General features: G+C 34.0%; 4 protein-coding genes across 4 annotated transcripts in view; 3 read left to right on the forward strand and 1 right to left on the reverse strand.

Moving 5' to 3' along the window:
• Positions 1–25,800: 25,800 nt before the first annotated feature.
• On the forward strand, positions 25,801–26,640 carry LOC133172073 (adhesion G protein-coupled receptor L4-like). Its single transcript, XM_061306883.1, has one exon. It carries the CDS (start codon positions 25,801–25,803, stop codon positions 26,638–26,640), a length of 840 nt encoding a protein of 279 aa, XP_061162867.1.
• An 8,543-nt stretch (positions 26,641–35,183) lies between these two features.
• LOC133172032 (uncharacterized) lies at positions 35,184–36,717 on the forward strand. Its single transcript, XM_061306837.1, has 3 exons — positions 35,184–35,278; positions 35,731–35,848; positions 36,373–36,717. Exons 2-3 carry the CDS (start codon positions 35,743–35,745, stop codon positions 36,591–36,593), a joined length of 327 nt encoding a protein of 108 aa, XP_061162821.1. The 5' UTR covers positions 35,184–35,278; positions 35,731–35,742; the 3' UTR covers positions 36,594–36,717.
• Positions 36,718–42,777: 6,060 nt separating this feature from the next.
• On the reverse strand, positions 42,778–55,029 carry LOC133172444 (putative uncharacterized protein DDB_G0284213). The gene is made up of 19 exons (XM_061307327.1): positions 54,943–55,029; positions 54,451–54,556; positions 53,531–53,567; positions 52,992–53,068; positions 52,765–52,820; positions 52,381–52,437; positions 52,086–52,156; positions 51,573–51,612; positions 51,286–51,402; positions 50,982–51,058; positions 50,733–50,892; positions 49,940–50,011; positions 49,662–49,737; positions 48,747–48,784; positions 48,420–48,523; positions 47,534–47,624; positions 46,331–46,538; positions 45,473–45,542; positions 42,778–44,879 (listed from the first exon to the last, which is right to left on the reverse strand). The coding sequence occupies exons 1-19, from the start codon at positions 54,991–54,993 to the stop codon at positions 44,819–44,821; spliced, it is 1,569 nt and encodes a 522-aa protein (XP_061163311.1). The 5' UTR covers positions 54,994–55,029; the 3' UTR covers positions 42,778–44,818.
• Positions 55,030–57,323: 2,294 nt separating this feature from the next.
• Positions 57,324–72,089, forward strand: part of LOC133172478 (E3 ubiquitin-protein ligase Bre1-like) — a 16,553-nt gene continuing 1,787 nt past the window's right edge. The window contains exons 1-16 of the mRNA XM_061307363.1: positions 57,324–57,442; positions 57,543–57,710; positions 58,404–58,473; positions 58,835–59,188; positions 59,894–60,108; positions 60,217–60,438; positions 60,919–61,044; positions 62,987–63,160; positions 63,976–64,111; positions 64,235–64,356; positions 65,504–65,769; positions 67,738–67,822; positions 67,979–68,161; positions 68,894–69,022; positions 69,294–69,466; positions 70,157–70,334. Coding sequence (XP_061163347.1) covers positions 57,329–57,442; positions 57,543–57,710; positions 58,404–58,473; positions 58,835–59,188; positions 59,894–60,108; positions 60,217–60,438; positions 60,919–61,044; positions 62,987–63,160; positions 63,976–64,111; positions 64,235–64,356; positions 65,504–65,769; positions 67,738–67,822; positions 67,979–68,161; positions 68,894–69,022; positions 69,294–69,466; positions 70,157–70,334 — 2,715 coding nt within the window. The 5' untranslated portion in view covers positions 57,324–57,328. The remainder of the gene's footprint in view (positions 57,443–57,542; positions 57,711–58,403; positions 58,474–58,834; positions 59,189–59,893; positions 60,109–60,216; positions 60,439–60,918; positions 61,045–62,986; positions 63,161–63,975; positions 64,112–64,234; positions 64,357–65,503; positions 65,770–67,737; positions 67,823–67,978; positions 68,162–68,893; positions 69,023–69,293; positions 69,467–70,156; positions 70,335–72,089) is intronic.

The raw sequence follows: 72,089 nt of genomic DNA on the forward strand, positions 1-72,089 counted from the left end.
TACTTAGAATGTTCTAGATGATTCGTTTGTACTGAACCCTTTTCCCCACAACGTAACGTGTGATTCACTTGAAAGAGAATATTTCCTGCTCAGTATCACTCCGATATTGATTTTATTTATTAGATATAACAACAGTTTGTGCCTCGTACGGATCGATATCGATTCTTCATTTCTTGATTTAAATCTCAAATTTCAAAAATACAAAAATATAAAAATAAATAAATAAATAAAAATAAAAAATAAATGAAAAATAAATAAATAAATAAATAAATAAATAAATATAAATAAATAAAAAGGACCGTTTTCTAGACTGTGGAAAATACTTAAAATTTGTTGATTCTAATATATATTTCAATTCAGTAAAACCTATATCATAGTTTCCAGATCATTAAATATTGATATCAAGTTACAGGTACACTCCATAGTTCATTCTGTCCAATCTTAGACAGGGTGCCATTCTAGCTCATATTGAAACATGAGCGGGCGTATGAAGGTGTTAGACAGTTTCGTCGGTTTTAGCGTATTCATACGACGTTTTAGCTAAAAACATGTGGACATTATATTAGAATATTTATATAGATCTTATCAGAAATTTTGAGGAAGTGTGAACTTTTCAGCAGGAAAGTTCTATTCAAATTTATATATATATATATATATATATATATATATATATATATATATATATATATATATATATATATATATATATATATATATATATATATATATATATATATATACCTTTTCTGTTTAAGTCCACTCGCCCCTTTTAACCAATGGGGAGGTGGAAGAGGGGTTTTTAGCACAATATAATGCAATTTTATACAGCTAATTTCTAAAATTATCAGTCTGGATGCGAGCTTTGCAATGTTTCACAGAACATTTCCAAGAATCGTAAGACTTTAGTCTATGTGTACTGAAATCTGTCACATATGATACTAATTTTTTCTGCTTTTGTGTCTCTTTGTAATTTACCAAAAATATTTATAATTATTATCTTGCTATTTCTAAACTGTTTTTAAAATATCTTTTAAAAAATAAAGAGTAAAAGATTGCGATATAAGTAATTCAAGTTGTTTCCAAAAGGATTATTTAGGAAACATCATCCTCCGTTACCTTCCACAAATCCATGGTAAGGTACCTCAATTTTTTTGCGAGGAAACTAGTTATGGTAGAAATACTAAAATGACAAATTATTGGGAACAATTATATATTATTGAGGAAGGTGTCTTCTGACCTAACTTTACCTCGACCATCCCTACACTGTTCGGTATTGTATTCACTTGTAAGAATGTTTAATGAGTTTTTAATTTACTGGAAACCAATTTTACGTTCTCATAAATGTCCACTTAAGTAATTCCAGCTAAACTGTTCATTCACAGAAATTCCGCTAAAATGTCCGCCCATGTCAGTAAAGGTTTATTGCGCTATGGAATATAGATATAGTTATGGAAGCATTTATGGAGAGGACTTATATAGGTCTTGCTTACTGTTCCATCCTGTTATGTTTCATGCATAATAAGATATTGTTTAAATTAATATAGATGAGCTGAAATAAACAGAGAAGCATTAGAATGTTCGGTGGTTAGCCCATCCGGAATTTTCATAGGAAGTTAACCTATATTTATACTGACTCAGCGAAAAGTATAATTAAAAGAAAAGCCAGTTGACCTGTTTACATGTAATTATCAATGATGCACCCAGATATATCTATAACTAATAATGTAAAACCAAAATCAAAAGTGGATCTTAAGCTTGTAGGATGAATGATTTTAAGGATGCACCGGACGTAAACTTGATTACAATTTCTCACATCTTTTGTAATTTTTAATAAGCAAACAGTCAAAGTGAACAAATTCGATGTGCTATAACTGAGGGAGTTTTTCCTTCTGAAAACAAGAGGCCCAGGGGCCACAATGCTCACCCGAGCACTTTGGCTAGGAATAAGCAGAAATCAGTTCAGTCTTGAAAAGTTTAAATATAAAAGTGGTTCGGGGAGGGGGTTATGATTTGAACAAACTTAAATCTACACTTCCTAAGGATGCTTTTGAATTAATATGACACAAAATGGCTGTTGCTGATGTTTCCTTTGTAAAACTTTGATCTCCCCATTGTGGCCCCACCCTACTTCCAGGGATTTGAACAAACTTGAATCTACACTACCTGAGGCTGCTTCCATTTAAATATGACTAATCATGGATTTGCTGTTCTTGAGAAGGAAATTTTTAAAGATTTTTTCCCTATGTGTTCCTATGTGAAACTTTGATCGTCCATTGTGGCCCCATCCTACCCCTAGGGGTCATAATTTGAACAAACTTGAATCTACACTACCTCACAATGATTCCACATAAGTTTCATATTTTCAAGCGCAGTGGTTCTTGAGAAGAAGATTTTTAAATGATGCCATTAATTTTTTACGAATTCATAATTTTCTCCCCTTGGAAGAAGGCATGGCCCTTCATTTGAACAAACTTGAATTCCCTTTACACAAGGATACTTTGTGGGAAGTTTGGTTGAAATAGGCTCAGTGGTTCTCGAGAAGAAGATGAAAATGTGAAAAGTTTACAACCACAACGCTAACAACGACGACAATGACAACGACGACAGACAAATTTCGATCAGAAAAGCTCACTTGAGCCTTCGGCTCAGGTGAGCTAATAAACACTGGGCCCTTCAGCATATATATTTTTCTTCCTTCTTTCAAAACAAGTTTATTTCTTTTCAATCAAAAAATCAGAAATAACTTCTTTAAAAGATGAAACATTAGATTAAATTTTATCTAGTAGTGAAATTTGTTGATTGGACATAAAAATACGTAAAGCTCACTGGTATTTATGATTTTCTAGGAAAGTAACCTATATTTATATATTTTGTTAAATATATATGATTATAGTGTTACTATCAAAGTCAGATAAATTTCCCGGAAAATAACATCAAGCACAGCTTTATCGCCTGTTGGAATGCCTTCTACAGACGGTCAATCCCTGGATAATATATGACTTAAACTGTTGTTAGTTGACATCACGTTGGCCACGCTGATCATTATGTTTCTATTTCAGCTGTTGTTAGTTGTCATCACGTTGGCCACGCTGATCATTACGTTTCTATTTCAGCTGTTGTTAGTTGACATCACGTTGACCACGCTGATCATTACGTTTCTATTTCAGCTGTTGTTAGTTGACATCACGTTGACCACGCTGATCATTATGTTTCTATTTTAGCTGTTGTTAGTTGACATCACGTTGACCACGCTGATCATTATGTTTCTATTTTAGCTGTTGTTAGTTGACATCACCTTGACCTCGCTGATCATTATGTTTCTATTTCAGCTGTTGTTAGTTGACATCACGTTGGCCTCGCTGATCATTATGTTTCTATTTTAGCTGTTGTTAGATTTCATTATGTTTATGTTTCTTAATTTGCTGGAAGCGACAATTTGATATGACTCATACGAGGGTTGATCCAGAAGTAATGTATAACTTCTATAAAATATTTATTAATGGAAAGTTATAAACAATTTTTTATAACTAATACCTCTATTTATTGTGCCTTAAATCATACGTCGCGGTTTGAATCAACTGTGTGACGTGGAGGCTGGTCCTTCGGATGAGACCGTATAAACCGAGGTACCTTATCGCAGAAGGTGCTGGCAAGAAAAGTAGCCATCACTATTCGAAACCGTAAGTGCATAGTACAGGTCTAAATCTGCAGTCCTCTACAGGTGTAAAGACGATTAATAAACCCCGTAGAAAAATGACCCCCAGTCGTAAAAAAGACTGCTTTTTACATATGCAACCTATGAGAAATTGCCCTCCGTTAAAATTATGACCCCTATCCCTACAGAGTGATGCAAGTTTAAAAGAGGTGATTGATGACAAGCTTTAGATCTCAACGTTTAATCCTCTCGCTTTTTTTCTGGCGAACACTGGACGAAATGCAACTAAAATGTAATATACTACATGTGTTTACAGCTATCAGACCTTTTATATTTGGATATTTTACTAGAGAAAGACTTTATTGTCAGACTAACAACAAAATTTTATGATGAACTTTTTCTATCATCAAATTCCCATATTTATGTAGCAATTTACCATTATCACCTGCATATGGAGTTTATGTCTCCCAGTTGATATGATACGCAAGAGCACGTTCTACGTACAAACAATTCCTATATCGAGACAAGCTATTGAGAAATAAGTTGATGATACAAGGATATCAACAGTTTCGTTTAACATCAACATTTCACAAATTCTACTGCTTCAATGATCTAGTCAGCAAATACAATCTATCATTAGGTCAAATGTTGACTAACTTTTTTCATACAAATTGTCAGGCCATTATTTTCAAACTCATTTACGGATTTTTACGTTTGCCCGATCATTTCAAGGAGCACATGGCGGGTGTGGTGTGACCGGTGGACAGGGGATACTTACTTCTCTATGGCACCCGATCCCACCTCTGATGTTTCAGAGGTCCGTGTTTGGTCTACTTCCGACTTGTGTTGTTTGAATGGACTATTGAGCTCGATTACTATTCGTTATCTTCATACCTATTGTATTTCAGCTCACAATAAAAATTACACTATAGAAACGTCATAGTGGCTTTTGGTTAAAACTGTTATCTTAATCTTTCTTTATCCTTTTCATATTTGGGCTAGTTTCTCTGGACAGAGTAACAAATAATACCATGAAGTCTAGAAACAGTCTTTTGCATTGGGATATTTTACTGATTACAGACGTTTATGACCAACTAATAACTAAAATACATGCATATGACAAACAGGATGAGTTCCAAATCGGCTTTTCCATCGCCAACTTCATACAGTATACATTTAGTAATATTCCACTATTGCCTGAATTTGGTGTTTCCTAAGTCTCCTAATTTACTCGGTACGCTAGTGACTGTAACTTTTAAACAGAGGCAGAATATTGATGATGAAGATGAAGTTATAGGGCTTTCAAAAGTCTCAACGTCAGCATTTCGAAATTTCCTGGGTCATTATAATGCCATTATTAGCAAATACATTTATTTTTCCATTTAAAAAACTTTTTAAGGTTATACATGTTAATGAGCTTCCCTCCTCCCCCCCCCCCCCCAACTGGAAATCGGCTCGACGAGCCTGGATTCACAAAACTGATGCCGGTGAAGACATTTTTATTGTTTAAAGCCTAGGCGTTGAATTAAGTTTTAATTCAAGCTGTAAAGCCATCTAAATTCCTTCTCCTTTTTAAAATACTTGTACCATTGAAAACCCTATCTTATTTACTTTCCATATATTGTCTGTTTGTTTGTTTGTTGTTTAACGTCCCTCTCGAGAATTTTTCACTCATATGGAGACGCCACCACTTGCCGGTGGAGGGCTACAAATTTTGACCTATACTCGGCACTTAGGGCCATTGAGCAGTGAGGGATCTTTTTCGTGCCAGCACCTACTGCGACACGGGACCTCGGTTTTTACAGTCTCATCCGAAGGACTGGTCTTCACGTCCCGCAGTGGGATTCAAACCCGCGACGTAAGGATCAACTCCTTACTTCGCGACTCTAGAGCAGACGCTCTAACCACTGCGGCACGCGAGCGACTACTTTGCATATACAAAACTATAATAAAATATTTTTCTGTTTACATTTAAGGATATATGTATAAAAGAGTAGATTCGGATGTTGGATACGCAAATGAATTAGTAAATAATATGTACATATTTTAAGCGAGATTTGCCAATGAGTTCCAATTTGTAAGGGCGAATTGTCCTATAGGCAAGTTGTCTTTGGGGCGAACTGTCAAGCATTCTCGACCTCAAGTAAACCTATCACATCCGGTTTAACCTCGCTTATATATTTTCTGCATGGATCTCAGGGTCCACGCAATAAATCTCTCATATATACGTTTTATTTCATGTACACTCCAAAATTTTGGTGGAACGTATAGGTTTTGAGCTATTTCATAAAAAATATATACATTTACATTCCATACTGCATTTGCATAATTATTCATTTCGCTGTGCTTACATGTAGATCTAGCTAAGCGCCGGATTTAAGAGGAAGTGACGTGAAATACTCATCACTCCATGCACTTTCTTTTTCCTGGCATCTATTTACATTGGTATTTTACGTTACTTTTCTATCTTTGTAATGTTAATAATTTCCGCTATTAGCAGTAAATGTTTCAGTCGTTAAGTCTGGTGTTGGGTCAGGTGTTATTATTAAACTTTTCAACATTTCAAAAGAGGAAGAAGAAAGTGAGTGGTCGATTAGTCAAACTTAATTGTCACTTACTCTTGAATCTTACAATACATAAGATCTATGCAAAAAGGAAATATTAAGAAGTAATATACTGAAAGGAAAAAGAAACACAGAGTAAACTTTTGAAGTGATTTAATGTTATATTTTCGAACGTATTTTCCAGTATTGTTATCTAACATTTAAACTCATCTTTTATCAACAAGTAAGCAAAATATCATTTGATTTTGACCGATAATTCGTAAGTTGTTGAAACTTAAATGACCCCCCCCCCCTCCAAGAAAAATCGAAAATTCTCATTATCTCCTATGCCTCTCTCGCGCATCTGTCACAGCCTTAATTCTCCTCTGCATGGAGTTCATAAGAGCATTTATCTTTCTTATAAGGATGTTATTCAATCCTTTCGACAAAGCAGCGTTTTGTTGTCGAGAGTAGCCTAGGGATTCTTACAAAGATACATAGTGGGTTCCAGTAAATATTCTACCTTTACTCCTCACTAAGATATTAACAGTAGTGAAGGAGAAACTTCAAGAGTACTGTGCAACAACATATTCGAGAAGTGGTGTAAATCAGATGTGGATACTTAAAAATTCCAAGGAACTTTTGGAACATTTGAAATCACAAAATCTACCAAAATCAACAACATAAACACTTATGACTTTTCAACTTTATATACAACTATTTCCCATGAAAAATTGAAGTCCAGACTGTCTGACATCGTTGACAGCTGCTTTTTCAATAAATTTACTTACCTTGTCATTGGCCATTTGCAAAATTACTTTGTTAAAAAACAATCTGATTGTACACACAAGTACTCTGAAGTTGTCATTAAAAAGATGCTCGAGTTTCTGATTGACAATACAAATATTGTATCTATGTGGTTTTATTCAGACCGGGTCTTCCAACAATCTGTTTGAATTTCCATGGGTACCAATTGCGCCCCGTTATTAGCAGACCTATTTTTGTATTCATATGAAGCAGAATTTGTTCAAAATCTTTTACGTGAAAAGAAGAAAATGCTTGCTGTGCCCTTCAACTCGACATTTAGATATATCGACGACGCATTGTCAATTAACAATGGTTATTTCCGTTCTTATGACGACACGATATATCCCTGTGAGCTTGAAATAAAAGATACAACAGAGTCTGACACATCTGTTTCGTGTTTGGATGTTTTATTAGAAAAAGACGTTAATGGTAATCTAACAACAAAGCTTTATGATAAACGTGATGACGTTAACTTTTCAATCGTCAACTTCCCTTACTTATGCAGCAATATACCCTTATCACCTGTATACGGGGTTTATATCTCTCAGTTGATTCGATACGCAAGAGCATGCTCTACATATGAACAATTTCTAAATCGAGATAAGTTATTGGCAAACAAGTTGATGAAACAAGAATAGCAGGAGTCATCATTTCGTAAGTTCTTTGGTCGATACAATGACCTTGTCAGCAAATACAATCTATCATTATTTAATTCAAATGCTGATTGGCTTCTTTCATACTAATTGTTAGGCCATTATTTACACACTGAATTTCCCGTTATATCCCGATCACGACAAGGAGAACACGGCGAGTGTGGCCCGTCAGCGGGGTATGCTCACTCCTCCATGGCACCTGATCCTACCTCCGATGTCTTAGAGGTCCGTGTTTGCTCTGTTCCTATTTTGTAATGTTTAATGGACTTTTGAGCTCGAATACTATTCGTTATCTCCACATATTTCACGTAAAGTGGACGAGCTCACACACCAAAATCGTGCAACGAGTTTCTTTCAATTTTTGGGTTAATGTAACGATTATGATTGCCTGCCTACTCTATTAATAGTGGTTTCAGTGGTCGTAAGTGGCGAATACACAGGTGGCAGTATGAATAGCACAATCTTGACGACGATATGACGTTCTTTGGTGATAAAATTTACAACAAACTGCACAGCAACCTGTTCTTTCCTTTTTGTTTACTTAGGCAATGCAATAGCCAGACCCCATGGAACCTCCGTCGGTTACATCATGATTATGATAACTTCAAATTTTCTTTAAATATTGGTAAGGAATGTATATATCTTCAGTGCATCAATTGATATAACAGGATGTGTTGAAAAACCTGTCATTATCAATATGCACGTGATTTTTGCTTTTCACAATTTTTTCCTACGTGACGTCATACATTTCACGAATGAGTAATTCTGAACACCGATTTGAGTGCACAGTTACCATGATACCCCTCTGACCATTTTTGGTAAATGTGGCTATGCAGTCAAAAAGTTTTCGCATATTATGTTACCCTGCGTTTCTTTTTCCTTTCAGTATATATATTTACAATGTTCAAAAAATTTCATATTACAGCTCAAAACAATATGCTTCATAGTCAAATGGTAGTAAAGATGATTAAAAAGAAGCATTCAAAAAGTTAAACAGATTTGCAGATGAATTGAAAATGTGTGCCGAAAAGTAAAGTCATAACGACGTCGTTAACATTCTCCCCGTGCGGCGATATACAAAACCTAAGTTGTGTTTATCAGTATTTTATATAACTGAATGAAATTTTACGACAAAAATCAGAATAGATTGGGGTATTAGTATGTATGATTTTGTTGATAACATTCGATTTTTAAAGATTTTACAGCAGTTGTGATATTACTTTTAGATCAACCCTCGTATATAAGTGTTAATACTTGAACAATTCACCTTGTTGTATACACACTATTTTCCACACATTTTGAATACATACCTCCCCCCTTTGGATTTTCTGTCATGTTGAACATCTACATAACTGGTCCTCCTCTATAATGATCATTTATCCTCTTGCTCCCTCCTCCATTTTCTGAAATGTGCAACTTCTGATTAGCACTTCTTTTTATAATTTATTATCTTTTTAAAATTATTTTAGGAATGACTCTAATTCTTGACCAAATTATTCGAGTATAACCTGGTTTGGGTCAGTTTACGCTTTATAATCCGCGAAGCGGATTATAAAACAGCGTAAACTGACCCAAACCAGGTTATACTCGAATAATTTGGCCAAGAATTAGAGTCATTCCTTATAATTTAATTTTAAAATCATGAAATAACTATGGGTGTAAAATTTCGTTGCTTTTTATTAGTTCAAATTTGCCGCTCAATAATACAACCGTAGTAACGGAAGTAACGGAAGTGATGGGAAGCGAGGGGATGTAAAAACTGATACATAGGCCTAGCAGCTTGTTTACATGTGGAAAGATCGAATTATTGTTTGAAGTTAAAGGTACATTTATTAAATCTGGAATTTCCCATGAATCCCGAGGACTGGAAATGAGAGGATTGAATCAGCTGGTTGTGAGGGGGGTGGGTCCCCATACCAAACCAGGTTATACAGAAATAATTTGTGTTCCTTTTTGGATATTAACCAATCAGAGGCTAGAATACAAACAAAATTAAATTATTTTTAAATCTCCCGATTTTTATATCATAAACTGACAAGTTATGATGATTATACGCTTCAAAGTGTCTACGATATGCATCAAAACCAAACTGAAAAGTTCTGTAATTTGCATTTTTTTGTTTTACAATATTTACGTTAAAATTCAAATTGAAATATGGTTAAAGAGGTGCAAGAATATGGTTTTTCCTTGGAAACTTCTACAAAATTTATTACAGAGCCAGCATCCCAATTTAAGTAAGCCAAATTACTTTGCCAATCAGGCATTTAGGATCCATATGAGAAAGCATTTACAAATTTTTAAAATCGTAATGTGAGATATCTTCAATCAAAGGGATTCACCTATTTTTAAACACTTCTTACGAAAGAAGAACTTTACTCCTTCTTACATCATCTTCAAATCCCTCTACTCAGAATGGATGATGTACCTGAAGATACTCAGAATGAATGTTGTACCTGAACAAGTAGATACAGAGATTTTATGAGGATAGTAATCCATTACAACTTTGTCTAGGACTGAAGACTGCTTCAATTTCTGAGGGCGGTGGAAAAGAATAATTCATAATATATGTCCATATTAATACATGCAGTTATCTAATAAAAAAAGGAATACATGCAGTAATTTAATAAAAAAGGAATACATGCAGTAATCTAATAACAAGAGGGCCATGGGCCACATCGCTCACCTGAGCACTGTGGCTAGAAAAAAAAGCAAAAGCAAAAATCAGTTCAGTATTGAAAAGCTTTAATGCATAAGTGTTCCTGACCTACCCTTAAAAAGGGACGGGGGGGGGGGGGGGTGTGAGGGTGTATGATTTGAACAAAATTGAATCTACACTAACTAAAGAAGCTTACATATTTCTTTGTCTGTGACTTTTCCCCTTCAAGTTTGAACTTTCATCGTGGTCAAACCCTACCCCTGGAGGTCATGGTTTGAACAAATCTGAATCTAAACCACCTGAGGATGCTTCCACATAGATATGACCAATCATGGCTTTGTTGATCTTGAGAAGAAGATTTTTAAAAAAATTTCCTATATACTCCTATGTTAAACTTTGATTGTCTATTGTGGGTCCACTCTACCCCAGGGGGTCATGATTTTAGCAAACTTGAATCTACACCACTAGGGGATGCTTCCACATAAATATGACCAATCATGGCTCTGCTGTTCTTGAGAAGAAAATTTTTAAAGATTTTTTCTATATAATCCTACTTTAAATTTTGATTGTCCATTGTGGCCCCACCCTACCCCAGGGGGTCATGATTTGAACAATTTAGAATTTACACTACCTGAGGATGATTCCACATGAGTTTTATCTTTCCTGGCCCAGTGGTTCTTGAGAAGAAGATTTTTATTAAAGATTTTTCCTATAAATCCCTATGTAAAACTTTGATCGTCCATTGTGGCCCCACCCTACCCCCAGGGGTTATGATTTGAACAAACTTGAATCTACACCACTTGAGGATGTTTCCAAAGAAATATGACTAATCATGGCTTTGCTGTTCTTGAGAAGAAGATTTTTTTTGATCATCCATTGTGGCCCCACCCTACCCCAGGGGGTCATGATTTGAACAATTTAGAATTTACACTACCCGAGGATGATTCCACATGAGTTTTATCTTTTCTGGCCCAGTGATTCTAGAGAAGAACATTTTACAAGATTTTTCCAGTATATTCCTATGTAAAACTTTGATCGCAGTAATCTAATATATTTTCAATTAAAATGGTAACAAAACTGGAATAGACACAAGATTATGTTGCCGTAATAACAACAAACAATAAAGCTTTTTATGAGACCCGTGATGTCCAGACCAGTTAACCTCCAAGACATAAGTCTGTTTCTATCATCTACATACAAACTAACACTCCATATTTACAATAAGGTTGAGTAAAAAAAAAAATAGAGCAAACTGTATGAAATTTTCTTAAGATCATTAAGTCGAATGCTGACTGACGTTTTTTCATACTTATTGTTAGGCAGTTGTTTACACACTGAATTGTCTACGAATTTTCCGTTCATGACAAGGAGTACACGTTGGTTGTGATCGGTAGATAGTTGATGCTTACTCCTCCATGGCACCTGACCTATCTTTGATGTTTTTAGAGGTCCGCATTTGCTCTGCTCCCGATTTGTATTGTTTCAATGGACTTTTGAGGTTGATTACTGTTCGTTATCTCCATATTTGATAGATAGTCTATAAATTGTCTTTCAGTCTTTGCTTTGAACGGTTGCAATCATTGCAGAAGAAATTACATAACCCGATTACTTGTGGCAATGAATAAATTTTTCATGTGACTATATTTAGCTGTTTGTTTGAACACAAAATAAAATCTCTATTAATTTTACACTGACATCAGCGATAAACTTTATGCAACATAGTGAAAACAAAAAATATGAAAAATGAAGTCATAATTTTTTTTTTAAAAAATTGCAGCATAAGTAAAAATTAAAGTTTGAGGGTCTGTATATTGCAGTGATCTTGTTGAGATAATTTCAGATTCATATCTCCTACTGCTAAATTTATACGGCGCGCACTTTGAGTGGTTAGCTCCATTCTCCGAACTCCATTCTATAATGTATACTCTCTGAAAACTTGATTGCATGTGCGTGCAATGAAATTCTAAATGATTTCTATTACTTAATGTAATGTTTATTCTGTAGTTTGACTAGAGGATTGGCAACAATCTCCTTTCATTCGTTTATGTAAGATTTCGTCTAGTCAGAAATTAGAGACGATCTTAGCAACAAACCAACAGAAGGAACATATACCTGTGTGATAAATATGCATTTTGCCCCCGGTGATAGGTATTTGATCCGCTTAATATGTTAAAAATGAGCTCTAAAGATCAGGCCCCGGGGCCATAAAACTTAGACGAGCTCACTTTTGATCTTAATCTCACTTTTCCACTATATATTCCTTTTGTAAAAGTGAGACTGAGATCAAAAGTTAGCTCATCTAAGTTTTATGGCCCTGGAGCCAGATTACTGGAGTGTCATTATAAAAGCTTATAAAAAGCTTATAAAAGCTTATTTTAACCGTATGAAGAATTCTTCACTTTCAAACTCTTTTCTCTGCTATTTTTCTTCATTTTAAACATTTTGTGGAGAATAATCAATTCAGAATCACACCAGGAGAAGAGAACATGTTTAATTTCTCTTTAAACTAATGAATAGGGCTCTGCATTAACAAATAAAGATTAAAATTACTGGTCATAAGTCACCAGTTAGGATGTGATAGACAAATTCTCTGATTTCACGTGTGTAACGTGATTGGATTTTTAGTATAAATAAAGCCGATATTACAGACATTTTTGTCTACATATGCTGAATATTCAATATACGAGAGGTAGGAGTAAGTGTTGTTTTAAAAGTATCTTAAAGCCTTTTATCTCTATTAGTCCTTGTCAGTCATATTGAATTAATATTTACGAACCCCTGTCCAGAATTACTTCTTCAGATGACTGAAATTACAGCTAATAATCCATGAGTTTTGCAAAATTGTCTCTTTCTCCGTTGTTTTCTTGTCTACGGGATGTGTACTTTTTATTTCTGGTTGGAAAAAGCTTAGAATCAGCTGCACTTGTCTTTGTCTCTTGCATCAAATATTCTTATAGTTTTCACGAAAATGTAAATAAGATTACATTTATTAGAAAGGTTTATCAAACAAATGTGGCGCTAGTTGATAAACTTGCCAAGAACATGTACCATTAGAGGACACAAAAGATATAAACACGAATCCAACACTATGGAATTTCGAATCATAGTCATTTGTCAAAATAGAAGAAAAATATGGCAGCTCTAGACAAAAATTGAACCTTTTGAGGTTTGATCAAAGGTGTATAAAGTATGATTAAGAATTTCAGGAAGTATTGAGATATTTTTCAGGCTTCTTTCTAATTATTGCCAATAAAAAGTCTTGAATGTAGGACCAATTGAGAATGTTTTCTTTCTGTCAAAAGGAATTGTCACAGTTTCACCATAACATTTTCATAGAAACTTTTATATTAACTTGGTGTTAATATGTGTGAATTTTATCCCAAACCTATTTCGTATATTCTGAGCCTTGTAAAAGATTCTTTTGCAAAAATATAAAAGAAATTTTGTAGAGATTGGATTTCTGTTTATTATATCCTGAAATTTACTTGTCCAATAAAAGAAACCTTTGGTAGTGCACTTACAATTAGGATAATTTAAGACTTGTCATTACTTCATGAAATATGGAGATAACAAACAGTCTTCGAGTCCAATGTCCATGAAAACAATACAGATTGGGAGGAGAGCAAACACGGACCTCCAAAAACATCAGAGGTGGGATCAGATGCCATGGAGGAGTGAGCATCCCCTGCCGATCGGTCACACCGTCCCTGTGCTCCTTGTCATGATCGATAAATAACGGAAAAATCCATCGAAAATTCAGTGTGTAAATAATGGCCTAACAATTAGTATGAAAAAGTCAATCAGCATATAACTTTATAGATTGTATTTGATGACAAGGTCATTGCATCGACCATATAGAGAAATTACGAAATGATGACTTTAAACGAGACTGTTGACATTCTTGTTTCATCAACTTGTTTGTCAATAACTTACCTCGTTTTAGAAATTGTTCATGCATAGAGCATGCTCTTGCGTATCGAATCAACTGAGAGATAGATATACACCCAATATTCAGGTGATAAAGGTATATTGCTGCATAAGTAAGGGAAGTTGATGATTGAAAAGTTAAAGTCATCACAGCGGTTATCATAAAGCTTTGTTGTTAGATTGCCATTCATAATAGTGAATAACTCCAGCAGTAGTGGCAGTTAGCAGAAGGCTGTGACAGCTAATAGTGAATAATGACAGCAAGTAGTGGCAGTTAGCAGAAGGCCGTAGCAGTAATCATTAACAGTGCCAGCAAGCAGTGACTTAGAATAAGGTTGTGGCAGAAATAGTGAACAGTTGCAGTTAGCAGAGGTCGAAGTCGAAGCAAGAAGTTTATACTTATTACATGACTAAAAGGGTAAGAGTCAAATTGTTGTCCCGGAGTGGTGGGAAAGACCGAGGCCAAAAGCAAAGAATTAAGCAAAGTTTCTCAGGTTTTTTCCCAGTGTCAAGGACAACAGATCGACTGTTTCCCAAGTAGCCATGAAATAAGTGTTTAATTACCAAGCCAACTATATTATATAATTATGTCGATAATCAAATGATTTTTAAAAACAACAGCTCGTAACAGTTTATTTGAATTGATAAATATATATTAAGTTTAAGGTCAACTTAAATAAAATAATGTTTTTTGGGTAATTATCACTTTTAAACGATGTAGGCCCGCGTGGCGCAAAGGTTAGAACGTCTGCTCTAGAGTTGGGGAGTAAGGAGCTGGAGACCATTCCTTCGATGAGACCGTATAAACCGAGGTCCCGTGTCGCAGTAGGTGTTGGCACGAAAAAGATCCCTCACTGCTCAATGGCCCTGTTTGCCAAGTATAGATATAAATTTGCAGCCCTCCTCCAGCAAGTGGTGGTGTCTCCATATTAGTGAAAAATTCTAGAGAGGACCGTTAAACAACAAACGATGTAGTATCCATCGTTTTGTAATCATAAACGCTTCAATATCACCCTAGCACTTTAATTGTGCAACAGTTCATTCTGTGACCGGGTTACAGTTATAAGAAGTTATTAAATACTGACAGCTGACAGAAGACAGAGAGTAATTATAAAACACACAGGGTCATGAACAGGTCTCAGCTTAAGGAAGCTTCTCAAAAAAGATTTCTAATCCCATGGTAGTTTTACCTTTTTAGAGTGTTCTATCCTTTGATATAAGATGAAATAAACGAAAATCTATACTAAATGACTCAATTTAAAATAGATTAAAATGTTCTCAACATTACTTAGACCTAGATAAATTAATTCGATCATGCAATGCATAATTTCATTTATTTTCTCAATTTACGTAAACAACAGTGATTTCAGATAACAATTACCTTCACATCATCATATAATTTTCTCAGAGTTATTGATTATAAACCGACACTAGAAAATTAAACCTAACAACATGAAAGGGAAGAATTTTTTATATAAAATCTCAAATCACAGAAATATTTATACCATATAGGGCACGTGCGTTATATAACATTTTGAGCCATTTAGCAAATTCAGGGAATTGTCGTCCCCAACTTTCGGAGTCCATATGTATCGAGGCGTTCTTGGAGAGAGATAAAAATCTCATACAATAATGGCTGGATTGTATAAGTATATAACATTACAAATGCATTTTTTAAAAAAAATTTAATATGACTGGATTTCAGCTTCACAATGCTTTTGACATCATTCCAATGTTAAAAACCAGAAGTCTCTGACGAGATTGTAGCTCTACTGGTTTGTACTTATAATAAAGGAAGATGAAAGTAGCACTTTGACTTGAAAGTTTGCAACGGCAATAAATAGAATAATGATCCTTGGTTTAGTCTCTTTTTGAGGCACGATTTATTGCAATCAGACTAAAACTGTAGGAGAAGTAGCCTTTTAAAAGAATTTTACAGAAATTTCGATTTTAGTAACCATGGCAACATCATTCAATAAAGTCAAAAAACAATAAAGACAATTATGTATCTTAGTGTAGTCTACTTGTGTGCCAAGATATATTGAAATAAGACCAAAACTGTAGGAGGAGTAGCATTTTGAAAGTACATTGTAATTCAAGGAAATTTCTATTTTCAGTAACCATGGAAACACCGTTCATCGAAATAAAAAAAAACCCATGTACATAATTATGTATCTTAGTGTAGTATACTTGTGTGCCAAGTGATACTGAAATCAGACTAAAATTGTAGCAGGAGTAGGGTTTTGAAAGTATTTCACAGAAATTTCTTTTTTTTGTAACCATGGCAACACCGTTGATCGAAATTAAAAACCTGATACACAGAATTATGTATCTTAGTGTAGTCTACTTGTGTCCCAAGTAATACTGAAATCAGACTTAAACTGTAGGAGGAGTAGTGTTTTGAAAGTATATTTCAAAGAAATTTCTATTTTTAATAAATAACCATGGAAACACCGTTCATCGAAATAAAGAAAAAAACTATTATATAGAGTTATGTATCTTAGTAGAGCCTACTTGTGTGCCAAGTTAGGGTGAGTTAACCATGCATCGGACACATACCTTGCTTCGGACAACTTTAAGCAATAAACTTTTATTGAACCTGAGTTTCCCCGTGTTTTTACTTGTTTCTGTCTTAAAGATGAAGAATTAAACTTTTTAATGATGTAGATTTTTATTTTCATGTTGTGATAAAAATACCACAAGAATGGCCTTGAAAATACGTCATATTTTGCATCATCAAAGGGAAGTAACCAGAATTTTACGATTTTGCCATTTTTAGAGTTGTCGTTCCTTTAAATAGACGTCAACGGAAAGGGTAGACCTTGGTAAAATTTGCAAATGATTAATAATATTACAGAAATTTTTCAAAAATTTTACTTCAATGTTTGTATAATATATTTTAGAGTTGTTTTAACTAGTATGTTTATTTCACCGTACATCGGACACAAATTAACCATGCATCGGACACTTTCCGATGCATGGGTAATCACTTCCATTTTCATGTAAAACCCAAATGACAGCTTTTTTTTACGGAAATAGAAAATAGAAACTCTAAATTTTCAGTGAAAATACAACTTATCGATATATGACGACTAGAAGTGGACTCAATTTATTTCTTTAAACTAGATGATTATAACCCACGAGACAAAGGCGTGAATTGCCATATTACTAGGATTGTAAAGCCTTTCTAAGGCGATGTGATGCAACTAAATTCTGTTCATATTTGTGGATTGAAATTGTCATTCAAATTTAATTAGAAGGTTAATTTTTAAATAAAAGATGAAAATGTTTCGATATCACTAATTTTAAAGCACCGAGATCAAGGTATGATATTTTTCTGGTTTAAATATCGTATGTCCGATGCATGGTGAATATTGTCCGATCCATGGTGAATTCTGACTTATTTCGAAAAAATCTTTTTTTTAATGATATTATCTCAATAAATAGGGCACGATTGTGTCAAAAATTTATATTCTAATGGTAATCTAACAACCAAGCTTTATGATAAACGTGATGACTTTAACTTTTCAATCGTCAACTTCCCTTACTTATGCAGCAATATACCTTCATCACCTGCATACGGGGTATATATCTCTCAGTTGATTCGATACGCAAGAGCATGCTCTACATATGTACAATTTCTAAAACGAGGTAAATTATTGACAAATAAGTTGATGAAACAAGAATATCAGCTGTCTCGTTTAAAGTCATCATTTCGTAAGTTCTATGGTCGATACAATGACCTTGTCAGCAAATACAATTTATCATTGAGTCAAATGCTGATTGACGTTTTTCACACTAATTGTTAGGCCATTATTTACACACTGAATTGTCGACGGATTTTTCCGTTATTTCCCGATCATGACAAGGAGCACATGGCGGGTGTGACCGGTCGACAGGGGATGCTCACTCCTCCATGGCACATGATCCCACCTCTGATGTTTGGAGGTGCGTGTTTGCTCTGCTCCTATTTTGTATTGATTATTGACTTTTGAGCTTGAATACTGTTCGTTATCTCCATATATTCCACATACTACATGTTAAGTTCCATTTTGATAATATTCGGTCGATAGCGATATTGCTAGAACTTGTTGAAGTGCAAGGGTGTCCGATGCATGGTGAATTCACTCTATATTGAAATCAGATCAAAACTGTAGGAAAAGTAGACTTTTTAAAGTTTTTCACAGAAATTTCTATTTTTTGTAACCATGGCAACAATTTTCTTTGAAATCAAAACCCGATGAATAGAATTATGTATCTTAGTGTAGTCTACTTGTGTGCCAAGTTATATTGAAATCAGATCAAACCTGTAGGAGGAGTAGCTCTTTGAATGTTTTTCACAGAAATTTCTTTTTTTTTAGTAACCATAGCAACACCTTTTAATGAATTCAAAAAACGATACACAGAATTATGCATCTTAGTGTAGTGTATGTATGTGCCATGTTATATCAAAATCAGACAAAAACTGTAGGAGGAGTAGCGTTTTGAAATATTTTTTTCAGACGGACGGACAGACAGACAGCTAGACAGACAGATGGACGGACGAGGGACACCTTACTATCGCATAAGATCTTCTAGTCTCTGACCAGTAGATCTAAAAACGGGGACAAAGTAGAAATGATTTATTTAAGGAATGTTTTTAATTTTTGTATGAGTTATTTAAACAATAAAATGCTTTCTTTGGTTGTTAGTACGGGAATTAATGCCGCAGCTGTTGCAGAAAAAATGAATTTTTTCTGCATTTGCTGCGACGTTAATTCCCGTACTAACAAACAAAGAAGGACATTTTATTGTTTATATTTATATCTTTTTAAAAAAAAACTTTCAGAGTAAATTGAATATGTTAAATATTGTATTATAAATGTGAAGGTCATTGTATGCATCAGAGCTTCAGATAATTTTTTACCTCAAAGTGTATTTACTCCCTGATTTTGAAATCAATGCAGATTTTGCTTTTCAGCAAAATAATCAAAGAGTATTTTGTTAATCTATTGCTCTTTTGACATTTAATGTTGGACAGTGATCAGAAATGGCGGCGGGAAAGTTCGAGTAACCGCCGTATTACGTTTTCAACAAGATTTTAAACTTGTTATCGATAGAAGTGTTTTTGAAAGAGGAATGTAAAAAAAGGTTAGTTTCTGCATTTATCAATTAGGTTAATGAAATTTTAAAAATTTTGTCAGCTTTTAGCTATAACTGAGAATCATATTTCGGTTTTTTTTTCACGAGAAAGACCATACGATAGGCAATGTTACCACGGGCACGCTGAACTCCATTTAACAGGACTAGGCCTATATCGATCGTAGCAAGAGTTACCGAGACCTTTGGCCAGATAAAATTAATCTTTAGATTCTCATCCCCACCTGCCCCTCTCAAAATATCCAGCCCGTTGTTTTCCATGTTGCTTGCTATATAAATTGTTGGCATCGATAGAGGTAAAAGTTTTAGAGTTACTCCCCGTTTGCATTAAAAGTCGCGTGGTGCTATTCAAAGCACAGGAGCATGTGAAAAGCAAAAAAGCAATATTATTTTCATACAATTAATAAAAGTTGTCGGCGGACTTTAAATGATATTATTGCTACAGGAAATGTTAAATATACAAGAACTGTTTAATAAACAGTGATAAAGAATAAATTACACACCATGCGTGTTTAATTTTGCCCAATTTTGACAAAATCGACCTGTACGCGTCAAGAACGAAAATTTGGATGTTATATGAACAGTGGAAATCTGTGATATTTTCAAACAAAGTACGAGTATTTAATATTCAAATCTTTCTCTCGAACTGGAAATCGGCCTAGGTTATTCCGAATACGCTTAATCAAAATTTCCTTTTGATAAAAATTCAAAGACTGAGCTGACTTTAATTCACATAATTAGTTAACATCCAATCCGTTGTACGCAGTACTTTCGTAGTGTAATGCTTATTTATGATTGCTTAGGCGTAATTGTACGCCCTGTTTTAATTTTTAATGCGTATTTTGAAAAATTCAATGCATATTTCTGCAAATACGCACCTTATCTGGAGCTCTGATGCATAATTGATGGAACAGCCGTTGCTTTAGAAATCTATGCAGGTAGCTTGCTTAGTGTTGTTTACTGATTAACGGCAATGGTTTTTATAAGAAATAAAGGAAATAATATTCAGTGGATGTAAATATTAGTGTGTTAATCACACAGACTTGTCACGTAGGCATATTTGATGAAGCGTGCTAGCGCTTCATGAAAAATATGCCTACGTGCAAGTCTGTGTGATTTACATACCAATAATTCACACTAAACTTAAAAAAATTCCTTATATTTACATTTTACATGTTTAAATGCACCAAAAATATACTCAATGTTTGAATTTCTCGCAGCCCTACATCGTCATATTTTTATTAACATCTCTGTAGCCTCATTGTGACTTCACTTTAGAGCAAGTTTCTCTGTGTATATTTCTGTGCGTGAGTATATACACAAAAATGGCTTTCAAATCAATTTCACAGTTGTCTTTGTAGAAAAACACAGCAAAAGTAAATACTGTATGTGTACTTAAAAAAGCGGGCTTCATATTTTAGCGGCTTTGGCGCAGACAACGATGCGCTAATTCATGAATACCGCTAAAAATTATTTATAAATACAATATATGGCACGGACATATGTAGCGCTAATTCATGATTACGCCAACAACTCCATACCTAGAGACTGCGCTAAAAGAATAGGCCGAATTATGTACACGTACAGTATATTGATATAAAGTTTCGACAGTGTTATAGCTAGTTCAAACATCCTGAAGAGCTAGCAACACTGATTTTGAAAGCTGAGGTGACAACCATGAGTTTTTCAGGGACAAAGCAGACTACGTCCTGATCCAAAATTTTTACAGATTTTGTAGTTTTTAATCTAAAATGTGTACTTCCCCTCCCAAGCTTCCTATTTCAAAGGAAACGAGTCCAAATTCCACGGGTGCTCTCACTTTTCAACGTTTAAAAAACTTTTAAAATGAAAATGATAGTTAACCCTGAATTTTTCGATGTTACAATTTGAATCTAAAATGATAGCTGTTTAATACTGATAATTCTACAGATTTTACTTACTGTTCAAGAGTGAAATATAGCAGTCGAGGTGATTCAAACATGTTCCACAATTATTACAGATTTCAACACGGAAAAAACACACAGAAGGAAAATGTTCAAATCAGCTGCTTTCTGGGTTTTGTCGTTAATTTGTCAAACTTCTGGATTCAATATATCACGGCTGATGACAATTTATATTGAAGCCTGTGGAGAAAAACACATGTGTGTCGACTGGCCAGGCGTAACAAAGTATCAACCTCACCTGGTACTCTCTCGTTGTCAGCCTTGCTCCTGTGAAGAATCTTGCTTTCAAGACTTGAACTGTTGTCCAGATAAGTTCTTCCAAAGACCATTAGCTGTATTAGATACTCCTCACGTTCATATGGAAAAGACATCAAAACTAGATCTCAGGCCCATGTACGAGATAATCACGACTTGTCCGGAATTTTCCACAGAAATAGAGAACCAAAAATGTGAAAATGTTTCTGTCGATTTTGATTCTAATAATCCAGTTAGCTCTCTTGTTAGCAACCATTCTTATCGGAATATTTTCTGTGCATATTGTCACGGAGAAATCGAATTAAATTTAGTCAAATGGGACTTGTCCATTGATGCAGAGTTTACAAATGTAAATTTCGTCAACTTTATTGAATCTTATCAACAACTGCGATTGCTATCAAAAACCCAGAGAGCAACTGTTGTGTATTCTCCATCAGCTAGTATGGAGGAAATTGTCCGACCGATATTTTTGCATCCAGATAGGTATTTCACTCAATCTTGTCCGGATGATGAAGATTTAGATATCGCTTGTTCATCCTCTTACGTCAATCAGTTTAGACTTCATAAGAACATTTTCTGCTATTTATGCAAATTGAAACGGTTGAAGAGAAATGGACCTATCATAGACTCCTGTTCATCACAAATCAATGAAACGATCCAAAAATGTCGACAAAGTTCTATTTCATCCATCACGTATCCATACAAAAATTTCTACTGTTTCCAATGTAACATCCCTCTAAGGAATCTAGAGATTGCTGAAGCACGGCGTTGCCATGGTAGTGATTGCGAAGATGCCGTACGATATCATTTTTCTGACTTTTCAACAAATGCACGTGAAATTTATATTTCTGATCGAATGAAAAAGAAAAAATTCTACATTAAGTTTCATAACACAACTTTAAGTAGTGATTCTATTCTTAGAATGATAAGAGATTCCAACAAGAGTGGCATTCATTTTCCAGTTGAAACTGTGGAACAGAATAATGGTGGTTTTGTTCAGCTTTTCAACACAATCGCCGCAATTAATCCCTATCGACTCTGTAGACGGGATCTGTTACCTGATAGTGTTGGAAACCTCACTAGAGAACGACAATGTGATTGTTCTTATTCCTGTCTATTTCTTGGAAGGTGCACTTGTTGTATTGACACAGCACTGCTTCATCCTGTGGAATGCATCAACCGAGTATCCCCGTTCTCCAAAACTCAAACAAAGGGAAGCATTCTTGTTGTCTCAAGGTGCTATAAAAATAATATGGAACTGAAATCTACAATTGAATACGAAAAAGTCAAGCACCTGTGCGAGGAAAATCCTAATGATTATAATATTCTGATCTTGTCAAGAAACATTACTTACAGAAATATTTTCTGTTTTCTTTGTAACACAAATTACACTATTGAACATTATAGTCTTATACACGATCCTTATAAGGTTGTCGACTTCTACATAATTTGCGAATTCCAGTTCAATTTTATTTATTCAACGAATTTCAGCCAATTTATTCAACAGGCTAAGACTCAGATGTGTGATGTAACGCACTACACATCCGAATTGGTCACATGCGATCACAAAGCTTCGGTTTCAACATGGAACTGTCCACGTATTGAAAAAGACTGGGTTGTAAAATGGATGTGTGAAAACCCCAGTCCCCAAGCATTTATGCCCATGGGAAGGTTCAAAAATGAATTTTGTCAAATGTGTAATTCAAATGAAATTGGTGACATAAAAGCTTGCAATCATTCAGATATTTTTGATGTGAAATTCAAAAACGCCTGCTTGACTCTACCAGATGTTAGAAATCACCCATTTGTTCATCCCTTCAGAAACCAGTTTTGCTCTCATTGTGAAGGGAATGAAGCGCTGATGGAAAATACGATCTTTTCCAGAACCAACTGCGAACCGACGTACGGAACCGTTAAACCACATGTGAATCCTTTAATGAGGGAATTATATTTCCCAAAGATAGAATTAAGTGAGCAACTCTTGAAGAGAAAAGTCCAGGTAAATATATTATATTGAATACAATTACATTTTACTTTATGGGGAGGTGCAATTCCAAAAGGTACGAAGATACCTTAGTTGCATGTTGGTTTTTCAAATATGTCCATTATTTTCCAAGAAATATTTTTCCTTTTGTTCTGAGTAATCAGTATTTATCATTTTTCCTCAATTATAAAATTGTTGCTGTTTTTGAGTTCAGTAGGATTATTTAGCCATCTTCATATTGACTGATCCCCCCAAGCAGAAATTGGTTTATTATATGATTCAATGAAACAAACCCTTTAACAAACCTTGCCATCTTCCTTGATTGTTTATTGTTGAAGTCCTAACCGAACTCAGTGAGAGACACGGAATTTAAAAAAAATATTAACCAATTGTATAAATTTGGAATTTCTTGATTTATTTTTTGATGCAATGTAAAAAACAAATTTATATTCACCTCGAAGTCGAGTTCAGGTGAAATAATTTTTTTAAAAAAGATCTTGATCTATATTTGATCCAATGTAGAAAAAACATTAAATGTTATATTCACCTGGAGGGTTGGATGCAGATGAACATATTTTTTCCACTTCTTTTCAATTTTGAAGTTCTCTATATTTGGTCCAATATATGTAGAAAAAAATAAATGTTATGTTCACCTGAAAGGTCTCGTGCAAGTGAACGTAATTTAGTACGATTTCTGCAATGTTGAGTATAAATTTTCATAAATTTGATTATTGTTCGGGATTTTAGATACGCACAACGTAAAGAACTCACAAAGTAAATTACAACGATGGGGAAAATAATTTAGAGTTTTATGACTATGAAGCTCGAATATTGGGTTTCAAATCTAGTTTTTTTTTCTCTGGTATTCACTCCTAGAGATTAGGTACAGGATGATACCTGGTGAATACCTTTTACATTTAGCTCAGCAAAACTAAAATCTACTTGCCATGTATCATCATATATCATCAGGAATTTATTGAATACAGATAGGGCCACGTAGTTAACTAATATCGATTTTCATAGGGCACAATGACGACATTGTTGAATGGAAACATGTTTCGTGAATCAGTAAATGAAGTTGAAATAGGTTGTATACGGAAGTACATTATTCAAACTTATACTTTAGTCTACTGTTACAGTAATATAGTTTTTGTCAGGGTATTGCTTAATAATCTGCTATTCATAAGAGATCTATGTATCTTTTAGTTGACTAAAATCGTATCGAGTTTAACAACGGATGCTCGGTGGCAATTTCGGTTGATATTGGTCTAGCAGTTTTGGCCACAATATGGGGGAAAATTGTGATATATTTACAGTAAAAGAGACGGACAAAGACAATAGAAAACATTTATTTAGAATATCTCATTTGAGCCTTCGGTAAAAAAAATAATAATCTTCTTTCAGAAAATGGATCATATCTGTTATCCCGGGAGAGTTCTGGTTGGAGGAGATTGTAGACCAGTCATACGCAATCCAAAACGAATTACTTATGCACTATATATATTATGTCAACTCAATGTAACATCGACAAGCAATGATAGTAGCAAGATTATTAGTATAGCTAGTAATTCTGTGGGTGAAAGTTTAAGCCTACGGTTTGCTATCACAAACGTAATTGTTTTCAGCGAATATTTCTTTTTACCAATTTCTCCTATTGTAACAACGTTTACAGAGGGATACTTTCACTTTACATTGCAAGTGAATTTGTATTTTGAATTGACTTACGTCAAACGGTTTGACAGGGATAAGGTTGAAAGAGATCTTTTAGCGTTACCGGCCAATTTGTCCATGAAAGTTAAAGCACAAGGGGATGAATATATTTCAATGGATTTAAAAGGCATAAGGTTATCCGACATAAAAGCTCTGAAATCGCAAGAAATTATACTACCCGATGTATACGCATTATTTGTCGCTCAAAAATATAGTTTATTTCTTAATCTAGTTCCATCAAACTTTGTTTATGTAAGTAATTTACTTTTATGTCGTCAGAGAATGTTTAGCGAAAGCGAAGTTGAATTTGACACCAAGAACGGTCACATCACTGCAAAAAGGACCAAAGAAATATTTTACATAGGCGAATATGTGGTAGATTTTGACAAAAAATATCGAGTTTGTGTTCAGTCCGACCAGTCATACATAAAAAGTTCTGAGCGCGATTATGCCGACAAACTGGAGACCTTTACAACTGTTTTGAACATTATCAGCATCCTTTTCTTGTTGATCTTGTTTGTGATTTATATGAAAGTTCCCGGATTGCGCACACTCCCTGGTTTGAATATAATGAACACAACAATATCTCTTTTCTGCATGCAAGTAACTTATACAGCAGCAAATGTTTTACGAAGGTCGTCCTTGCTTTGTCAGATAACAGGTGTAATTTTGCACTATTTCTGGCTTTCCCAGTGTTGTTGCCTCTTTATCTGTTCTCTTCATATGTTCAGGACATTTTCTTCTCACAGATACAAGTCTGGAAACAATCGTGGCCAGAATATCAGGTCGATATTTACATGTTACACTTTTTTCTGCTACTTCACACCCTTAATTATTGTTGTTGCTAATGTGATGTTCACGTTTGGTTTAGAAGGGAACATCGGTTATGGGAAATATCTGTGCTTCGTTGAAAACCTTGCTCAAAACATCGCCACGTTTGTTGTTCCATTGACTGTCACTTGTACGGTAAATACTGTCTTGTTTATTCTTACTCTTCTTAACATAAATTTTGTCAAAAACATCAGAAAATCAAAAGAGAACACATCAGAGCTCCTTATTTCAATCAAACTATTCAGTCTGACGGGAACGGTATGGATTCTCCAAGTGTTAGATAGTCTATTACATATTTCAGTTTTTTCGTTTGTGGTAACCTTTCTGACATCGTCACAGGGCTTTTTTATTTTCCTGAGTTTTTCTACATCTTCGAGAATTTTAAAATACTTGGAATCTCTTTTGGGGAAAAGAAACAATATGGGGTTAGGAGAAAAAATGGAAAAATGCAACATAGAAGCTACACTTGGCATTACAGGGACTACTTCAAACACCCTCGAAGCTTCAGTCAGCTACAATTCTACCGGAACAGCGTAAAAAAATTGTGTATGTATCTGTGTAGTTCTTTTTGTTTGTTTGAGAGGAAGGGTTCGTCTTTGTTTGGGTTATGGGCCTAAGTTGTGGTGTTGGAAGGGGGGTGGTATTGTCGCACTTTGATTTACACTAAAATCCGTGATTAAGTCATAACGGTGGAACTCTGTTAAGTAAAATCTATAAGATATACTGGTACATTTGGTCGAACACCTTTCCCATTCCATAGGAAAGTGACAGTATTTCTAACTTCTAATTGGGGCTGACTTTGAAAGGTCCTGTTAAACTGATTAGAATTTTAAGTATATGTACTTGTATTTTCTTTTCTACTAAATTTCTTGAAAATACTCTCCGTTACTTTCGTGTAGCTTTTTCTCGAGATGCCTTGTTCCCATATGCTCATCCGTTTCCTCCGAGTCTCCCCTTTAATTGCTTCTTTTGCCAATACCATTTCTCTAATATTTTGTCACCATTCTATTCGTGATTCTTATCACGATTCCTTCCGTAAACTACTCTCTCTCTCTCTCTCTCTTTTAACAATTTGTGATAAGAAACTGGCGAAATGTTTGTAAACGATCTTAATTTCAATATTAATCATTTGAAAGTTTTTAATGACATCAACTATAATCATTAGGACATTTCGTTTCCTTTAGAGATTGAAAAAGCAATGTGATTCCTTAATAAGTGAATCGTATATAAGTTGATGTCAAATCGAGAATTCATTAGATTTAGGACCATTGATACATAAGTACACATCTTAAAATTCTTACATTATTTTTCATAGTGTTCAGTATTTCTTTTAACAATTATTGTATGATGAAATATGAAGATTACGAACAGTAGTCCAGCTCAAATGTCCATTGAAGCAATAAAAATCGGGAACAGAGCAAACACGGACCACTAAAAGCATCAGAGGTGGGATCAGGTGACATGGAGGAGTAAGCATCCCCTGACCACTGGTCACACCTGCCATGTGCTTCTAGTCATGATCGGGAAAACTATCTGAAAATATGAAATATCTGAAGACGATTCAGTGTGTAAATAAAGGCGTAACAATTAGTACATGTATGAAAAACATCAGTCAGCATTCGACTTAATGGCAGATTGTATTTGCTGACAATGTCATTGTATCGACCATACAACTTGCAAAATGTCGACTTAACAAGACTGTTGATTTCCTTGTTTCATCAACTTGTTTGTCAATAGTTTGCCTCGTTTTAGAAATTGTTCGTTTGCTCTTGTTTACGACTTCAACGTGAAATGTGGAATACGAGACTGGACCCTTTTGTGATTTAGATTATTACTTATATATTAACTTATACATGTATTAACTTCGCTATTCCTTTGTTGGCAAATTGAACTTAAGGAACAAATGGATTGTTTGAGCCGTATTTTCTTCCGTAAAACGCCTATGATTTGTAATATCCATAATCACAGATCCGAGCCTGTATTCTGGTGTCGAAGAATCCAAATATGGACTTTCCTTGACGTTTTCAAATAAACTATTTAAAACTTTGAAAGGGGCAGAGTAAAGTTTGGTGCGAATGTGATGAAGACCTAACTGTTTATTTACATAAAGTAGTAGTGAATCGAAAGAGGCATCGTGTGCAATAGATTTACTGTAATACCGATGTCAATACAGTAACTACGCTTACGTCTCTTGGGTGGACTTAAAAGATTCCCAACACTATCGACATTGTCATTGCTACCATATGTAAAGGCCGTAATGTGCCTAGTTTCCTAATTCAGTATTTTTCTCGTTGTCTTCGGAAAGATGTACTTATTGTTGGTTAATATTTTCTAGAATTCTGACTTTTATTGACAAAATAGAATGATCAGGTTAATTGCAGTGCTTGTAAAGAAGCTCTTAGGTAAAGAAAACCCTTGGTTTCACCAACATAAATAAGCTCACAAAAGGTACATTCAGATTCTATTCCTTTTTTTCATATGATGATACAACTATTAAGGTAAATCGTTCCTTAGTCTCTGTTTTTGTTTTTGTTTTTAGTTTGTTTGTTTGTTTGTTTTTTTGCAAAGAATATTCTGTAAGTCTTCAAAACATGATAACTATCTATTGAGAATCTTTGTAGTCAGCTTGTTGTTGTACAAGGAGGAATTAAATTTCGCCTCCCAGCACTAAAATTCTTGTGAATCAAAATGGTTTTCAAGTCTACTATTCCATTGCTGTTCAAAGAAGACATCCATCCATAGTCGTCCAAGTACCCCCCCCCCCCCCCCTCCATTCTTCACAATAGACAGGGAAATTTATGTTTTGTTAAGCTTAATTGTAACATGAAAACATTCTAAAAGATGAATAGAAATAAATAAGGTAAGTTCTTATAATTTATAACACAATGTCGATCTTGACATAGTACGAGTTATCCAATGGTTAAGTAAAATCCACCCTGGTTTTCATTGGAAAAGCTGATCCCGTATCTAGTTTTATTGTCAATCAGTTTTGCGTTGATTTCAAGCTGTACCTAAATGATTTCTTTGGAATTTTGCAAGTTAAATAAATGGCATTTCCAAACTTGTCGTAAAGTTTTCTATCTGTAAAAAGTGTTTTGACCCCCACAATTACATTGGCTTTCTCTTGTTTCTGCACATTCCCTAAATGTGTCCTTTTTAGAATTTATACAATTTATAGAAATTTCTTTCTAAAATAAATATCACTTCATTTCTATCTTGTTGAGTTTCTATCTATTACTGATGTTTATGTAATTTTTCATGCCTGGTGGTCCTCGATGTTTATGTTGCTGCGTCCTTTGTAATCGTCGTCTATCGTATCCCGAAACTCTGAGTGCTTCTGCCAATTCTCTTAACTGAGCAAATTACTCCCTGATTCTTCCGGTCTCTGGTTCTTTTAGGAAATCCAAATCTTTAGGCAATTCACTAAAATGAGAATTCAGAACGTAAACGATCTTGGCCAACTGCCTTGTTAGTATATCCGCTAATTAAAATAACACTGAAAGTTTCTCACCGATGTCCTCATTATTTGCAAGAAAATACCTGGAAAAGTATAAACCATGCGCAAAGTAGGATCTAGGGTAACCCGAAAATAATTTTCAAAAATGCAAGTAAAAACAATTCCCATGATCGCCTTTGCCATGGATACGGAAAAAGGTCAGTTATGGGTGACATACACTATTGTCTGCAAGTTCACATTTCTAGTTACTATAGTAGGTTCTGTTAGTCAATGTTGTTCGTTGCTATATTATATCATGATAAGGGTAACTGTATGTTTTCGTCAAGCGTTTCTTGAATGATTAAAGTAGAGTATTTTACTTGAAAATATAGTAGTAGAATTGCTCTGCTTATGAGTTTTAGACTGAGTGGTAAAACACGTTTTGATGGAATGAGTTAAATAGATTTTATTGTGCTTGTAGAATTCTAATATACATTTAATCATTGTAATTCTTGTAATAATTTTCTTCGAATAAATTTAATTTGTCATTTATTTTGGAATTTTTGTTCTTTTCTTTTAGAATAAAAATTCTTGAAAGTAAGATGTTAATGGTTTTAGAAAATAGAATTAGTAATTTGTCCCTTGATCACTTGTACTTGTATTGCGTTAATGGATGTACAAAATTCACAACGCCTCTCTGTTGAACTTGAATAAACATAAAATGACTTGAGGGAAGGTTATGGTTTTCCCTCTCTGCTCGTGAAGTTTGCAGTCTGTAGGCTGGTAATTTTTGTGATTGCAGTATGGTAGGATAGAATTTTTAGTCTGTGTGATGACATTTTTTGGTTTGTTTTTTATGCGGAATGAAGTTAGGATGGTTGATGGTTTGGTGTTATGGTAGGACGGTATTTTTCTTTGGTATGTGATGGTGGGATGGTGTTTGGTGGGAGATGGTGTTTGATGGTTATTTTGGTGTGGTGATGGTGGCATGGTGTTTGGAATGTGTTTGCTGTGTAATGGTGACATGGTGTTTAGTATGTAATGGTGTTTGGTTGTTATTTTGTTTAGTGTGTGATGACGTATTGTGTGGGATGGTGTATGGTGTGTGATGGTGTGATGGTGTTTAGTGTGTGATGGTGGGATGGTGTTTGGTGTGTGATGATGAGTTGATGTGTGGCGTGTGATGGTTTGGCGTCTTATGGTAGGATGGTATTTGGTGTGTGATGGTGGGATAAAGTTTGGTATGTGATGATGGGATGATGTTTGATGTTTAATAGTGGAATGATGTTTGTGTGTAATGGTTTGATGGTGTTTGGAGTGTGATAGTGTTTGATGGTTTTTGTTGTTTGATGTTGAAATGGTATTTTGGAAGGTTATGGTGAGATGGTTTTTGATGTGTGATGGTGGAATGATGTTTGTTTTTCATTGATGGGATAATGTTTTGATGTGTGATGGTTTAAAGGTGTTTGAAGTGCTTTTGTGGGATGGTGTAGTATGTAATGGTAGGATGGTGTTCGGTGTGCGATGGTGTTTTGTGTGTGATGGTAGGATGATGTGTGGTTTGTGAGGATGGAATGGTGTTTGGTGTGTCATGGTGAAATAGTAATTTTTGGTATGTGATTGTGGGATGGTGTTTGATGTTGTCTGATGTGTTATGGTATGCTGGTGTTTGCAATGTAATAGTATGATGATGTTTGCTATGTGATGGTTTGACTGTGTTTGGTGTGATATGATAAGATGGTATTTGGTGGATGCTGGGATGATGTTTGCTATGTCATGATGCTTGGTGTGTGATGGTAGGATGATGTATGGAATGTGATGGTAGTATGATGTTTGGTGTGAGATGGTAGGATGATGTTTGGTGTGTGATGATAGGATGATGCTTGGTGTGTGATGGTAGGATGATGTTTAGTGAGTGATGGTACGATAATGTATGCTGTGTGATGGTAGGATGATGTATGGTGTGTGATGGTAGATGATGTATGGTGTGAGATGGTAGGATGATGCTTGGTGTGTGATGGTAGGATGATGTTTGGTGTGTGAAGGTAGGATGATGTTTGGTGTGTGATGGTTGGATGATGTTTGGTGTTTGATGATAGGATGATGCTTGGTGTGTGATAGTAGGATGATGTTTGATGTGTGATGGTAGGATGATGCTTGGTGTGAGACGGTAGGATGATGTTTGGTGTGTGATGGTAGGATGATGCTTGGTGTGTGATGGTAGGATGATGTATGGTGTGTGATGGTAGGATGATGTATGGTGTAAGATGGTAGGAAGATTCTTGGTGTGTGATGGTAGGATGATGTTTGGTGCGTGAAGGTAGGATGATGTTTGGTGTGTGATGGTAGGATGATGTTTGATGGTAGGATGATGCTTGGTGTGTGATAGTAAGATGATGTTTGATGTGTGATGGTAGGATGATGCTTCGTGTGAGATGGTAGGATGATGCTTGGTGTATGATGGTGGGATGATGTTTGCAATGTGATGATGCTTGCTGTGTGATAGTAGGATGATGTATGGTGTGTGATGGTAGGATGATGTATGGTGTGTGATGGTAGGATGAAGTATGGTGGGTGATGGTAGGATGATGTTTGGTGTGTGATGGTAGGATGATGCTTGGTGTGTGATGGTAGGATGATGCTTGGTGTGTTATGATAGGATGATGTATGGTGTGTGATGGAAGGATGATGTATGGTGTGTGATGGTAGGATGATGTATGGTGTGTGATGGTAGGATGATGTATGGTGTAAGATGGTAGGATGATGCTTGGTGTGTGATGGTAGGATGATGTTTGGTGCGTGAAGGTAGGATGGTGTTTGGTGTGTGATGGTAGGATGATGTTTGGTGTTTGATGGTAGGATGATGCTTGATGTGTGATAGTAAGATGATGTTTGATGTGTGATGGTAGGATGATGCTTCGTGTGAGACGGTAGGATGATGCTTGGTGTATGATGGTGGGATGATGTTTGCAATGTGATGATGCTTGCTGTTTGATAGTAGGATGATGTATGGTGTGTGATGGTAGGATGATGTATGGTGTGTGATGGTAGGATAATGTATGGTGTTTGATGGTAGGATGAAGTATGGTGGGTGATGGTAGGATGATGTTTGGTGTGTGATGGTAGGATGATGCTTGGTGTGTGATGGTAGGATGATGCTTGGTGTGTGATGGTAGGATGATGTATGGAGTGTGATGGAAGGATGATGTATGGTGTGTGATGGTAGGATGATGTTTGGTGTGAGATGGTAGGATGATGTTTGGTGTGTGATGGTAGGATGATGCTTGGTGTGTGATGGTAGGATGATGTATTATGTGTGTTGGTAGGATGATGTTTGGTGTGTGATGGTAGGATGACGCTTGGTGTGTGATGGTAGGATGATGCTTGGTGTGTGATGGTAGGATGACGCTTGGTGTGTGATGGTAGGATGACGCTTGGTGTAAAATGGTAGGACGATGTTTGGTGTGTGATGGTAGGATGATGCTTGGTGTGTGATGGTAGGATGATGCTTGGTGTGTGATGGTAGGATGTTGTTTGGTGTGTGATGGTAGGATGATGTATGGTGTGTGATAGTAAGATGATGTTTGATGTGTGATGGTAGGATGATGCTTAGTGTGTAGTGGTAGGATGATGTATGGTGTGTGATGGTAGGATATGTATGGTGGGTGATGGTAGGATGATGTTTGGTGTGTGATGGTAGGATGATGCTTGGTGTGAGATGGTAGGATGATGCTTGGTGTGTGATGGAAGAACGATTTTTGGTGTGTGGTGATAGGATGATGCTTGGTGTGTGATGGTAGGATGATGCTTGGTGTAAAATGGTAGGATGATGTTTGATGGATTGATCGATGATGTTTGGAGTGTGATAGTGAGGAAATCCTACTCTATAACACCGGTAGATGAGCAATCTCTAACACCTAACAGGATCTGTATGAGCGATGTGTAAATAGCTCGTTTAGGGGATGACCATTTAATCTGAAGGGTGTGTGGCAATATTTACGTGTATGATTCTTTATTTTCAAGCCACTGAAATGAAGGACAGATTATTTATTCCAAAGAGGAGCGGGGACAGATTTTTATAATTTAAAATACGTATAACCGGTATTTTTAGCGGAGTGCTAACTTTGGCTTATGTTAGCGGTTTTGTTTGAAGCCGCTTAAATTTTAGTCGCCAAATTTGCACTCTTCTTTATCACTACTGAATACAAGGGAAATCACTGAAATAACTTTGATTAATCTATTGTATAAGCAATATAGCTTTCATCTGGTGTTTTATTTACTCAAACTTTTGTGTAACTCGGTATTCAAACGTATATTAAACGTACTGAAACTTTTCTAAAAACTGAACTTCCTCTCTTTTGCAATGTCACGGAACTCTGTGTCCGTCAAAAAAAATTCCGCCAAAATTACTGGCATACCTTTGAGTAAGGAAAACGCCAAATTTTACACCCGTTAAAGAAACCCACTATACGGTATACTTTTTAGTTTTTATATGAAAAAGGGAAAGGAAAATGCCAAACTCCAAAACCTTACTCTTTTTCATACAGATTATTTATTTTCTTACCAATTGAGGTCATATTATTTATTTTCAACATTTTAGAGAACAAATCCCCAAATTCTTTCAAAGGTAACTGGTCGTTCTGTGAAACAAATATTGCTACTCTGTCTAAACTTGGTAGACTACCCATGTATTATTCAATCATCCTTAGATTATTGTTCTATTGGCATAGATTGGAAAATATATCAGAAACATCTTTATTACACTGTTCATATCAAGAATGTAAAAATCTTGGTCAATCTGACTTCAGTAACTGGTACATATGCATCAAACTGTTTAATTTTTATGTAACAAATTATACCTTAATTTACGCATCTGAAAACAATTAGATATGACCACTTGTAAAAGGTCACCGAGAAAATATTTCAAAAATCATTTTACCTAATACTAGCTTAAAATACATAATGAGGGTCAGGCATATGGAAAGCTGTTACATATGTTTTTCTTTATTAAAATGAATAATAGCAGAGTCCGCGTAATTTTTGAACGACCCTCGAACTTTTGACATCGAGAAATACTTGTCTTTAAAATCTTTAAACAGGGGAAATTAATGTGTAAATTTAGATTTAATTAAGTGCACTTGAATCCAGAATTGATGTGGGACACACTGCATCGAGTTGACACAGGACCCCTGAAAGTGGGAGGATGTATATTCATGTACGTATGCCTACTGATATCTAAAAAGAGTACTTTTTACATATATGCCATAGGTATACATATTTATAAAACGAGACCAAAGTATACCCGTGGTTAATTTGGATGACTAAACTTCTAAATGGAGTTATTACAGGTATTTACTCACAGGCATTTGTTTCGTATACGGGGCACCCCTACTTATTAATAATTTTATTAAAAATATAAAAGTGGTGAAAATAAGTAGGGGTGCCCCGTATACGAAACAAGTGCCTGTGTATTTACTTCTCTTATCTGTCAAGTGCACGTGTCCGTGAATAAATACTAGAGTGCGATTTAAAAACCAACTTTCGGTTTGACGAAATTATTGATCATAAAGGATTTTCCATAAGGAAAAAACTAAGTTTCTGTTTGGCAATGAATTTAGTCATTTTGAAGACCTTTCTAAAATCGTTGTATTTCTGTTTATTTGAAGTTCCTAAGTGACACAAGTAAAGGGGGATTGTAGTGAACTTTTAGTTGGCACGTCTCTAAAGTAAACCGTGACTGTAAGTATGCATGTCTAAATTATACTGAGAAAATAAATAACGTAAAAATCGAGTAATTTAGTATGTAAGATTCTTGTTTTTTCTTCTTAATAAAAGGGTCATCGACTGATACTCATACTAAGAGATCTAGCTAACTCTAAGAAGGATATATGTCTATTATCCTTTATGAAATCACCTGGTTAAAATGAAATTTACCCCCTGCAAGATATGCAAATTATGTGCATTAATTTTAATTATAAATTAAATTTCTTTTGAAAAATCATACGCGTTAAAGAAAAAAATATGGCTGACCAGAGGACTAATGAACCTTAAGCTAAATGTTTCTTTAGTTGGTCATCATTTACTTAATTCTTTATGCATTTATGTACCTACTGGATAGATCTTGATACTTTAGGATGCTTAGTACTCTCTCTCTCTCTTTCTCTCTCTCTCTATATACAATACTTTTTTAGGTGAATCGGAAAATGCCTCTAAAGCACGCTCCAGATATTGACAAAACGCCCTGTAAGACTTTCCATAGGCCTGGAAAAATTAGAATCCCACATCGGCAACAAATAATTACTATCAAAGGTGAGAAAAAAGAAAAATATGATGCAATTCAATTCAATTATTAGTTAATTGACCAATCAAGGAGGCCCTCAGGGGGAAAAAGAAAGCACATGTACATTGTAAATACTCATATATAGTGATATATACTTGTAGTACAATATATATACACACAAGAGAGAAATAGTTGCATGTTTGAAAGGGATGTTTGTGTGTGTGTGAGAGAGAATGTTTGCGTTTTGTAATCATTGTATTTCTTTCAATATATTAAATTATTACAGTATACATTGTTTTACAATGAAAAGAAACACAACGCACAGGTGCTCAAGGACAGGACCCTCTCCTGATATAGACCCATTTAATTTTTTTGCATAAATTATCTCTTAAGCTAAAATGAAACAAATATTTTTAAAAAATTCTACCCATCAGAACAGTTTATATAGAAATACTAAAGTATTTGAAAACTATTTGAAAATATTAGAAGTTCAATATAATTATAAGTTGTGTACTTGATTCTTTTTTTACTTTATCATGTATTTGTTGTATAGATCCAAGTCCCCTCACCCCCACTGCTCCTAATATACCTCTGTCTCCTGGAAAATCTCTGTCCATGAAGATAATGAGGTCTCCTGGTGGACGCTCTGTTAAAAGACTGAAGGACAGGAGGGCAAAAAGCAGTGGAGAGATGAGTTCTCAGACAGCAGATGTAGAGAATAATGATCCACAATCAGATAATGGAACAATAGACGAGAACAGTTCCCAAACATAAGGAAATAAGTCTAATCAATTGGTATTGAACAGTGATAATGAAGAAATATCTGAGGAAAAATTCTAGAGTTAACGAAATGTTACACTGAATGGCAAAGGAACTCAGAAAATATACAACAACAGCTTGCCTTTTCTGCTGAATTACATTTGTATTATGATTTTCTTGTAATCATAAGTTTTAATTCCCATGAGAATACTTGAAGTACATTATTCTGAATGATTGCTGCATGAATCTTTTCCTCACATCCATTCATTTTTTTTCCATAGATGACAGTACCTATCTCACACTGTTCAAACCCTAATGTAGATTTTCCGTAAGATCCGTGGAATTCCATAACAAATTCCGTGGAATTCCATGGAAAAAGTGTTCCATGGAATTCCGAGGAATTCTCGAGAGTATTGGGACGGAACTTTTTTGGAATGGTAAGGAATTTCAAATCTAGCCTGGAAAAGAGCGGAACAATGCCAGAATAGAAATTTGCAGAAATAGCTGGAAATCCATGGAATTCCAGGATATTTGGAAATCTATGGAATTCCACGGAAATCCAAGGAATTCCAGGAAAATACAAAAACTGGAATAATCAAAATAATTTAAGGGCCAAATAATTACAAAAAAAAATGACTACATCACAATTTTTCATAAATCAAATCTATATTTTCAAAATAAAAAATCATTTTTGCTTTACAATGTGTTTGGGGACAAATATTGCATACACACTTCTATGTATAATGAAAGCACAAATTTTAAAAAGTATTATCAATGAAAGTATTTTACATCAAAGATTATTTAAACAATGTTAAAAATCCACAGAAAAATATCATTACTGGATGATCACCTTGGTTTAATTAATGAGAATTATTATAATATACATGCATGTACATGTAGTAAATTACGGTCTGCATGAGAAACAAATGACTTTTGGTTAAAGAAAATCCTTTGTACCTAGAGTAATCTCAAACATATGACATTTTTTAATAATAAAACAAAATAGATTTTAAAAAAAACATTAATTATGACCTTTTGCTTCATTGAATGACCTTGGGAAAGGTCACTAAAGCCTTAACAGGGTATATTTGCAACATTTGTATACAGTTACAATGATCTTCCAGTGGTCCATATACATTTACCATACAAAGTTAATGACTAGAGTGACAAACATATGTATTAAGTACACAAATATCTACTACACAACTATATTTGAAAGATCCCATAAAATCAACACATGCTATTTTTTTCCCCAACATGCCCCAAGATCCTAATTATTGAGGGTCCTAAACTTCTGAAGTATTGGCTAGAATCACTTCCTCACTGGTTCTGTTAGAGGGTGGTCAGATAATTGGTGTCACGAATGGATTCACTTTTGGTACGACGGCTTCAAAAGCTCAGCAAGTTTGATGTTGATCATTCTCAAAGACACTTCAAACTTTTCTTGCTCAATTTCTGAAAGAAAAGATTACCATAAAGTTGTATGATATCTATCTCATGTATAAATATATGACAAATAATAAACTAAAGCTATATAAGACAATTGGTTCTTTCAACCTGGCAGATCAGTTTAATACTGTAGAATAGGAATTTATTATCTTGTAATTTTTTGTTCAGATTAGGATTGATTTCTTTTTAAACTAATGGAAGTTGTGAAATTAAAAAAAAATAAAGAGACATGATTGTGTCTAAGTTAATTAACCTTGAATATGAGAGAGAACATTGTAAATTACATAAACTATGTACCCTTAAAAACATTCAGCAAATAAAGTTAAGGTATGAAAAAAAGTACATTAGTAAATATTATTTATATACCATATAAAACATTCAGTTTTGCCTTGTCAATGGCTCGTCTTTTGTCTCTTAAGCTTCTGATTAAAAGCACCTTGAACAGGAGTTTGGACGCCTATGCTGCCTTTGATATATTATCCTCCATATCATCTTACTCCGTTAACTGACCCTTGAAAAGAGGAAAAGACGAATTTATAGGCATATGTAATTGCTTTAAATGCACATTGGTTAATTTACAATGTAACAAAAATATAGACAAAGCAAATAACATAAAGTGAATATATAGAATACATTTGTTCTAGGCTTCAAACATGCAAATACATGTACATATACTTTATTTTTGAAAAATTAAGAAAATATTAAATAAACTGTTATAAATACATGTAACTTCCATGCCTCAACAATTCAGTATTGAGTAAGATAATATATTAGTACATGTATACATGTACTTCTTTATTTCTGGAAATTTATATCTGCGACTAGGGTTATAGGTTTGTGTAAGAATATGATGAATGACATTGACAAGGTGTAGGTAAAAACTTGTGAACAGGACAGAGAACTGACATAGGAAACAAGTTAAAAGCAACAACTTCTTAAAATAACTAAAATATATTTGAAAGAGTGGAGTCTAAGGTTAATAATAACTTTTCTCAATGCCTGGCTAACATTGATAAACACATAATTTCAATTCTTTTGATTTTATTGATTAGGAAAATGATTAAAAAATCTTACCTTTGTGTAAATTTCCATACAGCTCTCTCGCTCTTGTCCATTTTGTGAGCATTCCTGTAAATAATGCATGCATGATTTTATGTCATAGAGTATAGTCATTTTTAGTATTTATACTTAAATAAAATGTAAAATGATTATGCATGTAGCATTTAGCATGTTTAGATTACCTGTCAAAAGTTATAATTGTTATGCATTATTAAGGAATTAAGAATATAAACCTCTTGTTACTTGCTCAATAAAAAAAATCTTACGCTATAAAACATTAATTAATAAAAACAATGTTAGTTTATTTGTGCTGAATGATAATTTGAGCAGGCTCTCACCATTCTCACAAGCTAGGTGACTGAATGACTTAGCATCTACATCTACATATTAGGACATTTCATCAAACTTGATGATTATATGCCGGCGCTGTGCAAATCGAGTACTTCAGCTATAAAATAATAAAAGTAAGTGCTGTGAATGATCATGAACATGCATTAAAAAATAGATACAATTATTTACAATGTACTCTGTAAATGTAAGTAGTACATGTACTAAGGAATGTTATTAGCTAATAATTCAGACCAGAGTTCTGAACTGGCCCCAAAGAGGCTGCCGACACCACTGAGCATGGAAGAGAAATAAATTTCCATAATGGGGGGGGGGGACTATATTTAAATTATCTGTGCAAGTACTAAAGGTCTGAAAGTAAGGAAGACTTGAAATGCCTTTGTTGGTGGTAGTCTGTGAAACTAAATAGAGGCTTGGGTCTACCGCAACTAAGTTGTGCACAACTTTAAATCATATAAACAGCTTATAGAGCATTATTAGTCTACCACCGTCTACACGTTTTTTCTGTGTTGTAAACATGGTAAAGATAGCCAATTTAGATGTTGCATGTTGCAACATATTGGAGACACTAATAGTGTTATGATGTCTGTGTACGATGTAACATGGACTGTCGTGGCGCAATTGGCAACGTGCCACTAGCATATATAGCGAGGTCTAAGGACATGTACGAACGGAGGAAATTCGGGTTGAAATCCACACATTGTTCAAACATATTTTGATAAGAGATATTTAGAGTTGTACAATAATTATTAAAGAAATGAAACTCGCCCTAATGGTTTCATCGTCGGGCATTCTATGTGTGTGGTGCCCAGACTGAGGAACAGTCAATTATCCATTGGCCATTCAACTTCAAGAACACATAAAATACTGATTACTGTACATTGTACCTACCGGGTCTTAAAATGTCTGCATCTTTTGTCAAAATACAAATTCCATTCCAAGCTAATAATGACAACAGTTCCCTTCTTCGTGACACTCTCTTTCCTTCTGTCCAACAATACAACATGGCAGCCGAATTGTTGAATTTTGGCGGGCTGTAGTTTAAATTAATTGTTCATCGAGCCCGACATCGAGCCCGACGTAATTGTACTATGAGCCGACAGTTTAAGAAAAATTCTAAGTTATTTTCCACAGCTTTCCAGAGCAGAAAATGTCTAAGTTTCTCATTTTATCAGCTTTTCCATAGAATTCCACAACTTTCCAAACCTCAAAATGTCTAAGTCCAAATTTGTTATTCAAATTCCAAAAGATTCCAAAAACTTCCAAAAACACTTTTAGACTCTTGTATGGAAATGTTTGGAATTCCATGGAATTCCAAAACTTTTCCTAACCCTTTGGAAAATCTACATTAGGGAAGAATCCCAAAATAATGAACTTAAAAGACATACAACCAAAAAAAAAAAAAAAACGAAACAAACAAACAACAACAACAAAAAAAAAAAACAACAAAGAACAAACAAACAGAAGGAAAGAAACAAAAAAATCACAACAAATGAAAGAAAAATGAAACAGAGCAAATGAAAGAAACTAGACATAAAGAAAATTCCACAAATTAACTCTGTGTTAAACCCAAAAAGAAAAAACAACATAAAAGGGATGCATGATGATTGTTAGAACCAGAAAAGTTATTGTGTGGCCAAAATATTGATTGAAACAAACCTTATGATATAATGAGATAAAGTGGATTAATTTAAAAGTCAACTGTGGGCTGTATAAGTGTACATTGGTGGATTCATTAATTGCATCATTAAAAATCATCAGTTTGAATCTATGTCTTAATATAGGCAATGGGGTATGCATTGAAATGATGAAAAGTTGAATATACAGTGATTTATTTGTTAGAAGTTTAAAGAATGAATTTGATATCAAAGCAGAGGATACCACATACTTTGTGAATTAAAAAAAAAAAAAAGATTCATCAAAATTTTGTGGAATATTTTAAAAGCAATTTATCTTTTATACTGACTGAAGATGATTAAATGCCCAATAATATATATGAATCCTTTGTCAGTGCAGATGCACTTAAAAGAGTCTTGTAATTTTTTACCATTCCTAATTCATATCAATTGATGCATAAATGTCAGGATTCTCAAAAAAATCTCATTCTCATCTGAATCAGTTTTTTTTCCTCAAAATACAAGTATCAATCACAGTAACCTGAAAACATCCTAGTGGAGAGAAATTAAATGTAAATACAATGTACTAGTGTCACATTTTTGTTATTTTGTGTTTCCACGCAATAAATTGTTCCAATCAAGTCATTCTTGCTTCTTTTTACTATAAAGTAAAACATGCTGCAAATGAAGTGTGACGGTTTTGCTTATCTCTATCCAACCTGGGACAAACTCTTAGACTAAACAACATGATCAAGTTTTAGTTTCATGAGAAATATATATATATACCGGTATATATATATATATATATATATATATATATATATATATATATATATATATATATATATATATATATATATGCTGTACGTGTGCATAAATTTATGTATCATTTCATAATTTAGCGCAATCACTGGGTATTGAGTGGTTGGCATAATCATGAATTAACACTACCCATGTCCGCATTGTTTTTATTTTAAAATGATAAATCATAAAATAACAGTATTCATGAATAGTTAAGGGCATTGTTGTCTGCGCCAAAGCCTAAAAAATATTAAGCCCGCTTTTTAAAGTACACATATTGTATGTGATCAACATGATCAACTTTAAATTTTGGTCAGAACTCTATATTCACCATTACATTGCATGAGGATTGTCCTTAAGATGCTCAGGAGAATTTTGGAAGATATAATGAACTTTAGATTTATTTGTTCAACTTAATTTGCACCACTTCAGAATTAAAAAAAAACAGAACACTTATGGTCATCAAGCAAACAGAGTCCTTGCTAAATTTATGCACATGTTCACTAAAAATTGCATGAATTTTGTCCAACCCCTAATATAAGATCCCAGAGGGGTTGTGACCATGAAATTCACTGTTCTTGTTTCAGCATGCTTATAATTACTGACAGCTACCAACACATCCAAATTTATAGAAATTCATACAGCCATTTCAGAAAATTAAAGTTTTAATAGCACAGCCATCTGTAACTAACAATAATGAAGTTTATTCTATATAATTGTGGTAAATAAAATACATGCACCAACTAAACATAACAAAATGAAGGACATTGCATAATATATGCAATAAATTGGTCAACAAAATATATTCCAATATTATAACAGAATATATATATATATATATATATATATATATATATATATATATATATATATATATATATATATATATATATATATATATAAACAAAAGTAACTTAAAAGACGGACACTGCATAACATATGCAATAAATGAGTCAACAAAAAAAAAACAAGGTATTAAAGCTACAAAAGTACGACATAAGTAAATCTCAATGGTCATCTGAGTATCATGAGTTTTCTTGGGTTATGTGAATGTTGCCTCACATGAGGGGAATTTTTTAGAGGGATGATGATTTTTACAGATGTTTTGAATTCTATTTTACATTTTGGTAGAGGACTAATAACTTATACCTCTGCTTGAAAAGCGGGGGGTGTATAGTGATGGGGGTATCCATCCGTCTGCATGTCCATCCGTTATGCTTTAGGGTACCCATCTCTTATCCCCAACTCCTCTTATACCACTGAATAAAATTTAATGATACTTTCACAGAATCTTAATTACATAGTGCCTTTGTGCACCTTCTATTTTACATTTTGATTGGACACATATTTCAGGTTTTCAATAGTAAAACATAAACATTGTCATTCTTTCTATAATATTGAGGGGTACCCATCTCTTATCCGCAATTTCTCCTATACCACTGAATGAAATTTAATGATACTTTTACAGACTCTTTATTACATAGTGCCATTGTGCACCTCCTATTTTATTTTTTGATTGAACACTTATTTCAGGTCTACTGTATCAAAACATAGACTTTGCCATTATAATCATATGGGAGGCGGGGGTTCCATTTTTTGAGCTCAGTGTTCACTGTACCTATAGTTTTCATCCCGCAAACAGTTTGCTTGCTAAATGTCCAGGAATAAGAAAGATTTTTATTTATGCACTGAATAACTGAATCATCAATATAAGACTTAGCCCGGCACCAAGGGCTGAAAACAGAAAACATGAATTTCACAATTACAGCTGTATGGTAGCTCATCATAACTGTCCTTTTAAATCTTGTAAGCAATTTTTCTGAAAAATTCCCACGAGAAAAAGATTTTCAGAGATGTAATGACCAACTAAGTTCCACCCTTGGTCCCATGGGACATAAATTTTACAATTTTGGCCAAGAACTAACTTCACATTATGCTTTATTACCTGTAAGATGTCCATGAGTAAAAACTTTCAAAAGTGTTCTTACAATCTTTGAGCAACAAAATCCCACTCTGGGGCCTCATCCCTGGACCTGGGGACTTGAATTCAAATTTTGAAATAGTATTAGCTGTTCAATCTAATTAATGTTTAAAGTTTGCCAGATAGATGACCAAGAAGAAAGAAAAAATTCAAAGACAAATATTCAGCATAGGACAGACTTAATCCTATCCTGGACCTGCACCCTTGGAAAATGAATTACAACTTTGGTAAAAGACTAATTGGTGTGCTTATTATACTCATAAAAACAGTTTGCCTGTAGATGTTTAGTGGTACAGTAGAATATTCTAAGATTGCTTTAATTTTGATTGTTTAGCTCCAACTCGTCAGTTCCATGGGGATAGAACCATGAAACTCACAACTTTTGTTTCCCTTTTGCATTCACATATGTAGCATTCATACATGTATAAGCCTTCATTGAAGCACGATTGACAAGATGGATAGCATAAGGTCAAATGAGCAAGTCATGTGACATAAAATTAAAGATGTAGATATGTTTGAAGGAAAAATGTTCCCAATAGTCTGATATTGTCCCTTCCAGAGGTGACTGAAGGATGGATAGATCTACCTGAATTAATTGGCTGGAGGAAAGTATAATAAACAATAAAATATTTAAGATTTTCAATTAAACAATACCTCACGTACATAAATTATTAATTAGACTAACTTCATCATAAATATATATACATGTATTGACTGGACAAATAGTAATAAGTGGACTGGTCTACATTTATCACAAAGCAATATCATGCTCCTTTTTATAATAATGAAATCTAAAAAATTAGTGAAGCACACTAGCAGAATGTTGTTCTTCTCTATCATATACAGAAGTGCTAAACACAAGTTTGTGACAAGGCTTGATGAAGTAGACATTCTTTGTTGATTATTAATCAAAGTTTTTTTTTAAAGTAAAATATCAAAGGTAAGTATCACAGAGTAGCTCCAGTTCTCCTCAGAATATGACATCATCAACTCTGTTTACCAAAACTCATCCCAAACATGTCATTCTGTAGAGAGGTGATAAAATCTCTGAAAATGAAACAAGTATAAAGTTAGACAGCTACTAGTTTTACGTTCCATGGTTGTATGTCTACATAATCATTTCTTATCATCAGCATGCAAACATGTCCTTGAGAAGTTAAAAATAAAGAAGAATGCATTAGTTTCAAAAGTTTTAGCCCCAAACTCAGACCCCAGGGATAAGGACTATGAAAGTCACATATTCTTTATCTTCACTGATACATGTACATGTATACATTATTTATGGTACCAAAATAATAATTAAAATTGTTTCCAGGATTTCTTAGGTGAAAATGATAAGTTTACAAGTTTACAATGAATGACAGACAAGAATGTGTATTACTAATAGGTTATCAGAGTAATTCAGATTCTTTTTCAAAAAAAAAAAAAAAGCTGCTTATTTTTTTTTCATTCACAGTGTACAGACTAATGGGAAGTATTCATTTTTATTGATTAATATTCAATTTACAGATTGTGACCTTCTGCCATTCTGAAAAGTTCCTAAAATTTACATACCACATAGTATAATACTGCCCAGTACAATGTTGCTGTTGGTTTACACACATATTATACTATACACATACATTACACTATATACATACCCCAATTCTTCATTTTCTTTTCCATTTCTTTTCCTATCATCAACTGGCTTTAGTGATCTTGGATAACTCTCTAAAAGAATGATTTTAATTGGACTAAGTACATTGAATTCTTAATTGACAATTTTAGAAATTTAATATGAATCTTTACTTAATATCAGTTACATTGTAATCTAATGCACACTGCATATCTGAGAATCCTCTAACTGTTTGGTTATTTGCTTTAGAATATAATTCCACTAATGTAATTATTATTTATTTATATGTAAATACTTAAGGAATGTTTTTTTTTTTTTTGGACAGATGTGTAATTTATAAAGAGTTGTCACTTAATCATATTTCTTGAAGTGTGCTCCATGAAAAATAGTCTGTGTGATACACATGCCATTAACATTCACAAACTAAAAAAACACTCCTTATATTAACTTTCTAAATGTTAAAAACTAACAAAATACACTCAGAATTTTAACATATTACTGCCTTATATCATTATATTTTCATCATATTAGCTTGAATTTCTCTATGTGTATTTCTATGCCCAATTGAACACAAAATAGTTTAGTAAAAAAAAAGCACAGTACATGTAAATACAGTTGAACTTCAGTCTCAAATACTGATATCTCGAATACCATGGATATGTCGAAGTGATTTGGAAGTCCCAACCCCTTATTCTTGAAGTATTTTACCCTGATATCTTGAACCTTTGGATATCTCAAAGTTTTTTCTCGGTCCCATTGAGTTCGAGATAATGAAGTTTGACTGTATTACAGTATGTCCCTTATCTATGTTAGTTTTCTGTTATCTCTGATACAATCATAATGATTCTTTCTCTAAAAAAATTCTTTGAAAAAAGTCAAATACCTCCAAAAATACTTTGTTTTAAGTACGTGTTGGCTTTCTCTGACTTCCTGAGTTCTTCATGGGATTCATTCAACATCTGCGAGATTCTCTCCAGTTGCCGATCGTAATGGTTGGCACCAGACTGACTGAGGGTGGAGCTGCTTACCGGGCAGTTAGGGTCACCGGAAAACGAACCTTTGGTCACTCTCCTTAACTCCTCGAGGCTTATCTACAAATTAATACCAATTAGAAATATGTCACTGATCATTAATGCCCTGTCCAAGGTATATTTGTATTGCAATGAATTTCATCTAAAACTAGGTGTCTGTAAAAGCTGTCTCTCCCCTTGGTTTCTAACAACTTTCAACCTTTGGCTGCAGGCATACATGTAGAAAAATTCCTTTCACTTGCTAGGAATAAAGTAAACTGACAAAAAAATTAATTTAGTTGTAATGACTGTATTTTATAGGGTCAGATGCAGACAGGGCTTGTTTCATTTATGTCAGGTCATCTTTTCTGTATTACCATCAATACACTTGTTTAAAGTTTAGATTTAATCAACAACAAAAAAAAGAAGTCACAATGGCTGTGGTCAGTCAAGAATCCTGTTTTCTCACAATGACCGAGATGGAAATGTGAACCCATGTAACATAAATTTTACATTTTTGGTAGAGAACCCCATGTTACATATCACTCTGTCTGAAGTCTTAATGCCAGATGCTTACTGGACAAGTGAAGATAGTAGATACATATACATGTATTGTGCACTTTCAAAATATGATCAACTTAGCCTTATCCTGAGGTCTTAACCTTGTAACTATTTTAGAACTATGCTTAAGAGTTTACAGTGCATTGACTTCATGCAATGAATTCAGTCTGCTGAAATATCTACAAGTAAAGATTTTCAAAGACTTAGCTACACTTTGGGGCCTGAACCTTGGATTCCAGAGTTATAAATTTCACAATTCTTGTATAGGGCTCATTTATATTAATGCAAATGATTTGCCTGTGTCATATTTACTCTATATTTGTTTTTTTTATCCTAATTTGCATAATACTCAGTTATCCTGTAGGTGAACTCTTTAATTTTATCCTTTTTGGAGCCCCATTTCTTCATAGGTATTTACTGGACACAGTTGGGTAATTTTCTATCTTTCATGCCATGTTCGCTACAACATGCATGGGTCTTTGATAATTAATGTGAAAGTGAGCTAATGCACTGACCTCTCTCTTCAGACTGGGTCTCTTCTCCAATTCATCAAATGATGTGTTTTTCATGTATTCCACAGCTGCCTTAAAAGTCACTAAACAGTAGCTGAAAATTAAATTACCAAATACTTGAAAAATTGGTCAATTGAAGAAAAAAACCCCCACTATTTTATCAGACAAACAAAAGGCCTATGGGCCACATAGCTCACCTGAACACTCTGGCTAGAAAAAAAGCAGAAATCAATTTGTTATTGAAAAGTATAGAGTATACATATAACTGGTCCCCCCCCCCCCTTCCCCGAAGCGGAGCAGGGTAGAGAGCTTGATTTGATCAAACTTGAATCTACACTACCTGACAATGCTTCCATATAAATATGAATAATCATGACTTCGTTGTTCTTAAGAAGATTTTAAAAGATTTTTCCTATGTATTTCCATGTAAAACTTTGATCGCCCATCGTGCCCCCTCCCCCACCCACCCTCTGGTTCATGATTTGAACAAAATGGAACCTACACTATGTAATGAATCTGTCACATAAGTTTCATCTTTTCTGGCCCAGTGGTTATCAAGAAGAAAATTTTGAAAAGATAACATTAAATTTTCACTTATTCTTAATTATCTTCACTTGAAAGAGGCTGTGGTCTTTCATTTGAACAAATCTAAATTCCCTTCACACAAGGATGCTTTGTGACAAGTTTGGTTGAAATTGGCCAAGTGGTTCTTGAGAAGTCAAAAAAGTGAAAAGTTTATAGATGACACACAACAGACAAAAGCCAGACACCCTTCAATCAGAAAAGCTCATTCAAGCCTTCAACTCAGGTGAGCTAACAATTCAAGAGGCTTCTTGCTTTTTGTTAGTTGTGTGGACACACTAAAGGTGACATTAATCTCACCACCTACCTAAGGTTGCCTCGATCATTGGTTTCTGAAGCCCAGTGGAATGACTCTATATAGTTTATATTACTGGCAAAATGTCGACACTGAGCTTGAGCTATCACGGTTACCTACAATTATAAGGTACAATTAATTTTTAATAGTTATAAGATACTTTAATTAAGACTACTTTTGTTCTATCAAGTTCAATGTCTTGCTTGTTGCTAAAATTCTGCATTGCTGAATGAAATGTTCTTTCACTTTTATGATTAATAGGTCCTGATCCAATATTTTTCTCATATCAAATAACACATACTGATAAAGAGAAACGATATAAAACAATGAGACACTTACTAATATGGGGATGAGATCATCTGATGTCAGACAGTAGCCTAGAAATAGGAAATTCAGTAACATAATTATATGTCAGATAAAACAATACCTTATTTCTTATAAATGTACATCTGTTTGCCAATTTTCCTGTTACATTTCCTTATTTTCCTGCATGATCTATAATTATTGATATTTAAAGGCCTTATTTTTTCCTTCAAAAAGTGAATAAAACCTGTGAATATTTATCTTTAACAAACTTCAAAACACTGTGGGTAAAAAAAGAGGTTCATGAAAAAAAAAATTAAATCCATCCATATTTCCAATTCATACTCCCAACAACATGGTGTCCTGAAAACATCTCTGAGCAAGTCCTATGTATGAAATTATCCACAAAATGAGAAGCCTTGTGCTATTTACTTACATAATCCATGTGCTAAATCTATTTTCTTAGAGAATCCATGTGCTAAATCTATTTTGAATTCTTAGAAAATCCATGTGCTAAATCTATTTTCTTAGAAGAGAATCCATGTGCTAGATCTATTTTCTTACGGAATCCATGTGCTAGATCTATTTTCTTAGGGAATCCATGTGCTAGATCTATTTTCTTAAGGAATCCATGTGCTAGATCTATTTTCTTGGGGAATCCATGTGCTAGATCTATTTACATATAGAACCCTATGTACAGTATTACAGTAATTTACTGTATAACCTAATAGCAGTTAGCACAAGAACAGATAGTAGGAGAATTGTATCTTTTATACATAACGATGGTAAGATATGATCACTTGGTTTCAAATTAATTCTAACTTTATTAAGGAAGACATTGACTAATTCCTTACTCCAAGTATTTTTTTCCAAACTCTTCCTTTATTTACTCATTGTGAAAAAACAAAAACAAAAGAAAGTCCTTCAATAGTACTTCAGTAAAGATCTTACTATCTTCAACAGCAGTAGACACTGGAGGTACCCGGTTTTCTTCTAAATAACTCTGTATGGTTTGGCTGGCACTGTCCTATATGTAGAATATTATCAGTTTAATAAGTTATAACTTATGGACTACATCTACATGTACATGCATAAACATTCAGGATCACTTAATTATATAAAGTCAAATGTTTGAAAAACTTAAAATTTTACTTATGGCAATTCTAATCACCTTACTGTGCAATGTTGTTACAATTAAATGGGACACCAAGTCTATGATCATAACTTACCACTGTAGATTTCAAGCAGAATAATTTCTCTAGAGGAGTCCTTAGGCCATCCAGATTTGCCAATTCTACAACCTTTGGTAAAAACACAAGAGAATATATTTACACACATTATATTAAGTGTAGTAGGAAAGGAGAAATGCATGAAGAAAATATATGGCTGGACCGGAAATCGAACCGGGGACCCCTGCATTACTAGTCAGGTGCTCTAACCACTGAGCTATCCAGGCCAATGTCCATGGTCCGTAAAGCCCAAACTTCTACATTTCTCTCACCTTAAACAGTCTTTGACCTCGAAGACACAAGTTCTAGGGCCCTGCCAGGAATTACTAACTTACACATAACGTAACCTGAACATCCCCCCCCCCAACACACACACACTGGCCACCAAATGTAGTAGGAAAGGAGAAATGCATGAAGAAAATATACAGCTGGACCAGGAATCGAACCTGACCCCTGCATTACTAGTCAGGTGCTCTAACCACTGAGCTATCCAGGCCGATATCCACAGTCCATAAAGCCCTGTGACTTACATGTGCAAAATATCTGCTTTCAGATACAGCTTAAACACAAATATAGTAATGTACATGAAGTTACATGTAAAACAATGAGAATTATCTTTCTTGTCTGTATTAGAGTACAAGAATTTACAGTCCTAAAGATCTTGAATTTCTGCATTAGGAAAACTGAAATATTTACTGGAGCTTCATCATGCTGCAAAAGATTCTTTGATATATTTACATGTTAATCAGTTTTAATAAGACATCTTTTGTCCATATTTAACTGAAATACTTACAGCTTGTGGAAGTGGACAAGCAATTTTCTTATTGACCCCTAGCTGTTCAGCAGTGACATTGCGCAACTGTTTACATTTTGCAAAGAGTAACCTATCGTCCTCTTCATGTATTTCTTTGATGATAGTAAACACCTTCTTGTGGACTGCTCCCATTACATAACTACAAAATACAAAAAATAAAATGTACCATAGATCACTTATTCACTGAATCACCAATTAACTAAGTAGAGAAAGGGAATAAGTGCATACCTTTCAACACAAAAATCTACTGTTTCTCTGAATTTTGGATCCTGTCCGTTTTCAAACTTCGAACACTTTAGACAATCCTGGAAAAAAAAAACCACCATTGCTTTTAATCATATACATGTACTAGCAGATTAATTTCTTTCATAAAGTATCAAATCTGTCTCCTCTCAAAGAATGTACACATACATAATCATATTTGGTATGATATATGGTTTTCCTTTTCCAAGACATAATTAATATAAACGACTCGAATTTGTCAGATGATTAAACCAGACATTTAAATACAGTACACATGTATCATTGTTACCTTGGTTACTTGCTGACACACGGACTTAAGCTTGTTTTGTGCCTCTGACAGGTAGTCTTTAAGGATCATGTAGTTAGCATTAAACTGCTTCAAACTCTCATCCAACTGACGTAAAACCTGTATAAATCATTTTTGTTGAATTTTTTTTTTTATTTGTGAATCAAATAGAAAAATCAATCTGTTAAATCCTTACAGCTGATTCAAAATCAAAATACATGACTTACGAATTAAAAATAAATGTATATTATATCAGACTTATGTAATTAAAAGAATAAGAATTTTCCTACCATTCTGTACTCAGCAAAAGATATAAGGAAATTACAGGATCTGTTAAAATAAAATGTTATTAAGGAGAATAACTTTCTCAAAATCATTTTAAAGTCAAACTACATGTACCTTTTCTTACAAATGCCTCATAAATTAGAGAACAATGTGACCTGTACAAGTATCATGTTCACCATTAAGACTCAGCTGTAGAGTCATACAATCAAATTCTATTTGAAATAAATTTTCTCCTACTTCCAAAACTACTGAGGCATTTTAATTAGCAGTGTCAATGTTTGTGAGCAATCATAATTTCATGGGTAACTCTTACAAAAATATACAATAAACTGACACACTGACGAAGTTACAGTTCAAATGAATGTAAATTTGAGATTAAAGGCGACCCACAAAATCCAAAAACATTGGTACCCCCAGAACAATGATGATTCCAGAGTATGAGACACCCTTTTTTGTATGTACACTTACATATAAAATAAATGATAATTAAAATAAGGGACACCAAAACCTTCACTCACTCTGGGTATGTGGTGTATTCAGGAATGTTATCCGCTGCTGCTGTGGGTTGCTTATTCTCTGTTTTATGAGCCTTGAACATAACAATAAATGTTTTAATTTTTTGTCAAAATCTAATACTTATAATCATAAAATTATTCACATTATTCATTAGTAAAATATTTTTCCTTGATAGAGTACAAGCAACATCAGCAACATTTACACACAATCACAACAATTTTTTGTTTTTTTTCTTAATAATTCACTGCTTTGTCCTTTATTGAAATGTTTTGAGATTCAGATTTAAAGTCACTGTACCTTTAAAGATGGATCCAATGGACATTCTAAAATCAGTATTTTGTATGCTTTATAATCCTACAAAAAATAGCATACATTTGTTAGGCATGTATAAATATGTAAATAAATGTGACCATATATTCAAATTATATCCAAAAATTGACAGAAGAAGAAACAGTCCCTGAAATTTCTACATCTCCTCTGAGTTTGCTCAGCATAGACACAACATGCATTCAACATTTGCTATCCATTCCTTCATGCACTGGCCATTTTCACTGCATTCCATTTTTTTTTTTTTTACTCTCTGCATCCACTCACCATAGATCCTCTATTCACTCTTTGTTCATCCATCATTCATTCAACATTCATGAAGAGTTTCAGAATGTTTTATTTGTACATACATACCTTGTTATATCCCAGTTCTTCATTTAAAATCTTCACACAGTGGTCATCACTGAATCCTACCAACACATGAAAAAAGAATTATAATACAATTCTATATTTTATAAATATATTGTTTTTTTTTAAATAAAACTTAGTAATTTATATTTCTGAAAATTTTGATGACAGATCAGAATTTCTTTTCTTAATTCAAATTTCAGAATTGGAAATTAAGAAATTCTGCTGAAAACCTTCAACAGTGCGAAACTCCTTCCCATTTTCTTCTAACTGGACAACTTTTTCTGGAGAATCCAGAGTCTGGTACTGGCTGCATGGTTAAGTTAAATATACAAGACATGGAAAATTATATATATAGAAGTTACTGTCTATTATGACAATAGCAAGTTTATTTTTCAACGGATAGCAACAACTTCCCTGTCTGTGCCTCAAGAAATTATTCATGTTTTCGTGGAAAATAAACTTACTATAATATTGTCAGAATAGACAATAAAGATATGATTTATTATACCTTAAGATGGATTTGGATTGAAAGTATATATTAACTGGATTAGACAGAAATGACAGCTTGGCATTTTATTCTGTTCTTTATTGTAATCATGGTAATACCCCTGTGCAGCCAAATACTTCATGTGACCTCTCTACCCACCCCATGAAGAGTACTCTTACTTGTAGCATCTCCAAGACCCAGCATGTTGTCTAAGACTTACACATATTTTCTTCAAATTAAAATCCCTCATAAATGTGTATTTTTACATGTGTGTATGCTTACCTTTTGAAGTATGGTGAAGGCTTTAGTATGTGGGTTGCTGAAATAAAAAATATCTTAAAAATCACAATTTTTTGCTGGTATGGTGATGCCTGATTTTTTTGGTTGTATGTTCGTTCGCCCTAAAACTTGTTCGCCCTTGACGCCGTTCGCCCTAATTCTCGTTCGCCCAGAGTCCGTCCGCCCTAAAACTTGTTCGCCCGGGGTCTGTTCGCCCTATTTATATTGCAGGAAGTTGAATAATGAACAAATGAATTTTTTTCAATACTTGTTATATGTGCACTGGAATAAAAATTGCACATTGGAAACAGACATATGCATGGTCACACTAAATACCTGTAACCTATTTGAATATTGCCAATTTCTGAAAAAAAAAGTTTGTTTGTATTATTTATCCTTGACTTCATGTATTATCCCCTAAATTGCAGTGACATTATTAAGTATAATTAAACCAATTAAGTATGTAAAATGCATTAATATCAAATTTGAATGGTTTAATAAAGAACAAATTAACTATGTCAACATTGGGGGAAAAGAGAAAAAAAACACGAAGTCGTAAAATATTGAATAAAATAAATAAAATAAAATAAATCATGAATGATGATCAATAATAATATTTACTATATACTGTATATATATACATATATTAGGGCGATCGAGATATAGGGCGAACAAGAAATAGGGCGAACGGACCCTGCGCGAACGGACTCATGCGAACAGGTAGATAGGGTGAACGGACCCGATACCGATTTTTTTTATAATGCAGTGTAATAATAAACTGTAGAACGGCCGGGGGAAGGGGTGTAGTTTAAACAAAATTGCACAATAATTTTTTGTTATTGTATTTTTTTTTGTTTTATTTATTTATTTTTTTTCCATTTTATCAATTACAGATATGGGATATTATACATCATTAAACTTACCAGTAAGTTTCCTTGTAACTGTAACATTTGCCAAAGAGGAGGCCTGGGGTATGCACACAATATAACAATTATCCTGAGCTCTATCATATAAATCTTGGTACTTTTTCTGCAAAAGATAATAGATAAATGCAAGAACTTTATTTTAAATTTAATTTTAATCTCAAAACTGTCATTTATAAGATAAATTTAAATCTTCTTAAAAACTCTTTAAAACAGTTAAAGTATAAGAATTAAGAGTGTCAATTAAAACATTCAACATTTTAAAAGACCATAACTGAATGTCTGGAGTTATTCTCTTCAAAGAAATAGTCAGGCTTTAGCCTTCAACTTTAGCTGTTCAATGAAGAGAATAGTCCATGGTCATGTCATGAAGGCCAAGGAGGGAGGGTGTTTATCTATTGAAAATTCACGGTTTTCACAAAAACCATTAAAAAAATTATAAATCAACTCGTAAAATCAGCTATGAGCAAGAAATATTCAGGAAATACATACCTGTAAAGCCCTAAAAAGAGGGTTTATGTCTAGTTCATCAACGTCTGTCATCTTTTTTTCATGTGACGTTCATTTTCCGAATGTTAGTATTGCCTTCGGATGTTCTCGAACGTTTTGATCGTTACCTTTATACAAAACCCCGAGGCGTATCGAAAAAGTACTCGTCATCCGGGCTTTTTCAAAATGGTAGTGTTTATGATGTGAAGAATCAGTAGCGATCAAAAGCGGTGCTTTTTCTGGTATGTTTCAACATTATCGCCTTTATTTTGCCTCCAAAGCCAATTTTAAAGTGGTTTTGAAAAGAGTATTATTTTACTCTTGAGTATCATTGTCGTGAAATATTGCATTTGAATATCACCAGAGCTCGATTTCTCTTTCAGAATGGTGTGTTTTGAGCAGGTCCAGTACTATGCTACGTAGTTTGAATTACCTAAGTAGTTTTATTTAGCTATTCTAATGCAAGTATTTAAAATTCGCATTTTAGAAAAATATTTTCGAGTATGTGACTGCTAATATTTTACGGCGACGGTCTTTGACTTTTCGTTTAAAAAAGAACCCAGAGCAAAGATAGTTTAAACACTCTTTGAGCACTTTTAAGAAAAACGCATTTCCATTGCTTGACTAAGTTTAGTAACTGTATACACCTTGTGTGCGATGAGACATGGATAAGTATGATTACTTTACTTTGTGCTGAATATAAATTACCAGTGTAACAGGAAAGGAGAAAATGTATGGCTGGACCGGGAATCGAACTCGGGACCCCAGCATCACTAGTCAGGTGCTCTACTGACTGAGCTACCCAGGCCGATATCCACAGCCCAAACCATTACATTCGTCCCTCCTTAAATTGTTTTCGCCCTCGAAGACACAACCCAAGTTCTTATTAGCCCCTGGCAGGACTTTCACCTGCAAGTCCAGGGGTGGTCAACGCCACCAAATCTGTAACAGGAAAGGAGAAAATGTATGGCTGGACCGGGAATCGAACCTGGGACCCTTGCATCACTAGTCAGGTGCTCTACCGACTGAGCTACCCAGGTTGATATCATGACCCAAACCATTACACCAGTCTATTATCATGTTAAATGTAAGAGGTATTTATTTCATTCAAGAAAGTATGATTTTAATTTAGTACCTTAACAAAACTTCTACAAGTAGCTAAACAAAGCTATTCTAGCTACAAAGTTAAATGTAGTGATTTTACTGGACCTGCTAAGTATATTGTGTTTTCTTTTGTCTCTATATGAATACAATATTTTGTTTAAATGCTCACATCAGCAGTTTTTAAAAAATAATATACTATTATGTACATGAATTATTACAAAATGATAAGTTTTCAGTTTTATTTTCTTAATCATATTTGAATATACAAGAACACACAATACACTGAATACTAGCGATGCACGATTTTATCGGTATATACCAGTATATCGTGATTTTTAATTGTTTGATTCGTATCATGATACGGGGACTAAAAACCTGTTATTTAGGAACTGAATATATTATGTAAATAAAAATGAAAAAAGTGGTTACTTTTTCTGAGCATATTTATCAGTGATCAGGATAAGAAAAAGGCTAAATCAGTAAATGCGACAATGGCACGTTCCAAATCAGTGTCAATGTGACATTTTTAAAATCAATGCACCATAGGGATTTTTTTAGGGGACATGTATTGAAAATGGCAGGTTAAGATTTGACTTGATATTAAGAAATTCACTGCAAAATTAAGAAAAATCTGGCCTTTCTCACTAATTCTCAGAAAAGGATTTTTTCAGCGGCATATCTTCAACTTCGTGCGCATTAATGTCAACTTACGGTATTAACTGATCAGAAAACATTTAAATGTTTGATAAGATACTGAGGAAATCTAAGTCATTGTAATGCTTTGCTGGATACCATATATATTCTTTAGCTTAAATATGACACCAATTGTTAAAGCATTGTAGCGAAATAGATTACAAGCTGGTGGGGAAAAGCTCAAAGTTTAAAAGTATATGTGATGATGATATGTGTCATAAGGGCTTATCCCAAACAAAGATTTATAAGAAAAATTATGGATATGGATTTAAAATTATAGTGAAAATTGCATGTAAAAATATCATGATATTATAGTGATATTTTCTAGGGAAATTGTGATATATCGTGATACGAAAAAAAAAACCAAACCCCAGCATTGGAATTTGGATGAAAAAAAGGGAAAAAAGAAAACATGGAAAATTATAAACTTGTATTATAATTTTTGTATGTTATGTGATAAAATGATGTAAGAAAAAAAAATCATAATGCTGATATTTTTTAGAAATAATTTTTATACACTGATTTCTATTATCACAAAATATTTGATGCAATTTTCTACAATGCAATAATTGTTTTCTTGTAGAATTTCAGGATGTCATCCAAACGCCCTGCTGAGGATCAGGGTGGGGGATCTAGTTCTGGACCCCCAGCAAAGAAGCTGTTAACAAGGTTTGAACCAGTAAGGATAGGCACCATAGGGAATCTGGTAAGCTAATAATGGTATTCAGTATTCCTGTAATTACCGAAATGTATAGTTAATATATGTTTTACCACAGTCACTCTTTCCTTTGTACTTATGAATTCAGGAAGAACTTGACATGAAGGTTTTGAGGTTTCAAAACAAGAAGTTAGCTGAGAGAATAGAACAGAGAAAGAGGGCTGAAGATGAGTTAAAACGTCGTATCGACCAGCTGGAGAACCGACAGAGGACTGACGATGCTGTTCTTATGATTGTCAATAGATACTGGAACCAGGTCTCATGCTTTCCTCACACAGCATTTCAATATTTATGTACTCTAGTTTTCAGTGTATAAGATGCTAGAACTTTGAGCTCAGTTTTCCATGACTTTTGTACAAGGCAATTAAATACTAACAAAAGATATTATGCTTAAATTCTTCTTAGTTGGTAACTGTAAAGCATTGTCTAGGGAATAAAAATGAACAGCCAGCATGTCAATTATACACGAAAACAAATAAGATTCATAAAAAAAAAACTATTGAAAGTGACCTGACTAAAAGTAAACAGATGTAAATGTATACATATATAATATATAACCAATTGATTTTTGTTTGTTTACAGTTGAACTGTGTTAATGCATAGTAAAAAGAATCAGCTTTTTACAAGTGAACTAAAATGTCTGAACACAGTTGTTTCTTGCAGATCCATGTATCTCATAGAAACACGGGTGAAATATCCTTATTATCTGAATATATAATTAGGCATTTTACTCATGAACATAGTTGTTTCCAAAAATTGCAGCTCAAAGTTCAAAAGTATTGTTATTGGATTGCACTGATATGGATAAAAAGGCATTCTGCATGTGGGTGTATATTTTTTGCATTAATTGATTGAAAAAAGGCATTCTGCTTATGTCTGTATATATGTTGCTTTATTTAAAATAAAAGACAGCTGTACATGTACATATACATGTATATTTTTTGCACAGCTTGATGAAGATATCAGAGTTCTTTTGCAAAGATTTGATGCAGAGACTGCAGATGAAACTGAAACTAAAAGTAAGTCATGTAAATTTCTTTTACTAAATACATGTAACACGAAATGACTTGTTGAAGTCAATTACAAGAGCATGAATATGTAAATGGACTTTTTTAAAGAGTTTATACATGTATTTCAGCAATATAAAAATAAAGTGAGTGGTGCTTCTTTCAAAACTATGCCATTACAAATTCTTCATGTATATAAAGAATCTACAGTAATCACTAACCAGGAAATATTATGCCATAGAAAGCTGTTGGATGATTTGATTGATTTCATGAACATTTTTCAAATCTAGTAATGTTTTCAATTTAGTGAAAATAGAGGGAAGGTCTTATTACAGTGAGTTTTGTACTCTTATGTCCATCTTGATTTTTTTAGATGAGAGTGATGAAACAAAAGCATTCTTGACCTTGTTGTCGACATGGGATAAACAAGAACTGGAACAAAAACTAGGTCAGCGTGTGGAATTCTCCAAACGTGCCATAGGAAAGCTGCTGCAGGCTTTTGACAGACTGCTACAGAGAAATGAGAAACTTAACAAAGGCATACAGGAGAAGGTCAACAAAGAGGTCAAGGAACTAGAGCTGTCTGCCAGCGGAATAAAGAAGGAACCAAGTGACATCAAAATGGAGGTAGAGGAGAAGAAGGAACCAGAGGAAGACTTAGGGGAGAAGGCGGTCAAAATGGAGGAAGATGGGGAGACCAAGGCCGAGTCAGAGGAGAAAAAGGAGGGTAAGATAGGACCAAACATGTATACCTAAAAAGGAGGGTAAGATAGGACCAAACATGTATACGTAAAAAGGAGGGTAAGACAGGACTGAACATGTATACCTAAAAGGTGGTAAGATAGGACTGAACATTTATACCTAAAAAGGGGGTTAAGATAGGATTAAACATTTATACCTAGAAAGGAGAGTAAGATAGAACCATACATTTATACCTAAAAAGGAGAGTAAGATAGGACCAAATATGTATACCTAAGAAAAGGGGGTGGGATAAGATAGGACTAGGACTGAACATGTATACCTAAAGAGGAGAGTAAAATAGGAATAAACATGTATACCTTATAAGGGGGGGGGGGGGGTAAGATAGGACAGAAAATGTAAACCTAAATAGGAGGGTAAGATAGGACTGAACATTTATACCTAGAGAGGGGGGATAAGATAGCAGTGAAGTGAAAATATACAGCACTTGTGAAAGGATGTTAAATGGCACTGACTAAAATGTACTTAACAAAAGGTGATAAATTACCACTGACCTAAAACAGATACTGAAAAGGATGGCAAGTTAGAGTATGTTTACATTCTTAATTCCTTCAGCAAATAGTGTTGTTAATCTTTGAAGTGAGTGTATTTGTCAGTCTTGTTTGAAGTGAGTGTATTGGTCAGTCTTGTATGATTACATTTCATTCCAGACATCTCTGTTTATCTGTTATAGAGACTGAAAAGCCAGAAATCAAGAAAGAAGTAGAAACAACAGAAACTGATGTGAAACCCGCAGTGAAGGAAGAGGAGGCCTCAGAAGAGAAGCCAGAAATTCTGTCACTGCAGGAAATTGTCAAGGAAGAGCTGGCAGAACTTCAGAGGGAGAATCGTCGTCTTCACAATAATGCCACTTACTTACACCAGAGACATCACGAGCACACGTTAGAGGTATTATTAAAAAAAATAGAGACAGTGAAACAAAGTTTTACGTGTATAAAACATTTAAAAGGCATCATTTTAGTCCTGGTTTTTTGGATAACAATAATTGTTTGATAGGTTGCAGAGCTGCAGGATAAATTAACAGCTGCAGAAACGGAGATTGCTGAACTTAAGAACAAGATGGATGACCTTCAGTATTATCATGGCTGTGCCAGCCAGCAGGTAGACAAACTTGATCGACATTTGAATGACGCCATGCAGAAGCTGAAAAGTTTTGAGGACACAACCATTGTCCATGATGTGTCAGGCAAAGGTGTAACAGGAGTAGCCAAGAGCAAGGTAAAGGACTTTACTTGTGTATGAGACTGAAAGCTTTCACAGATCACCATGAATATTGCTGCGGCATATAGTGTTTGTCATGTCTGTTGTCCATCCTTCCATCCTTCTGTCCTTCCCTCTGTACATCTGTCACATTATGCATTTAGCTCAGTTGAAATGAAACTTTTCACTATTTTTTTTATACACTGATATACATGTATATTGATGAGAGCTATTCAACTGTGGCATAATTTTCTGACCTTGACCTTCCCTTTTTTGTGTTTTAAAATAAGTTTTAAAATGACTATTAAACATATTTTTATCAAAACTCATACACTGAAACATATTGGTGAGAGCTATCAAACTTTCATATCACTACAGTAATTTTTCATTTGAAGTTCACCTGCTGGAGTGATGGTATCACTGCTTATCATTTTTTGATAGCTGAATTTATATATATATTAATACCCTCTGATGTTTCTTGTGTACATGTATTTGAAGTTTGATGAGATAAACTATGAGTTGGAAGAGCAGAGAGAACTAGCCACCAACAGAATGACGGAACTGGAGAAACTCAGCAAAGAGCACCAGGAAGCGCTGCAGGAAGTGGAGAAACTCAAAATGGATGTAAGAGCATTATAGACTTGTGTAAATTTTATTTTAAATGTTAAGCAGTTCTGTAAGATCTGGAAGAGATGTACAGTGATAAGCTTTCACAAAATACATGTATAAATTGATGAACATAGCTTTATCAAAATTTGAAGAGTGGTACTCAAAATGATTGTGTGCAGTTAGAAAATAAAAGAGTTAGTGCTTTATAGCCATCAAAAAATACACACATGTCTGCAAGCAGGGAGATCCCAAGGATTATCACTATGACACAATACTAGATTATCCCTTGATTTCAGAATTGAATTGTGTAGCACATTGAAGAAAAAGTTTTGGATACAATTTTTGATACTTGGATCAGAGAAAAAAAAATTATTTTTTTTATCAATAATATTTATTTTTCAATGATGAGATTCAACAAGAAAATGTATGAATGCACAACGGATAGCCCAACTTTAATAATATTTGACCTAAGTATTCATTGGTGGAGTAATACATAATAACATTCAGCAATTGTTGTTTCATTACCAGCTCTTTTTCACAATAATGCAAAAAAGACTTACCAGCTGTATTTATTATTTTTTTGTTAAAACCACTTGGGTATGTTATTTTCTTCAATTTCTCTTCAGGAACCTGCCATTTTAAAGGTTTGCAAATGTAAAGGGAAGCTGACCCAAATAACCCTGACAACTCTTTCTAACTCGCCAAAATTTGGATTTCAGTTCTACGTTTAAAACCTCTTCAAACATTTTCAAATAATTATACATGTATAAACATATCACACCTGTCCATGAATAACATCTGCCTGTAAAATTTCTTTCAGAAAGTACTTTAGAAGGGGGAATATGTAATGTCTGCCATTATGGATATCAAAAAAAGTAGTTACAGCTTATTTGTGCAAATTTTATTGATGCAGATGTCAAGAAAATTTTTCAACCAATCAAAAACACCGATTCCATATCAGTCTAATAAATATTGAATAGGGATGTCAACGAGTACCCGGTTAACTGGGTACTCTATCGAACGTCCGAGTATCGATTACTAAAAATGATACTCGGTTACTAGGATGTGTATTTTTTCTTATTTCAAACTACATATTTTTATCAAAAACTTATAAAAAAAAACAAACTTAAATATTCATACGGGTAAGTAGCGTGTCGTCGTCTACACATGTAATCATCCGTTATAGCCTATAGTTGTGTACAGTAATTAGTGACCAATCACCTGGTACGCAGCTGTTCTCACCTATTGTGGTCCTTAATTTTTTGATGGCTTCAATGATTGTTTTTTTTTCACTGAACAACGTTTAATATGGTCTATTATCTTCAAATCATTTTTAAATTAATACCGCTACCCACTTCAAAATAAGTAAAGATTAAAAAAAATGTTTAAAGTCAGTTTCCATAGTAAGTTTAGTTATACGGGGGAAACAACCAACATATGAAAAAATGTTAGACTAGCGATCCAAACAATGACCGTTCCCTGTCTTTCGCTAATCATCACAAACATGCGTAACTGATTGTCCTCCTTTTGCGTTGATGAAATAGATCTTAAACAAGAACTGTAAACCATTTGTAATTTTTATGTACATATGTATTAATTGTGTCTTATGTATTTATTTAATACCAAAAATCATTTCCGTTGGACTCCATGTTTACATACATTCATAAAACGTGATAAAAACAGCTTTGGGGTTTAACAAATTAACAATTAAATATTAACAAACTTGTTTTACATTTTTACCGAGTACCCGGGTACTCGATCGGAAAAAACTCCGAGTAACCGATTATCAAAATTTGACCGATTTGACATCCCTAATATTGAATGATTAAAAATTCAACATTTTTAGCAAACAACTCATAACAAAAAAAATGACATCGTGTAGAATTTTCAACAACTATTTGTACTATGGTTTGTCTTTTTGTACTGTATAAACATGATAAATGATTGGATGTTTTAGCTTCAGCACTTACCCGAGAGTGTGATTGTGGACACCACAGAGTACAAATGTCTCCAGTCCCAGTTCTCTGTGCTTTATAATGACAGCATGCAGATCCGGACCCAGCTGGAGGACACCCGGAACTTACTCCAGACCAGCAAGAATACCCATCTCAGGCATCTGGAACAGCTGGAGGTACTGGACACTAGTTTTATTATGAGAATTATTTATCAAAATTACAATATCAGCAACATTATATTCGATATGTCTATTAACATGCTGAATATTTTTTTGAGGTAGTAAATCTTTGAAAGAGAAGCAGCAAAATTTTATTAGGGGAGGGTGGTTGAATATTTCAACAGATTCTTCTAATGTCCTATGTTTTATTCATGTATGTCACAGTTTGTTATTCTACAGCTTTTACTTGGTCATTTTTCCTTCAGAATATCTTTTATTTTTGGGATTTAATTGTTTTCTGTTTTTTGTAACAGTATGAAATAAATGTATTCAATTTATGATATGGTTGTTGGGTAACCTTGACTGCATATGAGGTAATTTCAACGGCTGCACCAATTAAGACAAAATTATTTGTGCAAACACTAATATACATGTAAGAAAAATGTTACAAATTCATATATCCATTGATTAACTTTCTTTAAAGATATTGTCAGAGATGTTCATTTCTTGTAATGGCTATTAAATTCTTGTTCATCATTTTCTCGAGTCATGAAGCCTGATCTTAAAGAGTAAAAGTATTACCAACACAATATATTAAAATGCATTTTTACTTCAGCATAAAATAAATTGAAGGACACAGAAATAGATCAAAAATAAAACATTGTAATGAATTCATGATTGGTCAAAATTACCTAGGTGGATAAATGTTTGGTCGATATTACCTAGGTGGATAAATATTTGGTCGATATTACCCAGGTGGTCAAAGTTCCACCACCCTACCTAACACTGCTTGCAATAGAGGATGAAATGCTGAATGATATATTTTTCTGTAGTGTGATGAGCTAGAGACCCAGAAAAAACTCAGAGCTGAGTGCATTCAGTTGGAGGATAATTTGGCACAGGTCAGGAGGGAATATGAAATGTTGAGGATTGAGTTTGAACAAACTTTAGCTCAGAATGAGCAGACAGGTAAGGAATACTAAGACAGAAGTCAAACATACATATACATGTTCTTAGTAGTAACTTAAAGAATCTAAGTGTCAATTACAAGTCAACTTGTTAAGTACACATGGCATGATTTTATTCAACCAGCTCCCATCAATCATGAAATGAGAAACCTGATCCAGAGTTTACAGAAACATAATCAGCAGTTAAAAGCTGAGGCCAGCCGCTCCAGACGCAGAGCCAGGGAAATCCAGACAGAAATGAATAAGGTTGGTTACAATAAAGTGCGTAGAAGAAACAAACATTATAAAGATTTACATGTGTGTGCACTCCCCCATTTGCAGCAATTCAAACAGTACATGTATAGCTCCAATATAGTGAGAACCCATGTAGGACACTAGCATTGCTCATAAGGTTTCAAAGAATGTGGACATTTTTTGTTTAATCAGATGAAAGCTAATGAATAGAGGATGTGTTTAATCTTCTACCAGGGTCATTTGAAGAAGGTCACAGGGTTGAAATGTAAAATTCTTGTCTGTGACTTTTTCATGGGGGGAAATTTGATGTCTGGTCCCTAATTCTGTTATGCAGAGGCAGTAAAAGATTAGACTGAGCACAAAGGTGGCATGTCAAATAAATGTGTCAAGACTTTGATCCACAGTACCATACCATAATTTTTTCATCTACATCTTTGTCATGAAACAAAAGATTTCAGTCTTCTTATGTTATACATGTTACACGTTTCTTATAATCCATATTAAAGTATTGGAAACAAGTATGAGGGGAGGGCTCACTTAGCTGAACAACTTATACTTTGTGAAAAAAAGTGGCCATCATTTAGTGAATCAAGTTGGAAGGGGGTCAAGACCACACCTTTACAAATAAATGCAAAAATTAAGTTATTTGATATTTTAGAAACACTTTGTTGTAATGTTTCTCTTTAAATTTTAGTAACTGTTGGGCGTAATGTATAGATTAATACTTAATTAATATGTGCAGTACTAGATTTTTCACTACTGTAATTATGCTAACCTTTATGAAAACAAAAATCCTGAAAAAGAATGGTTCTGATACAATTTCTTACTTATCTGCTATGCTGTGCATCAGAAGTAAAATTGATGTAGGTGAGCTGATCAAAGTTCTTTGGTGATGTCTCATCAACTGTATTAGAATCGGAAGACTTGAAGAGGGCAAAAAGTAGTTTTTGAACACATTCTCATTCTGATGAATGAGCAATGTCAATCATTTTCTTCCAGAGCATGTTAAGGATATTACTTAGTGGTGGTGTTGTTGTTCTTTGAAATGTAGGAAAATTTTTGCTCAGAAGAAAAATTTAACCACTTGTTTGAAATTGATTGTTAAATTCAACTTGTGTGATAAATGTTTTAATATTTTTTTTATATAATTGTATACCAGATGAAAGCGGAGGGATTTAAACCAGAGGAAAAACAAGAACAAGCAGAAAATCCAGCAGGGGGTAGTGTTCAGGGTGATTCTGGGGGATCAGGAGGGGGAGGGGAACCAGGGACTGCCACGCCCACCCAGTCAGTGCCCTCACCACCACACACAGGCACCAAGACTGAGGGGGAGCCAGGGAAGGAGGAGGATAAGGAAGACTTTGAGTACAGGGAAAAAGGGAAGACTGACCTTGAGGTCATAAAAGAACTAAGGGCTCAGCTTAAGTAAGTCTTGAAAGCCCTTGTGATTGTATACTCTAAAGAAACTTCTTTTGTGACACCTAAATTTCTCCTGCAGTTCTGTGATTTTAACATCCACACTGTGGTTTTCTTTTTCAATGTCTCTGAGTCCTGTTATTTTAGCAATCAATATGCAATCCTTGCAGTAGATATATTTATGTAGGGAACCAGTTAACTAGTTACTTGGAACAGTGGCTTTTGGTCACAAAATCAATAATTGATTAGTTGAAAAAATGAAATATTTGTAAATTTGAATGCAATTTCAATAAAATTTTATTTCAATTCAATTTGAAAAGAAAAAAAAAATATAACAAACTCTTAATTGATAAATGTGAAGTATCTAATTAAGTTCATTTGGAGACAATTGAGGTTCTCTGAATGAAGGTTACTGAGATAAATGGCCAGTTTGTGAAGTGTAAATTATTGTTTAAACAGCATGTCAGCTTCTAGCCTGTCCTTCTTTTCTTTAATAATGAGTAAAAGTAAAAATGACAGTAGAGTACTGCAAACATTGTGGACCTGCTTTCAATGTGTATATACCTTATCTATCATTTGTCAATCAAATATTTAACAGAAGAGTAAATTAATCAATGGTTTTGATGATGGTGACTATGCAGAAAGAACTTATGACATCTGATTTGAGAATTTATATCTCTGATTTATCAGACATGTTTCATGGTTTTAAAATCAAAATAAAACTTAAGCTTATTATTTTTAAATCAATGAAAAGACCAACAATGAAAAAGGGGGGGGGGGGTGTTAAAAATTTAATGATGTGCTTGATCTTACCATGAATGAAGAAAAGGTATTATTACATTTTCAACAGTGAAATACTGTGATTTATTTATTGAATAAAAGTGATATTCTCTCACAGTGTGAAAGGATACCAAAAATGATATTCTCTCACAGTGTGAAAGGATATCAAAGTAAGTAAAAAATAATTTCTGGCCTGTTATAAGATAGAGATAGTAACTAAGCATCTTGATAGAGCTAAAACTGCAAATTTTTTCCTAAATGTTGCTAAAATCCATGATATGTAATGTTTTCAATCTGACACACAACTTCTAAGCTATGACGTCTCAACCGCTCAACTATGACGTCAAGCCTATGACACTGTTTTAAGAAAAGACAGAGGCAAAGGGAAAATCAAAGAAAATATAATAAACAGAAAATTCAATGTTTTGTAGATGAATATGGAATTTATTTCACTCGTGAGACAGGATTTTTCGATATTTTCACTCGTGCTTCGCACTCGTGAAAATATCAAAAAAATCCTGTCCCACTCGTGAAATAAATTCCATATTCATCTACAAAACATTGAATATCCTCTATATATTTTATTCAAATGGATTTCTTTTTATTAGGTATTTTAAAAGGTATGGTGTCAAGAGCTAAATGCATGTTAATGTTGTTTACTTGTTTTTGTTTCTATTCAAGTTTAGAGCTATAAATTTACCAAATTGAATTTAATTAATTTTTAGCCATCATTTATTGAAAACTCAGCAAATAAATGTGAAAAAAACATTGATACTTCTTAAAGAAAGCATTTTGTTTTTAAAAACTGGAGGTGGTGGGATTGATGTACACAGATATGTACATGTACATTAATTATGAGTGAAAACCTTTTCATCATGTAAAGATATTACATATTAATACTCAATGCATATACCCTTATTCACACTTAAATCTGATGTCAAAATTTTATATTGTCTTTAGCTGGACGTCTCATACTAATTAATATCATTAAAAGAACAGTATTTCTTAGCTTTCTAAAATAGTTTAAAACATAAATTTGACAACAGCACATATTTAGCCAATGTGAGAAATATTTACAAGACATGTGTGCACATATTTATGAAGGGGAAAAAACATCAATTCTGTGTAGAGTGAGCAGAATAGAATGTACATTAATGTCCTTTCTGTGCTAAAGATATGTATATCCTTGTAATTTAGGCAAGCCCAGGCCAGTCAGAAGGAACTGAAGCTTCTACTGGACATGTACAAAAGTGCTCCTAAAGAACAACGAGACAAAGTACAGGTATGCTCAAACAACATTGAAGAATACAATCTTAAACAGTGTAGATTAAGAAAAGTAATGGAATGAAGGTGTATTTTAAACGAAGAAAAAATAAAAGCAAATCTGTTTTTGAACCTACATATATGTTCCAGTTTATTGCTTAATGATTCATTTCAGTTGATGGCATGTGAAAAGAAATTCCGTCAAGAAATTGATGATCTCAAAGCTCAGATCAAAAGAATGCAGGAAAATGAAAGAAAGGAAAAGAGAAAGCTGGCAGAGGAGGATGCCATTAAAAAGATCAGTAAAATGGAAGAAAAAATTACAGAGCTGTCCAAGAATTTGGCAACTCAGAAACAGGTATGTAGCAGCCTAAAAACTCAGAAACAGAGAGTTGTTTCAAAAGCTTGTCCTCAGAAACAGAAAGGAGTTGTTCAAAAGCTTGTACTCAGAAACATAGAAAGAGTTGTTCAAAAGCTTGTACTTAGAGAAAGAGTTGTTCAAAAGCTTGTACTCAGAAACAGAGAAAGAGTTGTTCAAAAGCTTGTACTCAGAAACATAGAAAGAGTTGTTCAAAAGCTTGTACTCAGAAACAGAGTGTTCAGAATCATGGAGAAAGTTGTTCAAAAGCTTGTACTGAGAAACAGAGTGTTCAGAATCGTGGAGAAAGTTGTTCAAAAGTTTGTACTGAGAAACAGAGTGTTCAGAATCGTGGAGAAAGTTGTTCAAAAGCTTGTACTGAGAAACAGAGTGTTCAGAAAGCTCAGAAACGCTGAGAAAGTTGTTCAAAAGCTTGTACTGAAAAAAGAGTTTTTCTTCAAAAAAAAAAAAAAATGCAAGCTGCTACAAAACAAATATTTTACAAATCATACCAACTGACATGTACACAGAATTGATATAAGATAGGAACAGATGAATTTGTACACTCCAACAAACTGTTAAATTGTTACACATACATAAAATTGTATGTCTCAATTCTCCTTAATGAAAATCACTGAACTACATGTAAATTTAAGAGGAGGCAGATGTAAAATTTATTAGATAAGTTATATTATTCCAGTTTTGTAAGATGTTTTTATTTTGTGTCACTAGAGAGAAGAAGCCTTGTTGAGTGAGATGGAGGTCACAGGACAAGCTTTTGAAGACATGCAGGAACAGAACATGAGACTTCTACAGCAACTGAAGGAGAAAGATGACGCTAACTTTAAACTCATGTCAGAGGTAAGGCATTCTTAAGTTCAGAAGTTAACCAGTAGGTTAATAGTCAAGTTAAGTGAAAAAGAGTTAATCTAATTAAATAATAAAGCTAATTACTGTTGTAAGGTCAACCGTTAGCTATTGTAATTGAACAGGTATGTGTAGATTGTTTAAATGATGCTTCTTTAAGTAAATAATGGATGTGTTTTATAAAAAAAAAAATTCACTGTTTATGATAACCTTAAACAATGTACCAAGTCAGAAGGATTTGAAGTGTTTTGATTGGTCAATATAGAGAATAAAAGCCAATCAAATCCAGAAGTTACTGAGAGAAGAGAAGGAGGTTCTTGCTGACCAGGTGGTGACCTTACAGTCTCAGGTGGAGGCCCAGAACCTAGTGGTCCGTAAACTAGAGGAGAAGGAACAGATCTTACAGAACACTCTCTCAACAATGGAAAAGGAGCTAGGGTAAGTTATTGGTGAAGTTAAAAAAGGAGCTAGGTTAAGTTGTTGACGAAGTTAAAAAAGGAGCTTGGGTAAGTTATTGGTGAAGTTAAAATTTATAGGGGTAACAACAACAGGTTAAAGGTGAAATAAAACCTAGGGTTTCAAGTTACTGGTGAAGTTAAAAAAGGATCTAAGGTAAGTTATTGGTGAAGTTATAAAAGGAGCTAGGGTAAGTTATTGGTGAAGTTAAAGTTTATAGGGATAACAGCAACAGGTTATTGGTGAATTAAAGCTAGGATGTCAAGTTATTGGTGTAACTATAGCTAGGATATCTATTATAAATGTAGCTAGGGTGTCAAGTTATTGGTGTATTTATACTGTAGCAAGGGTGTTGAGGTATTAGTGTAATTATAGCTAAGTTATCAAATCATGTAGCTAGAGTGTTGAGTTATTGGTGTAATTATAGCTAGGATATCATATTAGTGTTGTTTTTCTAGCTAGGGAGTCATAATGTTATTTATAATTAGTTTAGTTGCTGTGTAGAATTTCTGTTATTTCTTTGGACAAAGAATCACAGGATATATCACAGGATATTTTCTGTGGCTTAAAACCTGCTTTACTGCATTACTGTATAACAAAGACATAGAAAGCCATCTATGTTTGCACATAAATGCAGCATGCAACATTTCAGTATCTGAAACATTTCTTTAGATTAACTCAGCAGGCAATGGAGATGCATAAAAGAAAAGCTGTGGAAAGTTCACAAACAGCAGCAGACTTAAAACTTCACCTTGACAAATACCAGGCCCAGCTCAAAGAGGCTCAGGTCTCTGTAGCTGAAAAAACGGGGGCACTGGAACAAGAATCCTTCAAGTACAAACGCATGCAGGTAATATGTTTGTGTGCATGTTAAATGTATGTTTTTTTTAATCTTCACTCAAGACAAAGATTCATTTATTTAATTTTTTTTACTTTATATATAATCTTTTTACTTTTCTATCAGCTCACCTTTAAGTAAAACAGATTGAAAATAATTTAATGCTACAGATTCAATTTTTTTTCTTGATCTGAAGATGATATATTAAGATGTCTATTTTGTGATGTTTATGAATCATTCATCTGCAAAGGTTGTTGTCTGACTTGACTCAGTCGAAAGTGAATGGAAAAGCTTTTTTTTCTTGGTAACAGGGATAACCATGCAGTAATTGCTAATGTAAATTATTTAATGTAGCTTTTCAGCGTTCTCCACAAGGGGTTTTACCATGGCGGCCCGCCATGGTTAAATTTATGTGCGCCATGGTTAAACGAGCTGCGCCATGGTTAAAATCGTTGGCCGCCATGATTAAATTTTTATTGCATTTTAGTGTTGACACCTACTTTTTAATGACTTGAGTAGTTAATTGTGTTTATACAACGACTGCCAGTGCACCTGGCATGCCTCGAGGGAAAGCGGACAATGCTAATCAAACACGATCGTTGATCGGCGATTATGCTGTGAAGCGTGACAATGGAGAGTCAATCAGCTGATAATCAATATCTTCATACTTATTTATCCTGTACACTTGTCATTTCGGGGAATTCCAACGTGTTCTCAATTAGCTCAATACGATAACAAATTGAACAGATGACATAGAAATGAGCAGTAACAACATGAAAATCGGCAAGCATCCGATTCGCTTTCTTTCTGATAAAATGTACATCAGTGCCAATGGTAGTATTACTTTTAGAGTTACCTCCCGTTCTTATGAAACGTCGCGTGGATCTATTTTTAGCACTGAAGCACGTGGAGAAGTAAACAAAAGTGGAAAATCGGCGAAAATACAATATGTAGAAAAAAAGAACGTTTAGGATTAAAAGAAAAACAAAAAAGAGAAAGCAAAATTACAATTATATCAAATTTATACCCCTGGTTATATTTAGTTACTTTTACCATGCACGCCCATCAGTAAGTTTTCATAGACCATGCAGTAAAAAAGCTGAGTCATTAATTGATAGGATGTCGGTGTTTGTGAGTCTGTTAACTTTTAAAAAATGCTACCCATTCATTAGTTTTATTCATATTTAAATAAAACGTTTCATACAACAGGCAACATCAATTCTGTATATATTAATTTTTAATGTTGCCATGGTTACTCTATCAATTTTTTTCTTTTTGGAATTCCTTCAAATTGTTCCTACAGTCTTGGGATTTTGTTACACATTTGTAAAGAAAGATACATATTAATCTTTTTTATCATGTTTATTCTTATTTATATTTTTTAGATTAGTTGTTTCAACTTTTTGTGTTGCAGTAATTATAAGTTCATTGATTAACGAAGGTTAGGAAGTCTAACACGCATTCGTGTTTTCATTCACATCATTACTCGTGTTTTTGGCTTCGCACAGCTTCCTCCATGGTTAAATTTTCAAATGTGGAGAACCCTGGCTTTTGTTGCTTAAAAAAAAAAAAAACAACAAAAAAACCTTTGAATTATTTTTAGCAAACTAGTCTGTGTGGATGGTAAAAGAACTTCAACTGAGCAAGGAAACTTTATCATCTATAATTTCTAAAATAGTTTTTATGTCATATTGGTTCTAATGGATTTTAATCCTGCTGACCTATTTTTAAGATATTTCCTGTCATATGCAATGTTACTAAGGATAT

The sequence above is a fragment of the Saccostrea echinata genome, unplaced genomic scaffold (assembly GCF_033153115.1).
Source record: "Saccostrea echinata isolate AGI-Se365-2 ecotype Australia unplaced genomic scaffold, CSIRO_AGI_Sech_v1 ptg000054l, whole genome shotgun sequence".
In the NCBI taxonomy this organism is placed as follows: domain Eukaryota; kingdom Metazoa; phylum Mollusca; class Bivalvia; order Ostreida; family Ostreidae; genus Saccostrea; species Saccostrea echinata.

Coding starts and splice junctions, on each gene's coding strand:
- LOC133172073 (XM_061306883.1), top strand. CDS start 25,801: ATGAAAGTTCCCGGATTGCGCACACTCCCTGGTTTGAATATAATGAAC.
- LOC133172032 (XM_061306837.1), top strand. CDS start 35,743: ATGCCTCTAAAGCACGCTCCAGATATTGACAAAACGCCCTGTAAGACT. Junction 35,849..36,372: donor ACAAATAATTACTATCAAAG/GTGAGAAAAAAG, acceptor TTTGTTGTATAG/ATCCAAGTCCCCTCACCCCC.
- LOC133172444 (XM_061307327.1), bottom strand. CDS start 54,993: ATGACAGACGTTGATGAACTAGACATAAACCCTCTTTTTAGGGCTTTA. Junction 48,785..49,661: donor GTCTACTGCTGTTGAAGATA/GTAAGATCTTTA, acceptor TCCTATTTCTAG/GCTACTGTCTGACATCAGAT. Junction 44,880..45,472: donor AAAGAAAATGAAGAATTGGG/GTATGTATATAG, acceptor TTTCATTTTCAG/AGATTTTATCACCTCTCTAC.